The sequence below is a fragment of the Lolium perenne genome, chromosome 4 (genome assembly GCF_019359855.2).
Source record: "Lolium perenne isolate Kyuss_39 chromosome 4, Kyuss_2.0, whole genome shotgun sequence".
Lineage (NCBI taxonomy): Eukaryota > Viridiplantae > Streptophyta > Magnoliopsida > Poales > Poaceae > Lolium > Lolium perenne.
This window is the reverse complement of record NC_067247.2, coordinates 400,904,638-400,976,726: the sequence shown is the minus strand read 5'-3', so window position 1 is coordinate 400,976,726 and position 72,089 is coordinate 400,904,638. Positions and strand designations below refer to the sequence as shown.

The 72,089-nt window shown below is 46.6% G+C and overlaps 1 protein-coding gene, 4 long non-coding RNA genes and 1 pseudogene across 7 annotated transcripts; 2 read left to right on the top strand and 4 right to left on the bottom strand.

Moving 5' to 3' along the window:
• Window positions 1-28,395: 28,395 nt before the first annotated feature.
• On the bottom strand, window positions 28,396-30,478 carry LOC139830369 (uncharacterized). Of its 2 annotated transcripts, none has more exons than XR_011742279.1 (3): window positions 30,425-30,478; window positions 29,726-29,797; window positions 28,396-28,560 (listed from the first exon to the last, which is right to left on the bottom strand). It is a non-coding gene; the product is annotated as an uncharacterized lncRNA (long non-coding RNA). The 2 variants fall into 2 exon arrangements; XR_011742278.1 differs by lacking the exon at window positions 28,396-28,560 and adding an exon at window positions 28,970-29,035.
• Window positions 30,479-39,110: 8,632 nt separating this feature from the next.
• Window positions 39,111-41,428, bottom strand: LOC139830368 (uncharacterized). Its single transcript, XR_011742277.1, has 3 exons — window positions 41,367-41,428; window positions 40,101-40,205; window positions 39,111-39,201 (listed from the first exon to the last, which is right to left on the bottom strand). It is a non-coding gene; the product is annotated as an uncharacterized lncRNA (long non-coding RNA).
• A 5,720-nt stretch (window positions 41,429-47,148) lies between these two features.
• Window positions 47,149-48,571, bottom strand: LOC139830367 (uncharacterized). The gene is made up of 3 exons (XR_011742276.1): window positions 48,495-48,571; window positions 47,398-47,444; window positions 47,149-47,307 (listed from the first exon to the last, which is right to left on the bottom strand). It is a non-coding gene; the product is annotated as an uncharacterized lncRNA (long non-coding RNA).
• A 13,135-nt stretch (window positions 48,572-61,706) lies between these two features.
• LOC139830757 (uncharacterized) lies at window positions 61,707-63,960 on the bottom strand. 2 transcript variants are annotated; one of them, XR_011744232.1, is made up of 3 exons: window positions 63,736-63,960; window positions 63,042-63,113; window positions 61,707-61,872 (listed from the first exon to the last, which is right to left on the bottom strand). It is a non-coding gene; the product is annotated as an uncharacterized lncRNA (long non-coding RNA). The 2 variants fall into 2 exon arrangements; XR_011744233.1 differs by lacking the exon at window positions 61,707-61,872 and adding an exon at window positions 62,284-62,349.
• Window positions 63,961-69,403: 5,443 nt separating this feature from the next.
• On the top strand, window positions 69,404-70,060 carry LOC127321831 (acyl-[acyl-carrier-protein] desaturase 7, chloroplastic-like). The gene has a single exon (XM_051350799.1). The coding sequence runs from the start codon at window positions 69,404-69,406 to the stop codon at window positions 70,058-70,060; it is 657 nt and encodes a 218-aa protein (XP_051206759.1).
• Window positions 70,061-71,313: 1,253 nt separating this feature from the next.
• LOC139830758 (uncharacterized) overlaps window positions 71,314-72,089 on the top strand; it is a 3,359-nt pseudogene continuing 2,583 nt past the window's right edge.

Below are 72,089 nucleotides of genomic sequence, written 5' to 3'. Positions count from 1 at the left end.
CCGGCCTCGAGCCTACCGTTTCCAGTCTTTTGCCATACCCGGGGTCTTCCCCCCGACATTAGCCCCTGAAGCTGGCGAGGTCCTGCGTAGAGAAGGACCTGGGCAGGTTTTTCCTGGCCGTTAGTCATCGGTCTTACTGATCCTGCTGAAAAGCACTTGAGGGGCCGGCTGGGAATTTTCCTCCAGCCGGCTACGCCCTCTTTCGGCTTGCTTCGTCCGACTGCTCTCGAGCCGGGCACCGCTTTGGTTTTGCGGACTTGATTTTCTTAAGTGCTGGGGATATCTCCGCCTTGTTGATGGAGCGGCAGACGGTTTTGGGGAGCATGTCCGGCTTGAGCGAGGACACCCCGAAGTTAACGCCGCCTCGGGGCGTGGGCTGCGACTTGACCGGCTCTGACGGGGAATCTCTGCCCCTGGCGCATCGTGTGGTCAAATCAATGTCCCCTCCGGATCTTCCGTGGTTGTGGCCGACGTGGCCCCAGACGGTTACCGGTAACGGCAGGGGGTAGTGGGGATCGTGGGCGCAGTTAATCCTGCGCCGCCGCCCACGTCGCCCACTGGCCTGCCTCCTTAAATAGGGCGTGGGGAGGCACCGAGGAGGCCCTTCCCACTTCATCTTCTTCCTCGCTCTCGCCGCATCGCTTTGTGCCTCCTTCGCTCCTCCGCGCCGCTCGATTTCTTCGGCGAGGCTTCGCATCCGGCCGCCGCGAGGCTGTTCCGTCGATCCACCGCCGCAGCGCAGCCGTTCCGGCGCCACGGGGGGTCGTTCTTCCGTGCCGCGCATCTCTCCGCCGCGCTCCTCGCCGCCGTCCGCTTCGTCGACCATGGAGGACATGGCGCAGCCGAGCGGATCGTGGGAGGGCTCCATCGTGACCGCCGAGGACGTGGAGCGTCTCCGCCGGACCCGCCGCATCCCGGCGGAGGTGGAGACTCGCGTCCCGGAGGGGGAGACGGTGCCGGACCCGCAGCCAGGCGAGCGGGTCATCTTCATCTCGCATTTCGAGCGGGGGTTTGGGCTGCCGGCGAGCCCTTTCTTCCGCGTCTTCCTCGAGTTCTTCGGGCTCCAGCCACACCATCTCCCGGCCAACGCCTTCGTCACCCTCTCCTGCTTCGTCACCTTCTGCGAGGGCTATGCCGGCCTCTGGCCGGATGTGGACTTCTGGGGCCGGCTGTTCTATATCAAGGCGCAGACCACGGACGGCCAGCTGCGTGCCTGCGGGGCGGCTTCGCTCTACTCGCGCCCGCAGACGCCCTTCCCGAAGATCCTGACTGTGGACTCGGTGAAGAAGTGGCAGGCTACCTTCTTCTACGTCAAGAACGAGAACCCGGCGTTCGACCGCATCAACCTGCTGGAGTTCTCGCTAGAGCCGCCTTCCAAACAGAACTGGGGGCACAACTACAAGCCGGCCGATCCCGAAGCCGAAGTGAACCGGCTGTGGGAGTTCCTGAGGATCTGTGTTACGGAGGAACGGCTGACAGCTGCCGACCTCCTCTGCTGCTACGCCTCCCGGCGGGTGCTGCCGCTGCAAGCGTGGGCCCACAAGATCTGCCACATGAGTGGCCGCTTTGATCCAACCCGGACGTCCAAGCTGGAGCTCTCCTCCGCGGGGGTGGCCAGGCGGGTCAACTACATCTCCCAAGCCAAGCTGCCGGATGACTGGCAGTGGGGGATGGAGCCCTTCTGCCGAGCCGACCCGCCGCCTCTGGTAAGTTTTCTTGTGTTGGGCCGACTTGCCGGCATGCTGCTGTCTTTTTCGTTGCTTCGTTCAACTGCGGCAATCTTATTGCCTGTGCCGCCGGCAGAAATTCGCGTGGCAGCTCGACGAGGATGGAGACCTGTCGGTCAACGTGTGGGCGGCTGACCATGCCGACCCGGCTGACCGCGCAGCCGGCGATGATGAGAGCCCGGAGGCCGCCCAGCAGGCCGCTGAGGGGCACGCTGATCCGCCGCCGTCTCCCCAGCCGGAAGAGGAAGCGACGCCGCCTGATGCACCGCCACTTTGCATGGCTCCGCTGTCCGTGAGGCCGCCTGCGGGCTCCGCCTCGGCCTCCGCATCCGCGCCCAAGGTGCGGAAGAGGACAACCGCCCAGATCGAGGCCGCACTGAAGAAGCAACGCCGGATGGCGCCGAAGCGGATCCCGGAAGCAGCCGGGTGAGTTTCTTTTTATCAACTTGTTTGATTCCTTTTCTTTCCTTCTTTCTTATCTTGTTGTTTGCTTGATTAATCTAGGGCCTCCATCAAGTTTTCCAAGGGCGCCGGGGCTGGTCCAGCTTCTAGCATCGTGTCGCCGCCACCTTCGCAGCGGACGAGGAGGGAGCCAACTCCGCAGCCATCACCTCAGGCGCATACGCCGCCGGTCTTCCCGCCGCCGGCGACGGGGGCGGGGGCTTCTTCTTCTGCGCCGCTGCCGAGCTGCGCCAGCTCCAGCTTCCAAGTCGGGCTGGCCCGCCGCTCCAGCCAGCCGACTATCGGCGACCTTCTCCAGTGCCACCGGCCTGAAGGACCGGTAGTAGGAGCAAGCGGGGCCGCTTCTGAGGCTGCCGCCGATGCGAGCCCCAAGGCTACGCCGCCTCCGCCGGAACCTATTGCCTCGCCTGGCCAGGCGGACCAGGTCGTGCCGCCTCCGGCCTCAGAGCCGCCCAGGGAGGAGCCGGCCCGCGCTTCTGATGCGGATGCGAGGGCGCTGATCAAGGCCAAGGGCCCGGCGCTGGGGCCTCAGGGGGCCTCACAGCCGCTGGTGAGCCTTCACGTGTCCCCGGCTGCCTCGCTGGTGCACGTTGTTTCCGCCCCCGACTCCAGCCTGGGTTCTGCGGGCACCATGGAGAAGGAGTGGCACGACGCCGACATGCATGAGGTGACGAGCCGGTAGGGGAAGAAGGGGATGGCCTCCATGGAGATGTTCTTCTCCGACTTCCGCGCCTTCGCCGATGCCACCGCCGTTGAAGCTAACAACCGCCTGAAGCGGGTTGAGAAGGTTAACAAGGTAAGTTTGTCCTTATCCATTTTTTGCAACCTGGTATTGTCCTGGAAGCCCTCCGAGGCACAGGCCGGCTGCTTCGGAGCCGGCCTGGGCCTCGTTTATGCCGACTTCTGACCTGCTCTTTCCGCAGTCAATCACTGACAAGCGGGCCAGCTTGTACAACCGGCTTGTGGCCAGCTATCACAAGGCCAAGACTGACCGCGCCGAGATGGCCCGCGAGCTGGAGGTTGCCCAGGGTAAGCCTTTTTCTGCGGTTGATTGTGCTTTTGCTCTTTGAGTTCAGCCGGCTGACTCCTTGAATTTCTTCCGGCTCACAGCTGCTGCTGCCCGAGTCCCTCAGCTGGAGGAGGACCTGCGGGTTGTGCGCGCGCAGTGCGCCGATAGCCAAGAGGTGGCCAGGGCCCTGGCCGCCAAGGCAAAGGAGACCGAGGGGGAGCTGTTGCGCCTGCGCCAGCTCGAGGCCAACCACCTTGCCAAGCTTGACTCTGTCAAACGGGTTGAGCAGGAGAAGGTCGATGATCTCAACCAGCGGCTGGGCGAGGTGGACGGGCAGTGCCGGAAGCTCCGTGAGGAGATGACCGTTAGTCCCAGATGCTGACGGCTACGGCCAAGCGCTGGGTGGAGGAGATCAGCGCTCTCGACCGCGGCCTGGCGGGTAAGTCCCTTTGCTATTATCTTTCTTCTATCTCTTGCCGGCTTCCGGCTGTCAGCTTCCGGCAGGAAGTCTGTCGGTGGCCGGTAGCCGGAAGAATTCGATTATCTCCATCTTCGGGCTGGTGGCAGGCGGCGCTCGCTCGTCGGCTACCGCTAGGCTTATTTTAGACTTCGATATCTCCATCTTCTGGCTGGTGGCAGGCGGCGTTCGCTCGCCGGCTGCCGCCAGGCTTGTTTTACTTCGATATCTCCATCTTCTAGCTGGTGGCAGGTGGCGTTCGCTCGCCGGCTGCCGCCAGACTCGTTTGACTTCGATATCTCCATCTTCTAGCTGGTGGCAGGCGGCGTTCGCTCGCCGGCTGCCGCCTGGCTTGTTTTAGACTTCGATATCACCATCTTCTGGCTGGTGGCAGGCGGCGTTCGCTCGCCGGCTGCCGCCAGGCTTGTTTTTTTTAACAGGCTTCTAAGAAACTTTGCCTTTTTTAGCTGCCTTTCCCGAGGCGCAGCAGGCGGCGCTGGAGGCGGCTGGCAAGGCGCGGGATGCACGCCGGCTTGCGACCGGCGAGGGGAGCTCTGTGCATTTCTCCATGGACGACCACCTGGCCGCCATGGCCGCCCGGATTGAGCCAATCACCATGCTGGGATACGAGCTCCGTCAGGCGGCTGAGGAACTTTACCGGCTGCTGTGGCCGACGGAGACGGTGCCGGGCGAGCTTGTCAACTTGGTGAAGTGGCTGGAGAACGCGCCCGACCGCCTGTTCGATTGGAAGGAGTCTGCTGCGCGCGCTGGGGCCGACATGGCTCTCTCCTTCGTGTTGTCCTGGTACGAGGAGGTGGACTTGGACCGGCTGAAGTCTTGGTGAGCCGGCGTGGAGGATGGGCTCAGCGCGGAGATGAAGGCTCGCCGGCTTGCCCGGGCCAGCGCCATTGCTGACTTCGTCAACCACAACACCTTCGTCCCCGACCCGAATCCGCCTGAGGAAGAGGAGGCGGCTGAAGACGAGGACATGGCGGATGCAGAGGAGGGCGTGCCAGAGGCGGGTCCGGCTCCTGGCTCAGACGTTCCCCTGACTGGTCCACCTCCAGCCGGTGCTTAAGTTTGCATGCTTATCATTTTGCTTAAGACAATGGTTAAATCCCCGGTATGCCGGGTGTAGCTGTAAAGACAATATTATTATCCTTTTATGAAGCTGCACTTTTTAGCATGTTTATTAATCATTTTGTGCTCCGGCTCGTTTTCCCTCTGCCCTCTTGCTTTTTCTCATCCGCCCCACCCTTTGGCGTTGCTGTTTCCGGCCATCCAGCCGGGTTGCGGTCTGTAGCCAGATCAAGAGCGGGCCGCTGAGTGAGGCCGATAATATTTCAGTCAAGCGAGCTGAGTTGAACGTGCCGGTGCTTATATGAAAGTTTGGAACGAGGGTCGGGTCGCTTTTACTCTTTCTCTTGGTTGTTTTTTGCGTGCCGGCTCCTTAAGCATCTACCCCCGCCAGCCGGACAGCCGGGTTGCGGTCTGTAGCTGGTTCGGGAGCTGGCTGTCTGGAAGCCGGATCACGGTACTGAGCCAACCGTGTGAGAGGGTTCAAGCCAATCGGCGAAAATGGTAAAGTACGCGAAAAATCGTTGGTATCGGGCGCTCTCGGCCCAAGCTTTTTTCATTAGCATAAGTCACAAAAGGGGTACAGGGGATACATACATTCCTCTCCTCAAGTGTAAAATGGGCGAAGCAAGTTGACATTCCAGGGACGTTTAGTCTCCTCGTCAGCCTTGTTCGGCTTGTTTTTTCTGGCCTCTTGGGCATCTATGAGATAGTAGGAATCAATGCCTACAGCCTTGCTCACGATGAAGGGACATTCCCATGGGGAGAATAGCTTGTGCTGTCCGGCTGTCCGTTGGATCAGCCGGAGCACTAGGTCTCCTTCTCGGAATGCCAAGGGCTGGACCTTCCGGCTGTGATAGCGTCGGAGGCTTTGCTGGTATATAGTGGATCTGGACACGGCCAGCAGCCGGGCCTCTTCGACCAGGTCGACTCCATCTTCGCGAGCCTCCTTGGCTTCGGCTTCCATGTATAATTTGATCCTTGGCGCGTCGTGCTCGAAGTCAGTCGGCAGGACGGCTTCGGCCCCGTAAACGAGGAAGAATGGCGTGAAGCCGACGGAGCGGTTTGGTGTAGTGCGCATGCTCCATAGTACGGAGGGCAGCTCTTCAATCCAGCAGCCGGCGGCTCGCTCGAGCGGCTCCACCAGCCGGGGCCGGATGCCGGCTAGAATCAAGCCGTTGGACTTTTCCACCTGCCCATTGGACTCAGGGTGTGCCACGGACGCTAGGTCCAGCTGGATTCCTTTCTCCTCGCAGAAGCGAGAGAAGACGCCTTGGGTGAAGTTGGTGCCGTTGTCGGTGATGGTGCTGTGGGGGTAGCCATACCGCACGATGATGTCCTTGAGGAAGGTGACGGCTGTGGAGCCATCCAGCTTTTTTATCGGCTTGGCCTCGATCCACTTAGTGAATTTATCAATCATCACCAAGAGATGAGTCATGCCGCCTCGGGCGGTTCTGAATGGGCCGACCATGTCGAGGCCCCATACAGCAAATGGCCAAGTGATGGGGATGATTTTCAAGGCGGAAGCCGGCGCGTGCCTTTTCTTGGCGAAGCGCTGACAACCGTTGCATGTCTTCACCATCTCTTTCGCATCTTTTAGCGCAGTCGGCCAGTAGAAACCGTGCCGAAAGGTTTTGCCTACTATGGCTCTGGAGGAGGCGTGATGTCCGCACTCTCCTTGATGGATTTCCCCGAGGAGTTCTATCCCTTCAGCCGGATCGACGCACCGCTGGAACACCCCACTTACGCTGCGTTTGTACAGCTGGTGGTTGATGATTGTGTAGGCCTTGGCCCTTCTCTCAATCTGCCTGGCTTGGACCCGGTCCTCGGGCAGTTTGCCATCTGCCAGGTAGGAGAGGAATTCTTGTGCCCATGATGGTACGCATTTTATCTCAAATACGCTGACCAACAAGGCCTCCTGCGTGGGAGCTTCCGGGTTTGACTGCATGGTCGCCGGGTTCGGCTGTGGAGTCGGCGGGTTCGGCTGAGAAGCCCCCGAGTTTGGCTGAGAAGCCCCCGGGTTCGACTGCATGGTCGCCGGGTTCGGCTGTGGAGCCGGCGGGTTCGGTTGAGAAGCCCCCGACTTTGGCTGAGAAGCCTCCGGGTTCGACTGCATGGTCGCCGGGTTCGGCTGTGGAGCCGGCGGGTTCGGCTGAGAAGCGCCCGACTTTGGCTGAGAAGCCCCCGGATTCGACTGCATGGTCGCCGGTAAGGGTGGGCATTCGGTCATGACCGAAAATTCGGTTTTTATATTTCGGTCTATTTCAAATTCGGTCAGAAAAAAATGAAGACCGAAATATACTTGTTACTTTTACTACCCGACAAATTCGGGGACCCAATAATTCGGGTTCGGGTTCGGTCGTGACCGAACAGTGTGGCCGACGTTGTCAACGCAAAACTTAGACATTATTTAGTAAAAGGTTGGCAACATTTTAGATGTATTTTGTATGTTTTTTTCATTGCATATATTATTATCAATTGGCACGAATAAATGTTCAACAATCTAAACAAAAATGTAACAACGCTAGAGAAGTTTATGAACATTCAACAATATCAGATCTCACTCATATCACAAAATCTAAAGATTGGAACAGTCTTACGTAAAATTCGGTCAGTTCGGTCTATTCGGTTACTCAGAACAAAATGAACGAATTGATCAAACTTAATTCGGTCTATAAAATTTTCTACCCAATATTTTATCGGTCATTTCGGTCTCGATCTTTTCGGGTTCGGTCTCGGTCTTTTCGGTTTCGGTCTTCGGTCATTGGTTTTTTTGCCCACCGTGAGTCGCCGGGTTCGGCTGTGGAGCCGGCGGGTTCGGCTGAGAAGCCCCCGACTTTGGCTGAGAAGCCCCCGGGTCAGCCGGTACGAATATGGAATCCGAATTTGGTGACGGTGTGATGGACGGCTTCCGCAAATGCTGCAGGGCAATGCCTGGTGGGATTTCTTGCCGGGTTGAGCCTATCTTGGACAGAGCGTCAGCCGCCTCGTTGTTGGCTCGTGGCACATGATGAAATTCACAGCCATTGAAGAAGCCGGTTAGCTGCTGGACGTGGAAGTGGTATGACGCCATGTTGGCATCCCTTGCGTCCCACTCGCCAGATGCTTGCTGTATAACCAAGTCGGAGTCGCCGAAGCACAGGATGCGGCGCACACCAATTTCCTTGGCCAGCTTGAGCCCATGGATGAGCGCTTCGTACTCCGCCACATTGTTGGATGCGGCGAAGTGGATCTGCAGGACATAGTCCAGCCGGTCCCCTTTTGGAGAGGTGATGACGATGCCGGCTCCCAAGCCGGAGCGCATCTTGGAGCCGTCGAAGTGCATCTTCCAGTGCGTGGAGTCGGGCACTGGTGGCAGGTATTGCATCTCGGCCCAGTCGAGGAAGAAGTCGGCTAGGATCTGTGACTTGATGGCGGTTCTTGCCTCGTACAGGATGGAGTGAGCCGCCAGCTCCAGGGCCCACTTGGCGACCCGGCCATTGGCGTCCTTGCTGCCGATGATTTCCGCAAGGGGGGCGGTGCACACCACCTTGATGGGATGCTCTTGGAAGTAGTGCTTGAGCTTCTTGGCCGCCATGTACACGCCGTAGGTGACCTTCTGGTAGTGGGGGTAGTTTTGCTTGGATTGGGAGAGCACCTCACTGAGGTAATAGACTGGGCGCTGGACCGGCTGCTCCCTGCCCTCTTCCTTGCGTTCCACCACCAGGACAACGCTAACCACTCGGTTGGTGGCTGCGATGTACAAAAGCATCGGCTCTTTTGAAGCCGGTGATGCCAGGACGGGTGCAGTTGCCAGCACGCGCTTCAAGTCACGGAAAGCCTCGTCCGCCTGCGGTGACCAGACGAAGGTGTCCGACTTCTTTAGCAGCTGGTATAAGGGCAGTGCCTTCTCCCCCAGCCGGCTGATGAATCGGCTCAAGGAGGCCAGGCAACCGGTGAACTTCTGGACGTCCTTGAGGCACTGCGGCAGTTCCATCTTCTCTAGGGCACTAATCTTCTCCGGGTTGGCTTCAATTCCTCGCTGAGAGACGAGGTAACCAAGGAGTTGGCCGGCTGACACGCCGAAAGTGCACTTAGCCGGGTTGAGCTTCATCCGGAATCTTCGCAGATTGGTGAAGGTCTCTCTCAGGTCATCAAGGAGGGTACGCTTCTCCTTGGTCTTAACAACAACGTCATCCACGTATGCGTGGACATTTCTGCCGATTTGCTCTTGCAAGCATTTCTGCATGCACCTTTGGTAGGTGGCGCCTGCATTTTTCAAGCCGAATGGCATAGTCGTGTAGCAATAAGCCCCATACGGGGTAATGAACGAAGTCTTTATTTGATCATCCGGATTCAAAGGAATCTGGTGGTAGCCTGAATAAGCGTCTAAAAAAGACAACAGTTCACAGCCGGCAGTCGAATCTATGACTTGATCTATGCGCGGCAAGGGGAAGGGGTCCTTTGGGCACGCCTTGTTTAGGCTGGTGTAGTAGATACACATGCGCCAGGAGCCGTTCTTCTTCAAAACCAGGACTGGGTTTACCAACCAGTCCAGATGCAGCACTTCCATGATGAAGCCGGCTGCAAGGAGCCGGGCGATTTCTTCACCGATGGCCTTCCTTCTCTCTTCGGCAAAGCGGCGAAGGGGTTGCTTCACCGGCTTGGCCTCTGGCCTGACGTGGAGGTGGTGCTCAGCCAACTCCCTCGGCACACCCGACATGTCCCGTGGAGACCATGCGAAGATGTCCCGATTCTCACGGAGGAAGTTGGTGAGCTCGCTTTCCTATTTGCTGTCCAGGCCGGCACCGATGGTGACAAACCTGTCCGGCTGCGCCGGGTCCAGCAGGATCTTCTTGGTGTCATTGGCCGGCTGGAAGTGAGTCGTCCCGGCTGGGTTGCCCACAGCCGGCATGCCGGCCTGCGCGGCCTTGGCCATGGCCACCGCGTCTTGGATCTGCTGCTTCTCGGCAGCGATGACTAGCGTCTGAGCCATCTTGGAGCTCTGCGTGGCACACTCCATGGAGCGGCGATAGTCGCCGGTGATGGTGATGACCCCTTTAGGGCCGGGTAGCTTCATCTTCAGGTACCCATAGTGAGGCACCGCCATAAACTTGGTCAGAGCCGGCCGGCCCAGAAGCGCGTGGTAGGGGCTGACCAGGTCCACACCTCGAACTCGATCATGTCAGTGCGGAAGTGGTCCGGCTTGCCGAACATGACTTCCAGCGTGATCCGGCCGATCGGCTGGCATGAGTGTCCCGGCACGATGCCGTGGAAGACTGTGGGGGTGGGGCGTAGCTCGCTCTCTTGGATGCCCAGCTTGCGAGCCGTGTCGCGGTAGAGGATGTTGATGCTGCTGCCGTCGTCGATGAGGACGCGTGAAAAACGCGCGCTGCGTCGGCTCGTGCCAATGGTTGGGTCAAGGACCATGGCGTAGCTTCCCGGCTTCGGCAGGACAGCCGGCGTGTCACGGCGATCAAAGGTGATGGCCTGCTCTGACCAGTTGAGGTACTGGGGGACCGGCGGTATGACCGCGTTTACCTCGAGGGAACGGCGCTGCTGGCTCGTCCTGTCCTCCGGCTCGGTGGTGAAGATGATGTAGGTGGCGTCCTCGGCCAGGTATCGGCCGTGGTGAACTTGGTTCGCCTCGTGGTGCTCGGGGTTGGCGTTCTCTGCGCCGGCTTGGCCACCCGGCCCGCCGGCTGGCGGAGGCGGAGGTGGAGGCGGCAGCGGCTCGCCGCTGTTCAGCCGCTTGGTGAAGTGGCAGTCGCGGGTGGTGTGGTTGGATGGGTTTCTGCCGCTGTGGTACTTGCACGGCGTGTCGAGCATCTGCTCAAACGTGTACTTCGGCTTCCAGGGCCGGTCTTGTTTCTGGCGCCGGCTTCCTCCAGCCGCCGCGTGATCCGACACAGCTGCCACATGGGCGGAGCCGTACCGGCGTTCTGGCTGGTCGTTGTGCCGCTTGCCACGGTAGTTGTCGCGGCGGCTGCCATGGGAGGCTCCTTCGGCCGGCTTGTTCTCAGCCGGCTTGTGGTGATCGCGCTTGGGCGCAGCCGGCGGAGCGTCAGCCGGTACCTCGCCGGCTTCCTCGGCCAGCGCGTATTTGTCCGCGATGGACATCAAGGCGGCCATGGTCTTGGGCTCGCTGCGGCGCAGCTTGTGCCACAGCATGGTGTTGGGCCGGCAGCCGGTCATGAAGAAGCTGATGGCTTGGATCTCGTGTACGCCCTCGCAGGAGTTGCGCATCTCGCACTAGCACGTTAGGTACGCGCGATCCGTCTCATCCGGGCCCTGCTTGCACATTTCCGATTCTTTGGGGGCGACCCGGCCGGCGGTAGGTGCCGGTGAAGTTGCTGACGAAGGCTTCCTCGAAGTCCAGCCAGCCGTTGATGCTGCCGGCTGGAAGGTTGTTGAGCCAGGTGCGGGCGGAGCCGAGCAGCATGAGGGGCGAGTAACACACCGCCCAACGCTTGTTGCCCTTGGCGATGCCGACCGCGGTGGTGTAGTCGAGCAGCCAATCTTCCGGCTTGGCAGTGCCGTCGTACTTGGGCGTGTCGCGCGGGAGCTGGAATCCGTCGACCATGGGCTCGCCCAGGATGCGTGGGCCGAAGCACTTCAGGCCGGCTGGTCCTTCCTCCTCCGCGATGCGGGATTCGACGAGCCGGTCGAGACGATCCCTGGCATCAACCGGCTCGACGCGCGGGCCCAGCCGGGAGTGGGCCGGCTGGCGACCGCCGCTGGCTTCGGGAGCCGGCCGATGTGGGCGCCTTGGCGCCGGCCGCTCAGAGTTGTGCTCCTGGTTCCTGCTTGGTGGTGGTCGGCTGTCGCCGCTCTCGCCGCTTCTCAGCTGGCTCCGCTGACTTGGGCTGGCGTGGGTGGCTTGGGAGTCCCTACGCTGGCTCGGTCCAGGAGAAGACGACTCGCCCGTGTCCCTAGGGCCGCCTCGGTTGTAGCTGGCTGCACCACGGTCGTGAGAAGCACTAGGAGCATTACCGGCGTACCTGGGGTTTTTCTGCTGCTCGGAGGCGATGTGGAGCAACTCGGTCACCCGCCTCGTCTGGCGGCGCAGCTCTTCGCCCTCTAGGCGGCTCAGTTCTTCTGCGGCGGCCTCGGCTGCGGGCAGGTTCTTCTCGGGGGTGTTGTAGACCGGCAGCTCCATGGAAGGAGCCGGCGAGTCCGCGCCGTCGCGGTCGATCTCGGCGCCCAGGCCACCTCCCCTGCGGCGGATCTGGCCGGCTCGGCTTGGGTTGTTGCCAGCTGGCGTGAAGCCGTGGGCACGATCGTACTCGCGCCGGGTGATCTCCAGCTGGCGCTTGGCAGCTGCTACTTCTTCCGCCTGCCTCTGGAGGAGCTGGCGGTGTGCCTCCAAGTCCTTCTCGATGGTGGCGGGATCCGCGCCGGTCGTGAGCGGGGCGCTCAGCTTTGCCCTGACCTCTTCCAGCCGGGATGGTGGTGGCGGCACCTTTGGGCCCGAGCCGCCGCTGTCAGCGTTGCGTTCCAGAGCGGGGCCACGGGCGCGCGTGGTCTTGGTGACGTTCTCGTCACCGGTGGCCATGACCTCCTGCCCGACGCAGGGGCTGGCAAAGCTGTTGCTGGCGCCGGCTCCGGGAGGAGGGCTGGCGCAGCGCTGTATCTGCTGCGGGTAGCGCGGCGGTGCGACGGTGGCGACGTAGACGTCGTGCTCGCCGAAGGAGATAACGCTGCCGCCGGCAGGGAAGGGCCTGCGGCGAAGCAGCCAGCGTTGTCGCTGACGCAGTCGAGGGAGCCGAATCTCCAGACGAGGCCTGAAGCGACTCGCTCGCCGGTGGTGATGGTGAGGCCCGTCCGGAAGAAGACACCGGCCGCGGATGCTGATGGCCCCACGGTGGGCGCCAAATGTCGTGGTTTCGTCACGGCATATGCCATAGGGTGGCTTAAGTTAGGTGGTTCCGGCTGTGGCCCGCGGCGGTTTCCGGATGCGGGTATGAGCACGAGCGACACAGCGACGTACCCAGGTTCGGGGCCCTCGTATGGAGGTAACACCCCTACTCCTGCTCTAGAGTGTATATGGTGAGTGAGATAGTACAATGGTGCTCCTTGAGCTGTATCCGGCTTGAGAGAGAGGGCTGGAGGTAGAAGAAGGCCTCTCTCCTTAGCGGTTTAGAGTATGAAATGAGAGTTGGATTTATCGCCCCCCGCGCAGGAGGGGTAGTGCGGCTTATATAGTGTCGGTAACATTACAAAGAAGTCCCTATAGTCAACTGGCCGGGCCCACCGGCTCCGGCTTCTCCGCTCCTTGACGAGGCGCTGGCGTCACCGGCTTCCAGGACCTGTCCGTCCTTCTGCCGAGGTCAGCGGCGACAGGACGTGCCAAGCGACGTGGGGGAGGTGTCCGCTGTCAGCGCCCGTAGCCTGCGGCGCACGACGCGGCTAGGCCATGACGGCCTGTCCGACGGGGGCACTGTTGCTCCACAGTGCCCCTTACTTTACGGGAGATGAGATCAGCGTGGACTTTTGCACCGGATAACCTTTCCTGAGCCTTCTCCTGCAAGGCTCACCAGCCTCGAGCCGGCCAGGGGAGAATGAAACCAAGCCGGACATGGCACGTAGAAGCCGGCCCAGCCATAGCGCAGCCGGCCATGACCGGACCAGCGTAGACCTGGGGTCAGCCGACTCGTAAGGCAGCCGGCTGAGGGCCTTTGCCGCGGGCCAGCCGGCCTCGAGCCTACTGTTCCCAGTCTTTTGCCATACCCGGGGTCTTCCCCCCGACACCCTAGTAGCAACAGCACATCTATAATCTTAGAAGTTATTGTCACTCTTCCAGAAAACTAGAGGCATGAACCCACTATCGAGCATAAATACTCCCTCTTGGAGTCACAAGCATTTACTTGGCCAGAGTATCTACTAGCAACGGAGAGCATGCAAGATCACAAATAACATATGACAAGTATATAATCGATCTCAACATAGTATTCAATATTCATCGGATCCCAGCAAACACAATATGTAGCATTACATAAGGATGATCTTGATCATGATAGGCAGCTCACAAGATCTAAACATGAGGCACAAATTGGAGAAGACAACCATCTAGCTACTGCTATGGACCCGTAGTCCAGGGATGAAGTACTCACGCATCACTTCGGAGGCGGGCATGGTGATGTAGAGGCCTCCGGTGATGATCTCCCTCCCCGGCAAGGTGCCGGGAAGAGCTTCAGAACCCTCCCGAGCTAGGGTCGGCGATGACGGCCGCGACGGAACTTTTCGTGGATGGAGGCTCGGGTCTTTAGGTTTTTCCCGAGATCGTGAATAAATAGGTGGAAGGGCGAGGTCGGTGGACGCCTGGGGCGCCCACACCACCCCTTGGCGCGGCCAGATCCTGGGCCGCGCCAAGGCCTGGTGTGGCCGCCGTGTGGCGCCCCTTCGTCTCTCCTCTGGACTCCGTCTTCGTTACGGTAAAATATGAACTTCGGCTTTTGTTTCGTCCAATTCCGAGAATATTTCCTGTACAACTTTTCTGAAATACAAAACAGTAGAAAACAGGGAAGTGGCACTGTGGCATCTTGTCAATAGGTTAGTGCCGGAAAATGTATAAAAGTGCAACAAAGTGTAACCAAAATATATATAAATTGGTGTAAAACAAGCATGAAGCATCAAAAATTATAGATACATTTGCAACGTATCACATACCTCGAATTATTCGAAGTATGAATTCTTAATTTATTAATGAGCCAAAATTATGAAGTCAATAAAAATGTTTTGTTTGAAATTTTCACCACTATTTTGACCAAACTCCTATTTGAAGTTTTGATTTAGCAACAAGCCTACAAAGTTTGTTTTTGTGCAAATGATAAATGTTTAAATAAAGCATTTGTGAAACTATGGGAATCTATGAAACATTATCTCCCCAAAATTCTCAAAACTAATAGTTCGCAAGTATTTTAAGCCCTTGTTTTAAACTTCGTTTGGAGGACTACAAATGGGAAAACTAACAAGCTATATAATACCATGTATTTTATTGTACAAGTTTATTGGAAAACTACCAAGCTACATTACTAGAAATCCCTTACAACCATCTTGACATGGCCATCCTTTAGTATAGCATCAACCGTATGGCTTTCGATGATGAATTCGGATTTACTTGATTTTAAATTGTACTTTCCTTATTTCCTTAACCCTTGATAGAACCCAACTTTTCCAAAAGAAACTTTATGATCAATATCATCTCCCATTATTTCTTTGATCATACTACACATGGCAAAGCATTGTATTACAAATGATTTTGGCCCTAAAACCCTTTTATTATCTCTTTTCCTAAAACCCCCAAACCAATGTTTTTAGATAAATTATTGTTTTTACACAAAACAATAATTTATGAAAGTCATTTCTTAGATAAATGTTATATATTATCTCATACTAGTTCAAAATTACTATTTTAAATCAATTTAAAAATTCTTTTCCATGTTTTGAAATGAACTGAAATAGGACACCCCATTTCAGGAATATATTTGTGTCTAAAAATTATGGAAAAATCACCCAAACTATAAACTGGTATTTATAACTTATTTCAGAAAAAACCCACTTCGGTATGTTCAAGTTTTCAAAGTTTAATCACAAGAATTTTTTTTTCTCATTTTGAATAAAGGATCAAACTCTCATGTTAGATCATCCAAAAATACCCATTAAATTACTGGAGGTTCATTGCTCCATGTCCTATCTAGTTGACATTCTTTCCATGTCTAGACCCTCTGAACCTGGTGCAATTTTTTTTCAAATCTTGATTTTTCCGTAAACTTGCTTGTGAAGGTTTGACCTCCAAACCTCCTCCCACTCATCTCACTACGCACTCTTGTGCTTCAACTCAATGACAATAGCCCTAGATCTAACTCGACATCATGTCCCCTCGTATTTCCTCTCCTTTTTTGCCAAGAACTTGCTCGGACACAGCTGCGGTGACATGGCATGCTCCAGGACGCCAATACGCCATGGACTTGCCAAAACGACGTTGCGACCCTCCTTTACTTCTCTCTGTAAGACACCCTTGTCTTCACTTTCCTGGAAGCACTTATTGGTCTCCCCCGAGCACCAAAGCCTTACCCCCTTCTCTTTCAAGGACGCCATCATTTTGTCGAAAATCTGGCAAGCATCTAGAGCTCGCCCTCCATGATAATGGATGCATTGACTCTGCTCCACCTTGCCTACCACCTATCGCCCGTAGCTCCTGGCATGCCTCTATGTCTACATATCCTTTTGAAATGACCTCCTGAACCTAAGGCATTCCATCGAGCAGATGTGTTACCACCAGGGACTCACCATCCGAGCCTCACTCCCGAGCTCGCGCTGCCTCTTCTCTCTCTAAAATGATGCCAACATCCCTGCACACACCATTGTGGGGACTTACATTTTTAGCTTCCATGAAGTTAGCAATGGTTGATCAAAGTGACCTCAACATCGCGTTTTCCATCCATTGCTAACAGAGAAAGAGAAGATGCACCATCCAGTTTCTAAAAGACGTAGGCTTGCATTTTGAGAACCCAACAAGCTCTAACAACACATTATGCCTTCGAAGATCTGGTAGGTTCTAACAAGAGAGTTGAGGCCTCTCCCCAATCAACACAATATAGTTTGGGGAAAGCCTCCATTTAGGGTAGTGAGACCCTCACCCAAAGTGGCACAGAAAAAACCATCTGGTGGGCACACTTCCCAACTATTATTTTTGCACTTCCCATGTGTAATAAAAATTTGCCCAAATGACTAAATCACCACCCCACCCCCTTCACGGTGCCTCTCTCTCCATGGCCGAGCTCGAGTATGCTCCATATTACAGAAAAATAGATATTGGACCTAACGAGTTGCTGGTTACCTTCTATAAAGATGTTGGTCCTAGCAATGGAGGAGCTTCAAAGAAAATCTTGGGCTGGCCAAATTAAAATAGAGCACAAAGAACATTTAGTTGCATCATATCCTTTTCTTTTGAAAACCAAACTAATTCTTCTGCAGGGAAAATCAAATTCTTTTCTGACTGTACTTTCCCCTAGATAAATTGCAATTTGTAAACAATGGTGGATTAAATTATTCATCCTACCAAATTGGTAACACTAGGAAGTTTGGTATTGACGGAGAATAGGATGCAATGATTTTGCCATGAAGTGATTTGGGGAATGAATTTCCCGTCACTTTTGTTGTGCTGTGCGCTTTGCCCGGCGGGCTTGCGCAGCAGAAAAATTGGAGAAGACATGGGACTAGAGGAGAGCCTAGGTCACCGCCTCGCCGGATAGCCACTGCTAGCTGTAGGCCACATGTGTGTGTCTTTTGACTCCCTGCCTAGGGATTGGGGATTTGGGGCCCTAGGAACCCTGGACGGCTTACTGTCCCTACTCGCCGCTCGCTAGACCGAGTCACTCTGGATCCCCGCAGTCTGGCTGCTACCTACGCCGCTCAATCACTGTCTTACAGAGTCACAGTAGATGCCCTAACTAGCGTCGATGCGCATGCACTACTAATGAACAACTGAGCCGGAAAAGTGACGACAAAATTGTGAACAAATGACCTGACTCTCATGTACACTAGGCTGCACTACTTGTTTGGTGGGCTTTGCCTATCGCATCGTAGGAATAGATCTGAAAAAAGTGTTTATTGGCCATCAAAAAAATAATTTTGATGGCTGAAATGTGCTTTACCCAATTATGCAATGGGTTTGAGAAGCTAGTTTGATTTGAATATTTTTCTATGTGGACAATTTCTTTTGCAGGATTAGTGAAAGAAATCATGTTGCAGGTGTAAATTTTCCAACAAATACTGTACAACGAAACCAAATTTATTTTCTGTATCTTTTTCCTATTCAAAAAATACAGTTAGTTTTGATAACCGTCGAGGGAAAAAAGACCTCCTTCATCGTGCATTCCCCCTCGCTGGTGTACAACACCAGAAACCAAGCAAAGCCAGGCGAAGTTCCCCGGGGAAATCCATGGCCAAGTTCTCCTTCGCCGACGCTGCCGACGAAGACCATTCTCACGCCCCCGCGCCCGCCCCAGCCCCAGCCGCAGACACCACCGACGCCGGGGGCGTCGACAGGAGGAAGCGTGACGGCGACGGCGCGGTCGGTGGAGGACCACACTCCAAGGCCCGGAAATTGGATGGCGTGGGCGGGGAGCGGGCAGTGGCGGGGGACGGCGGGTGCGGTCGGGAGGTGCGGAGAGTCGGCGGGGACGGCGACGCGGGGATCAGCATGCGGATCGACCCGGACTTGCTCGACTGCTCCATCTGCTTCGAGGCCCTCTGCCCTCCGCTGTACCAGGTTTGCTTAATTTGCTCAGCTGTGCCAATTGAATTGGAATCAAGAATTGTACCCTCTGCTTCATCTTGAGCTAATTGATAGTGATATATAGAAAAGGAGATGCAAGACAGTATTTCTATGCCGTCAGAGGACATGTGCGTGAACAATTAGTTGTTCTACTGCTTTCTAGAACTTAGAGACGACAACCCAGTGTCTAAAAATGCATATCTGAGTGAAAATCCACACCATTGATGCAGACTGATCTGACACTCACGGTAGCTTTTCCGACCTTCATTTTATCATGTGCACATAGTCCACGGAGAAGCAGCACTAATTACCAATTGTAGATGTTTTGGTTTGTCGATCTGGTTCATTTCCTTCTGTAACTTCTTTCAGTATAGCATGGCCATTTTCAAGCAAGAAGGTGAGACAAATATCATACCCCACAGCTTATAAGTTATAAGCCCATGCATACACATTAAAACCATTGAAAGACCCCTATGATACTAAAACCATCATGGAGCAAACCATGAGCAAGGCTATTCCATGGATGGTTCTGAACACATACTTAGAAGATTCACTTGTCTGAACAAATACAGTCAGAGTCCACAAAGCTATAGCCATGTGATCCATGTCATTTTGCGTCAATGTTTAAGTCATTTCGGCTCTTGGGTGCATATGCTCCCTCCACCCAAAAAACATATTTTTAATTGTTAAAAAAAATTAAAAAAAAATTCGCACGTACATCTCGACAGTCTATGTGCGTTCGTGCAGTTTCGCAAAAAAACGATATTTTTTGTGATCGATCAATAAAAGACAAAATAAGTCTCACAAAAAGCCTCATTTTCAGCACTAAATTTTGTCTTTTTTACACAGCTCAAACTACAAGTTGATTTTTCATGGAAATATTTTGATCGCATTTAGCATGTGAAGATGTACACATAAATTTTTTTTTTGAAATTTTTTGAAATTTCAAAATGTATTAAAGTCGCAGTTCAAACTAAAGGGAGCATATGCACCCAGGAGCCAAAACATCACTCTATAAAGGTGGTAACATAGAGTATGTTACTACTCTATGTTACTTTCCACTATGACTAATCTAAAGAGTGTCTACATCTAAATTTACATAAATTTATGACATCATTTTATAGATAGAGATAGTACTACTTTTCATGAAAACACGAATTCCAAATTTCTCATGAACATACTAGTAGCAATGGAGGAGCTAACGAGTTGCTGGTTACCTTCTATAAAGATGTTGGTCCTAGCAATGGAGGAGCTTCAAAGAAAATCTTGGGCTGGCCAAATTAAAATAGAGCACAAAGAACATTTAGTTGCATCATATCCTTTTCTTTTGAAAACCAAACTAATTCTTCTGCAGGGAAAATCAAATTCTTTTCTGACTGTACTTTCCCCTAGATAAATTGCAATTTGTAAACAATGGTGGATTAAATTATTCATCCTACCAAATTGGTAACACTAGGAAGTTTGGTATTGACGGAGAATAGGATGCAATGATTTTGCCATGAAGTGATTTGGGGAATGAATTTCCCGTCACTTTTGTTGTGCTGTGCGCTTTGCCCGGCGGGCTTGCGCAGCAGAAAAATTGGAGAAGACATGGGACTAGAGGAGAGCCTAGGTCACCGCCTCGCCGGATAGCCACTGCTAGCTGTAGGCCACATGTGTGTGTCTTTTGACTCCCTGCCTAGGGATTGGGGATTTGGGGCCCTAGGAACCCTGGACGGCTTACTGTCGCTACTCGCCGCTCGCTAGACCGAGTCACTCTGGATCCCCGCAGTCTGGCTGCTACCTACGCCGCTCAATCACTGTCTTACAGAGTCACAGTAGATGCCCTAACTAGCGTCGATGCGCATGCACTACTAATGAACAACTGAGCCGGAAAAGTGACGACAAAATTGTGAACAAATGACCTGACTCTCATGTACACTAGGCTGCACTGCTTGTTTGGTGGGCTTTGCCTATCGCATCGTAGGAATAGATCTGAAAAAAGTGTTTATTGGCCATCAAAAAAATAATTTTGATGGCCATCATATGTTCATCCTCCCTCCCTGGCAGCCTGGTCTGGTGCCTCCTGTCCATGACAGCATTCCTATTGTTTAATTACGATTTTGTTTGCAGAAGCCACTTGTTATCCATCAACTAAACAGGTGCCCATGCAATGCATGTGTGCACAAGCAGAAAATTTGACTGGCATCTGTGATTTGTGATTCAGAAGTTGTTCTCGCTGATTCGCTTAATTATATGAAAACATGACAGTATCATAAACTTGCTCTTATATAAATACCTCAACGACGACGACGGACGGATCGACTCCTCGCTCGCCTGCATCCTACGGATGGATCGCTGCTCGCCTCCTCGCTCGCCTGCATCCTACGGATCCGCAGGCCATTGAGAAGACAACAACGTCCATGGTCGCCTCCATTGCTCGATCTGTGTCCAGCCAGCCGGCCGGCGACGACGACGACGGTGCCCGCCTCTCCTCTCCTCTCCTCGACAAGTAAAAGTCAAAGTCTAAGTCACACGCGATTCCCGCACGCGGTGCCTCGCGATGGGCTCCTACTTATAGAGCAGCTCTGGGCTTCTGGCTGGTTCGAATTTTGCCGAGGCAGGGCGGGAAGAAGATGAGCGCGCGGGTGTGAAAGTTTGGTGTTAGACTCTCCCTAACTCTTCGTTTCCTTGCTTGATGGTGGAAACAGCTGTCCACATAATGACGAGTCACAACGATTGAGTCTCCTCATAAAACAGAACGTAGCGAAAAACGAGGTGTCTCTATTTTATTAGGCATACTACTTTGATGCATGCCAGGCGGCTCGGTTTCTACCTCTATACCCACTCCACAATGTTGATCTGATTTGCCCCGTTCCCCAATATACCTTTGATCAACACGTTTATTATCCATTAAAAATGATGAATTAATTAATACACGTGTGTGCTTCTCAATGTTCCTTGCCCTCAACTCGGTAGTTTATTGAATATACAATGTTTACTGATCTAGGCGGCTTGACGGTAATCAACATAATTTGCTTGCTCTACCCGTCTAGTGAGATAAAAATGAATATAACCTCGCTTACGCCCAAGCTGGAACCAACCAAAATAATCTGTGTGCGGTCGCTCGCTCGAGCTAGCAAATCGACCCATCCATGGGTGCTGGCTAGCTAACAAGGAACAACAACAGCATACTTATTACTATTATATCAAGGTGGTTGTGCAGGAGGTGGACCTCGCCGTCGAATTGCAAGCACACACACATATTCATTATGTAATTTAAACCAAAGCCAATTCATTCTCGATATGACACCGAATGCACATGCACAAGACACTTCATATTCAAAATCACAAGATAGAATCAGTTTTGGGTACATCTATTTATTAGACATCCAAATCAAACACACCGCACAGCAAAAAATCACAGCCCTCTCCCAACATCCTCCGTGACATCAGTCGACAGTCGTAGCAGGAGACACACCCCTTCTATGCCCTGCAAGTCTAACCTATTTACATACAAACATCATCAGCTTCATTTCATTCAAGGATAAATCTCTATAGCTTGTCCACTCCATGGCCATGGGCACCTTGATCCCACTTCGCAGCCAACCGTCCCGTCCATGCCTGCATTGCTGCAAGCAAGCTTGTCGATGTTCTGGCTCAATGTTTACCAGCCGAGCTGCAGAAAGTATCTCTCGCCCTCCCGCAGCTCAACAACCTCCATGCCCATAAGAAATGCGTAGAAACAATATGATCAACTTCCCTGCATCCAGCAGCTAGCAACACACCGCATGTATAAAGAGACGATCTGGATATCATCAATCATATAAATGTCCAGTACCTCTAGTGATAAAAATGGTCAAACTCCCAGCCTTCAGAATTCAAGACACAGGTGTTCGGTCACGAAGCCCTAGAGTTATGTTGCAGCCAACCAGCGCAGCTCAATCCGAAAAGGCCAGCAAAAACGACGACCACAGCCTCATATAACCTACAATGGCAATAGCAGAAAATAGATCAGTGCAGCCCAGGGCCGACACCAACCAATAAGCAGGAAAGGACAAAGCAACAGTGACAACCCGCTAGCTTCGTCCAGAGGATAGCCAAAATAATAAATCCAGCCGATCGCTGATAAACAAACTAGCTAGCTTGTGATAGACAAATAATGCAAGACCAGAAAAATCAACGCCACTTATGATTTTTCTTCAAGAAACAATAGTAGTTTTTCAGCTAATTAACAAATACAAGTTTAATTAGCAGTAGTATTAGAATTTTAGCCATGACCTTTGCCCTATATTGGACATCCAGATCGTATACTTAAAAAAAGACACTAAGGTGCATACAACAAAACTAATACATAAAAAAGAACATCAAGCAAAGTCAATGCAGAACATGAATGTTTCTGAGACGTCGAATCAAAGCATTGTAGTAACCATATATATCGTGTAGCTGTCGTGCTAGAAGAAAACCTGTTGCATAGAGGCCCCAGCTCGAGCAAGGAACATGGTGTCTTCTTGTCTTTCGGCTTCCAAGGCATGGCTACCATTTAGACCTCATCGTTATCTTCAAACAAGAGCAAAACATGATGGTCAGCAGAGCAAATTTAACAAGAATAAATTTAAAAGAGGGTTTCGACTATACACAACAACGAATTTTACAAAAGCAACGCGTCATGTGAATTTAAGCTATATCATTGATTTCAATTGTCACTAGAAATATAATATAACTTGCACTATGAGGTTGACCCACAATTGGCATGGCATTCCTTTAGTCAGCCAAAAGAGACACGAGTTCAGTATTGTCGCTAAGAAGGAGAGTACTACACCTAAGTACCAGAATTCACAATGAATATTTATAATAGGCACTGTAGATACATGTATAAATTATTTGAAACACAAAATGAGGATTAAGGCATGCATCGGGCATGATGTATGGATACTAATTGAACAGCGACACAAAGGCAACAAATCTGCAACATCTTAGGAGCAGAAATCAATCTTTTGATAGCCATCAGTTGATGCATCAATAAAGTTGCAAACAGAATCCATCTATCTTTGGCAAATACTGTGTTTGTTGTATCAAACAAGAGCAACCACTCTGATCTAGTACTCAAGCTCAGCTCCAACAAGTGCAACCATCCCACGAGTAACAATGCAAAATTAGCATGACGTCAACTAGTGTCAAACCTACTAAATGGGAAACTAGCAGCTAGAGCATCACAAATTAACAAAACTGGGTACAAACAGCATTAGGTCACAACAAAATAGCTACAGTGAAGTTATGAGAAGAATCATGATAACCTACGAACTACGCATAGATGTTAACAAGATTAGGACAGTTATATATCTGTTTAGCGAGCAATTCGAATAGCAAACCAGAACCGTAAAGATTAGTTTCTTGGCAAGGCCCCCGATGAGCCCCACCTTGATGGTGCACTGCTCGACAAGTCCTCAATTACCTCATCTTGCGCCATCTTCTCCGCTGGCAAGGGTGACAGCCCAAGCCGGTCCGTCGTACCAAATTGCAGCACGATCCATCCCATACACAAGTATGTCTCTTGTAGCTGATAGTGAACATATAAATAAAACTTCATGTTAGTCTATCTTCACTAAGAAATATACAAAATGTAGCCCAAGTGCATGTTAACCAAAATGGCTATATAGTGCAAATATTCAGTTCGAATGATTCTTATCAAGCGAGAAAATCAACCATGAACCAACTAACATAGACATCATAGATAGCTACTGATTCGTTTATGAAAGGTTCAAATCTATGCTGCAATCTCATCTTATGTATGCAACATTAGTTGTTTTGTATCAGTCACACGCGAGCTAAAACATGACACTTTGGAGAAACACTATATTAATGAAAGACACCACGGTAACTATGCACAACACATACAATAATCACCAGATCAGTTGCAGCTCAGAACCGTACAACTATGCAAACATCTAATTTGACATCTGCTACCATAATAATACTAAGAATGAGGGATGTCACTATAATCTCCAAGCAAATCTTCATAGACATGGCAACGACACATATAGTAATAACGAGATAACCTGTAGCTCACAACAATACTAATATGCAAACATCTAATAGATAGCGAGGATTTCACAGCAACTTACATGATAATATTCAGAATGAGACATGTCACTATATAGAATCTCCCAGCGACACCTACTTCTTCGCGTGGGGCGGCGGAGGCGGTGGCATCGACGCCCGTCTCGCCGACGCGCCGACCACGTGGTGCACCGCCTTTGTGGACCACCGCAACGGGCTCCTCCTCTGCGAGGCCACCGAGGGCACGTGCTTCGTCTACAACCCGGCCACGCGCTGGTCGGCGACGCTTCCGCCGCCGCCGTCCCCGCGCGCGGAGCCCTGGGGGGTCTCCTCCGCCGCGTATCTCGTGTTCGATCCAGCCGTCTCTCTCCATCACGAGGTGTTCCTGCTCCCCGAGCTGCCCGGCGAGCCCGAGCCCCCCAAACCGGACAACATTGCAACATTGCACGTAATAACTCTCGACACATAAACAAGAGACACTATGCCAGGCCAGGCATCACAGAGGGGCATAAAAGAATGTTCATCAAGTTGAGAGGAATATTTTTTGCATGCCATTGAACAAGAACATCCATTAGGTACATGCAGTATGAGATGATGAGCTACGACACACCAGAACAAGAAAAAGGGGCCATCTTGAAGTGGCGGCGGAGGCGAGCTACCTTGTGTATGGGCTGGACATCATGGTCAGACTGAGTTTGGGGTCGGACCCAACAACATCATCAGGCTGCGAGAAGCATCCAGCTGCAGCTGCCATCATCTAGTCCTCCTCCTCGACATCCTTACACAAAAAAAACACAAATGATATCAGTTCTAAATGAGTTTTGGCAAGAATAAATTTGGAGTAAACTTGACCCACATGACACAAGGGAGCACTGGTCCAGCAATTATCTTTTAGTTAAAATAGACGAGATTCACTAGGACTACAACAATGGCAATAAGAACATGAATCAAATAACAATGCACTTTGAAGGTCAGCCCAAAAAAAGAATCATCACGATGCACAATACACAACTTGATGATGATGTATATATATGTAACATGCATGTAATCCAATGACCAAGACCATGCCGAGCGGCTTGGCATCCCGTCCTCTATAAGTGACAACACCTACATACACACATCAAGGGAATGAATGCCGAGAGAATATATAAGAAACTGGAAATTTCCTAATTTAAAAGGCAATACTCGGATTCTTTTTAATCATCACAATTAACCTAGTTGTTTGGTGGTAGAAGAAATACTCCTTTTTCTACATCGAATCAAGTGATTAGTGACAAAAAATAATACACTAAAGATCAATAACCAATACACTCACGCATCCCAAAATACCAAAAACTAATCTAACAAGTGTAAAAAGGAAAGTATTTCTACAATTCCTATGACCAAGCAAAACCAAATGGTGTCCCTTTCTTGAAAATTTGTAATTACATTCATACTAGAAACTAGACAAGGCGACTAAATTTTACAGCAAGAAGTAATATTTATACAATAGAAACTGTTTTCATCAGATCGATAGGTAAATGAGTTAAAGACTTAGAGAAAACCTCCAACTTGAATAAAAACCATATTAATCAAACTAAGGTCGAAGTAAATGTTGACAATGTCAAACTACGTGTAGAACTAAAAAAAGTAAGATATGTACATGCAACATGTAGCTTGCTTGATTTGTATATAGATAAAGAGGTCCCGTGTAAAGACAATGTAAAATGGAGCAACGCTCCACACTCACCAAATGTTGCACTTCCCAAACCAAAAGCACAAGCAGGATGCAATAGCTAGCTTTCCAGACCTCAATATACACATCAGCAAACAGACATTGAACAATAGTACATTGAGAACAAAACTAGTTCCAAAGACCTCAATACATGTTTAGATCAAGCCATTAAGTTATCGGAAAACAGTAGTAGACGACCTACAGCTCATACAGTAGAGGCAGATCTAGCATATGCAATCAATCATGAAGCAACATGTTTGATCCAATAAGTGCACTCAGCCCACAAGTAAAAATCTAGTATGACCTATGCCAAATAGCTGCTCCACCGTGCCAAATAGCAGCACGAGGACTGATTTGGTCATCCTTGCTATACACAAGCAAGTTTCTTATAGCTTATAGCAAACATATAAATAAAACTTCATATTAATCTGTTCTCGCTGAGAAATATAAAAAATGCAGCCCAAGTGCATGTTAGCCAAAATGGCTATATAGTCCAAATTTTCAGATCTCGATGATTCCTATCAAGTGCAAGAAGAAGAACCATGAAAAAACTAACATAGATGTCACATATAGCTACTGATTCGTTCATGAAAGGTTCAAAGATGGATATCTACTACAGATCAGCTACAACAAGCTACATTGCCAACACTTGAAAAGGAGAATAGTCTATTCTTATTCCGGGCAACTGAAGCTCTAAAATCAAGCAAACGGCGACTGCCAGTCACATCAGGAGCAAGGGTATGCTGTGAAAACTGCATTGATTAAACTTGGAATAATTTTGCGGTTGCAATTCTACTTGTGCCCAAATAATTACGTTTGAGATTGTGACTAATGGTATTGCCATTATATTAACAGGCGGATGCAGTTAGTCTTAAGAATGTTGTAATCTCTCATTTGTTGATGTCATGCAAGGTTTGGGATCGATAGCCCATTGTATGCTTTCTAACTTAAGATATCTTAGGTATTTATTGTCCACATTTACTTATTCGCCAATAAAATCAGGTCTTTAACAGTAGGCTTATCTTTTACTCCTCCCTCCATCCCGAAAAGGATGTCTCAACTTTGTCTAGATCCGAGTCTACCTAAAACTCGTCTATATACATGAGTACCTAAATAAAGTTGAAACATCCTTCACGGGACAGAGGGAGTACCTTATTTCATGGTTTGATACACATTCTTCAAAAGAGTTGCAGGATAAGTATGATTCATACTATAAGAAAAGTTTTTCCCTGTTAACAAATGGTAATAGTCTGAGTGTTGGTAATTTTCGTGGGAATCCCCACCTTATGAAATACTACGTTCAAATCACTAACATATTAAATCATGAATAAATCCGCACAAAACAATTCAGTCCACGACAATAGTTGAAAGGTATCTGGATGCACCCTCGATTTCCATGATTTAAATTTGAACTTCATAAGCTCATGAAATCAATTGGACTGAAGTGCAGAAGTTGAAGAACTAGGAGAGGGCGTCCCTCGCCGTTAAGACAAATTCTTGTCAAATCTGTTTCAAGTGACATTAGAGCATCTTTCTTGCCAGGTTGTAGACAGGACATATTTGGTCTCACAAGTTTTCAGTCGTTGCATGACAAGAAATGGTCATGCTTGATGAATGCAGAAAACTCTTAGCTATGGCAGCAAACCTGGAGGTATTAACATTCTATTCCCAGGAATTTCCTTGCAAGAAGTGACAATAAAGCTCTGAAATTTGAAAAAGACAAATTCTCTCTCTACTTGGTGGTGAACTGGTGATTAATTGTTCCCGTGATGGCAGCAGTTATACACAAGGTCTTACTACTACTATTGCATCTTTAATCAGGTACATGTGTCTAGTCTGCGCACAAATCATATGCAAGGGATTTGTTAATATGAATTAACAACCCAGGGAAAGATATATGATATACACCAATCTTTCTTTTTAGGTGCAACTGTGCAAGTTGAGCCTGTGATCGTAAGAACATATTGTGCAAAGAGACAAGGAATGAGTAGATAAAAAAATAACAAAACAAAAGAATGTTAAACATCCCCTGGCGATCATGGTGCACACTGTGCAGATAACAACTCAAAGTAATTGCATAGTGTACATAGATATTTTAGTACAATTTTTTAACAGCAAATCAATTTGGAGGTACAAAAGGGGGACTGGCAATAGAGAGTATTGCATAGACAAACCCCACTGCAAGTCATTACATAGCTATTTTCTGCCCTTACATCAAGCGAAGATCACCAAAAAAGAAAAGAAAATAAGATCATTGGATTCTCTATATGGTTTTTCATCCAAGTCAACAACAAGTAGACTTGCTGATGCCCGTTCCCTATCAATCGATATCAATCCATCTATCAATTAAATTATTTATTGCTTTCGTTCATGCATGCCTCACTCCTGAATCCTATACCGTGGGCACGCTTCTCAGCTGCGCACGTGCTACTACTAAGCTAGCAGCTTGATGTATCCTAGCTTGGAGCATACGTAACCCTACAACGACAAAGCTTCGGTACAGGGAAATTTCTAACTCGAAAATTTACGATGAAAACAAAAACAAAGCTTCGATTGAACAGTTTTGATGCTGAACGTACTTGGTTGCTGTTCAAACATATTTGCTAGATCTCTGAGCCTTTTTTAAAATAAAACCACGAGCAAGACAAAGATCCAAATGCACTTGATTCATATACATGTTTAATGAACAAAGTATCAATCCATGTTGAATATTTACCGAAAAGCATGATATACAATTCCTGAAGCTAACTAAGAATAGCTTGAGTGTTCTCGTTTGTCCAACACTTATCCCGGTAACATTTGGAGAGTGAAAAGCTGCAGAAAGCGCAAATTTTGGTCGTGCTTTAGTCCGCAAATAAGCATATTTGTATTCCTATAGGATGATGAACAAAAAATAAACTCCTGCATTGAATTGCAATACTTGTGCTTATCTATTGCAGAGTATGAAAAATATAAATATTTTTTTCTTGAATGGGATGCTCGCTAAGATGCAAGACTAACGATGAATATGCTACCATCGTTTCTTACTACATGACCTCACCTAAGCTGGTACCTTCATGTCATGTAGTGTGAAAGGACCAGGGATTGTATAATTATCGTGTGGAAAAGAACCAAGAAGTAAAAGCCGGTTACTATACCAGCTTCTTATGTACTCCCTCGGTCATTTTAATTGACTCAAATTTAGTACAAAGTTGTTCTAAATCCGAGTCAATTAAAAGAGACTGAGGGAGTATTTCTGATTGTGTCCAGGCAATAACTCAAAGCTACTCCTCCAAGGTTCCTTATCCACCTGTCAATTTGATCAAGTTATCAAACACTAGAGCTGGTCTGATTCAGATTTCATTCGCACATGTAGAAAAATTGTTGTCTATTATAACTGGAACTACAACAAATGTAGAACTATCTAGCTGCGAAGCTTTACGCACACCCATAAAGCTGGAAATGCATAAAGGTAATTTTTTCCTAACAAGGAATGCTTTCAGGTCTTGACGGAAAGTAGCTTGACACGAAACTACGAGGACATATGTAAATCATGCCTAGTCTAAATTGTGAAAATCATCTCTAGTACTAGTTAGCAAAGGATATCATCAATCATATAAATGTCCAGTAGCTCTATTGATAAAAATGGTCAAACTCCCAGCCTTCCGAATTCAACACACACATCACTAGTATAAAGTGAATATACCATTTCCAGGTCAAAAGAAAATAAAAAAGACCATCTCCTGTACATAATTCAGTTGCCAACTACATAGGAGGAATGCAAAATATCTAGAAAATACTCCCTTCCAAAGCATGAACAGATTCCTTTTACCCAGTATTTTGGGAGAAAACGAATCACTTAAGGTGATGGAAGTTAATAGCAGAGGGCTTTTTTTGAGCTGGAGGGCATTGTTGTGAGCATGTAAGTTGAGTTTTAAGAAAAAGCTAGGCCACTAGAACTTTCAAGCCAGAGGTTTTAGCTAGAGGTTTTAGCTGGTACCTCCAAGCCACGTCTAACTCCACTTGCCTCTTGTTGATGCTGCTGCCTCGCATCCCCAAGAGCCAAAGCAACCTGCAAGGAACATGGTGTGATTAGAAAAACATTGCACCAAATAGTGTACAAGAAGCGAGAGATGAGCTGAACTAAAAACAAGAAACTGTCAAGTTGTCGTACATATGACCATTTGACAAAATAAATTATTTTACTTGAGTACCATCTATTCAGGTTCCATGAAAAGAGCTAGAAGCTACATAACTTATTTAGTACAAATTAATAGATTTGATAGGAGTTAATGGATATTGGATAATCCATCATTTAATAATATAGAATGAACCTGAATAGATTACACTGCTGATACACTCATGGTGGAAAAGAGGAATCCAAAATCAGTTATTTAATAATCATCATGTAATATACTAGCAGTGGTATAATCTGGAGGAACATTAACAGATAAAATGAACCTGAATGTGCAGAATATATGTATGTATGTCCAAAAGGTTTAGAATGGTAGAAGTGATTTAGATATTAGGAGGAGTCAATTTGCGACCAAGCAAGACAAGCCTACTCCCCACAAAAAGAAAAAGAAACGGAGACAAGTAAGACTGCGTGCTAGCTTATCATCACATAGCACAAGCTACCTACACTTGATAGTCTAGAGCGAAGAAGAGCAAAACAACGAGAAATCAAGTAAAGCCATACCAAGAAAACATCTCAACTTTGCAAATTCTTAACCAAAGCCATCCGAAGATGGTATCGACCCACGGCGCGCAACGGAGTACATCCACCGCAAAACCACACACGACAGCGTAAGGTTATGCTCTCTCGAGTTTGCGACAACGCCTCGACCTCCTCGTGGCACTCTGAGTTGGTATTGCTCGCAACGTAGTATGCTCTTGGAGTGAAGTCTTTGGCTTCAAAGCATGAGCAGTCCTGCATGAGAAATACAGTAGGGTCAAAATCGCCGGTTACACCTACTACTACTCGCTCACTCTACACTGGAAAATTGGCACCAAGACTTACCCATGGGTCTTGCTGTACTGGCCATCATGGGCATGCCCAGGGTCTTCCTGTGCACAAAAATAGTGCACTATGATTTGAAAATGCTAGCTCAAAAAGGCTGCAAGAAAAAGGAACATGATGTTAAACTGTCTAGATCGCACCGTGCTCATTCAGCATAGGCAAGCCTCCTGTTACAGAGAATAGAAGGTTGTGATGGCAAGCAAACTACACTTGCACCACGACTTCCCTCAAAACAAATTCAGTCCCTAAATGAACCGAACCAGGAAGTCATCAAACACAATAATATATTGGAAAAAAATATATGTTCCTTTGTTAGGCATGAATTCTCTATACATGCTTGATACAGAGACAACAAATACCTAGCGGCTTAAATTATCATTGGTCTACGTCACATTGATCAACCAGGTACGAGATCACTCAAGTTCAGCACATCTTACATTATGCACAAGGCAATTTAGAGTTACTATACACATTTTTGGAAAATACTTGCTGATTTGAAATGCCACTTATACCGTACATATCCAATTATATTCTGACAAATGCAATACATTAGTTAATATGTTTTCGAGCTTTAGAGAAGATCAAAAATGAACTCTTTGCAAACAATAACTTGCAGCACTTGTTCAACGAACTCGCGTCCACCGTTATGGTACCGACGGCTAGCTTCATCACCTTCAATGAGTGTGGGTATGTAATTAACGGCTCTTGGCGTACTCGAAGACGTCGGACTGATCTTGGGACCATTTTCCACTCGATCATGCTTCCTGTGTTAGAGTTCGGGGTGTTGGGAACTGAGGACAGCTCTTCCATCTCCCGCCCCAGAGGAAGGTCCGGCACGAACTTTTCACCATGCTTGTCACGGATAGCATTGGCAACCTCTGTTTTCAGCATCAAAAGGGGAAAAGGACAAGAAAGGAAATCGTGATGGCCAGACTTGCATGCTAGCAGGTTCCGCCTACCCAGTACTAGTACTGCTCTTGCATTCTCACCGTGGAGCACGACAGATGGGCAGCTAGCCGGATGATTCAATCGTGGGAATCTAACTAGGCTGTAACACGTACAGAAGAGGAGGCAGGGGGTGGGGGAGGGAAGAAAATACCTTTTGCGGTTGCAGGGGCTGGTCGACGTCTCCCTTGAGCTAGCTCAAGACCGGAGTGGACTGGGCAGCCTGCGCGCGCGTCCCCTCCAATTGGGTCGGTGTTCCGAATTAAGTCCGGACCAAATTAAGGGAAGGGGATGAGCCCCGGCGTGAGCAAATCGGCAGTTGAAGACGAAGGGCATAGGATGAGGGAGGAGGGGGAGGGGCTGACCGAGGTGCGTCGACGCTGGAAGGCCTCCATGCCGGCGACCTTTTACCCGGGTGATCGATCGATCAGCTGGAGCGGCGCTTGATGCCGCGGACGAGCATAATATGACCGTGGCCGGGGATACGGCCGTGCGCGGGGAGGGACTCGAGTGGGTGGGTGCGCCGTGCCGGCGAGCGGGGATGCGGGCCGGCGACGCGGGCGATGGAGGAAGAAAGTAAGTAAATAGTGCTCATCAAAGATTGATTGCCGCGCGTTTAGCGAGGCGACGGAGAAAATTGGAGACTTTATTATTAACTGCCCCCGCTGCATGTGTTAATCGGACGATGTTTTAGCTAGCAAGTTTAGATTACCGGCCATCATCGAATTAAAAAACAAAGACTCACAATTAGATCGTGTTTTAAGTCTAGTCAAAGTTAATAAAATTTGATTGGATATTTAGAAAGAAAAAAAAGTTGACATCTACAATATATAATTTATATAGTACTAGTAGAATCGACCTAAACTATATTTTCATATCAACAAGCCCAAGGTTTGCTCCCTTTCTCTGTTTTACACCCCTTCACTCTTTCCGTCCTTCTCTCGCCGCCCGGCCGAGGTGGTGAGGGGTGGGGAAGGATGATTTCGGGCGGTTGTGATTCAGAGAGGAGCAGGGGCCTCTTCCTCCCGGTGACTAGGTGCGGCACCGGCGATGTCAATTATGCCCCTCAGGTGGGGGTGGAAATCGCATGCTCCTCCTGCCGAGGCCCTCGGTAATAAGCACCTCTGGGCGCAGAGCTGCATCCTCGGTGTCCTCGACATCGACCTGGCAGCGAGGAGGAAGATGAAGACGGTGGCGACGTCGTTGGCTTCTGCGGCCAATTTGTGCCGAATCCTGGCTTCTCCGAACTTCTTCGCCCGCCTTCTCCCACCCGTGGCAGGAGTGTTGTGCTAGAAGGCGGGCTACTCGACATCAACGGAGCTATTGAGAATTCCTGTGTCTGGGATTTCCGAAGCTTGGAAGCAACTTCGGCGAGCTTCATCTCGACGGCTGCATGTCGTCTGTTAAATCCGGTGAGCTCCGGCGTCCTTTCAACCTCCATCAGAGGCCTTCTTTTAGGTCGGCGGCCGCGCCCAACGCCGGCATTGAAGCAAGTGGTTCCGTCCCCGCGGCGGTGCTCGGCGACGGTGCAGCTGACCTCTGGGTCGGCAGAGGAGATAGGGAGGGACTTGATTGCTTCTCAGATCTTCCAGAGAGGTCTCCTCCACATAAATCGGGGACCTATGTATTATTTTCTCAATCTTTTGGGGTCTTGTGTAATATTGTACACCTCCACTCTTTGTGTTTTAATATAAGCTTTCAGGCCCTTCGGGGCTCTCCTTGTTAAAAAAAACCCTAACTTTACTTTACAACATTTACGTCACTAACCTCATGTCACTAGATCTATTTTCAAATTTAGTTTCGTAATCTACCAATCTGACATCGTATATGTCGGTACTTATTTCTATAAAGTTGATCAAATACAAATAAGATTAATTTAGAAGAAAGATAGAAGTACACTTATTCCTGGAAAGGGGGAGTAGCTACTACTAGTAGCTAGAGGACAACATGCATCAAGATGAGATTCACTCCACACGAATCATGCATGGCATTCGACCACTAGCTAGAACAAGGATGGCATTCGACCACACGAATCATGCGAATGGCGGCCAACGCGGGCGATGGAGGAAGAAAGGAGATCCGGGGAGACGGCTCTCCGTAGTGTGTCATTAGATGGAGAGTGAATCGAGGATGCCGCGCATTTAGCGAGGCGACGGGAAAAATTGGAGACCCCCGCTGCATGTACTGTACGTGTTTATCAAGGGACGACTCTCTAACTTTCTCCTTGTGTTTTGCGCATGCACACGCACGCACGCGTAAGATTAATAAAAGTCGGAGAAGTCCAAAAGCTAGCACTGATCACATCCGTGCTCTCACAAGGAGATCGCGTTTGATCTCAAAAAAAAAAAAAAACTAGATCGCGTTTTAAGTTTAGTTATTAAAGTCAACAAAATTTGAGTCAAACTCCCTCCATCCATGGGTAATTATACCTTTAGCTTCGAGTCAAACTCTTTTAAATTCAACTTTACTTTATACGTAAAGCGGCGTAGCAACATTTACGTCACTTAAGATTTGTTTAGACGCAACAAGGTGAGGAATGAACAGGGCGCGTAATGTTGGCTTAGGGCATCTCTAATGGCCAGACGCATTTCGAACGTCTAAAATGGCCACGGGCGCGTCCGTTTGCGTCGGTCAAAATGGTCAAAATCGACCGCGCGTCTGTTTGCGCTGGGTGCCCCCAGCTGCACGGCGCAATTTTTTTGGGTTATGCATTCTTTCAAACATAAACATAATTTACATATTGGATAAAGGAAAATAAAAATATATAAATACTAAAAGGCACATGTACCGCCTGCTACCCTAGCCTACTCCTCGTCGTCGTCGTCGAGCACGACGAATTCCGGTATTCTACCACGGCCAGTTGGCAATCGGCGGAACATACGACGGTGCCGCCGGTGGTGAAAGTCGAGGAGCCCACGGGTTGAACGGCGGAGGTGGAGGCGTCGGCGGGTGTTGTAGGGCATCGTCCTCCGTCTCATTCGGTACAATCTACTAGTTTGGATTTGGTTTGCCGCGCTGCAAGACAGATATTTTCGAGTCCGAAATAGTATCTGCTAAATTAGGCCGCCCACTTCCTCGTTTCTTTCACCTCCCACCCACACCGTCGATCCCCTTTCCACCCCCACCGTCTCCGGCAGATCCTGGCCAGCTCGATCCGGCCAACCCTCCGGCCGCAGACCACCGCCCAGCATCCCTTCCTTCACCCCTCCCGACGTCATGGCCTGGAGTCACCCATTCACTGCCAGAGCCATAACCCTGCCCGCCCAACATCCCGGCTACCCAACCGCCTCCGCCGCCGGCCGCTCTCCCCAACCACCGGCTCCTCCTTCCCTGCTCCCGAGATCTCTTCCTCGCCGTCTTCCCTCTCTCGCGCGACCCCCTCCACCGGCCGTCATCGCCCTCGCCGGCAAGTCACCTGCGCCGGCGCCACCTCGCCACCCGCACCCCTAGCATGCCGCCGACCACATCGGCTGGCTGCTGCTCTATGATACTACTTGGACGGGAGCCGAATTGAATTTCTGTTGGATGTATGCATTATATAGTAACATAGCTAGTTAGTGGGAAGTATACCACTTGGATGTTACTACACTATAAAGGTTCGGAAATTCAATTCGGCTCTTGGGTGCATATGCTCCCTCCACCCAAAAAACATATTTTTAATTGTTAAAAAAAATTAAAAAAAATTCGCACGTACATCTCGACAGTCTATGTGCGTTCGTGCAGTTTCGCAAAAAAACGATATTTTTTGTGATCGATCAATAAAAGACAAAATAAGTCTCACAAAAAGCCTCATTTTCAGCACTAAATTTTGTCTTTTTTACACAGCTCAAACTACAAGTTGATTTTTCATGGAAATATTTTGATCGCACTTAGCATGTGAAGATGTACACATAAAATTTTTTTTGAAATTTTTTGACATTTCAAAATGTATTAAAGTCGCAGTTCAAACTAAAGGGAGCATATGCACCCAGGAGCCAAAACATCACTCTATAAAGGTGGTAACATAGAGTATGTTACTACTCTATGTTACTTTCCACTATGACTAATCTAAAGAGTGTCTACATCTAAATTTACATAAATTTATGACATCATTTTATAGATAGAGATAGTACTACTTTTCATGAAAACACGAATTCCAAATTTCTCATGAACATACTAGTAGCAATGGAGGAGCTAACGAGTTGCTGGTTACCTTCTATAAAGATGTTGGTCCTAGCAATGGAGGAGCTTCAAAGAAAATCTTGGGCTGGCCAAATTAAAATAGAGCACAAAGAACATTTAGTTGCATCATATCCTTTTCTTTTGAAAACCAAACTAATTCTTCTGCAGGGAAAATCAAATTCTTTTCTGACTGTACTTTCCCCTAGATAAATTGCAATTTGTAAACAATGGTGGATTAAATTATTCATCCTACCAAATTGGTAACACTAGGAAGTTTGGTATTGACGGAGAATAGGATGCAATGATTTTGCCATGAAGTGATTTGGGGAATGAATTTCCCGTCACTTTTGTTGTGCTGTGCGCTTTGCCCGGCGGGCTTGCGCAGCAGAAAAATTGGAGAAGACATGGGACTAGAGGAGAGCCTAGGTCACCGCCTCGCCGGATAGCCACTGCTAGCTGTAGGCCACATGTGTGTGTCTTTTGACTCCCTGCCTAGGGATTGGGGATTTGGGGCCCTAGGAACCCTGGACGGCTTACTGTCGCTACTCGCCGCTCGCTAGACCGAGTCACTCTGGATCCCCGCAGTCTGGCTGCTACCTACGCCGCTCAATCACTGTCTTACAGAGTCACAGTAGATGCCCTAACTAGCGTCGATGCGCATGCACTACTAATGAACAACTGAGCCGGAAAAGTGACGACAAAATTGTGAACAAATGACCTGACTCTCATGTACACTAGGCTGCACTGCTTGTTTGGTGGGCTTTGCCTATCGCATCGTAGGAATAGATCTGAAAAAAGTGTTTATTGGCCATCAAAAAAATAATTTTGATGGCCATCATATGTTCATCCTCCCTCCCTGGCAGCCTGGTCTGGTGCCTCCTGTCCATGACAGCATTCCTATTGTTTAATTACGATTTTGTTTGCAGAAGCCACTTGTTATCCATCAACTAAACAGGTGCCCATGCAATGCATGTGTGCACAAGCAGAAAATTTGACTGGGCATCTGTGATTTGTGATTCAGAAGTTGTTCTGCTGATTCTGCTTAATTATATGAAAACATGACAGTATCATAAACTTGCTCTTATATAAATACCTCAACGACGACGACGGACGGATCGACTCCTCGCTCGCTCGCATCCGACGGATGGATCGCTGCTCGCCTCCTCGCTCGCCTGCATCCTACGGATCCGCAGGCCATTGAGAAGACAACAACGTCCATGGTCGCCTCCATTGCTCGATCTGTGTCCAGCCAGCCGGCCGGCGACGACGACGACGGTGCCCGCCTCTCCTCTCCTCTCCTCGACAAGTAAAAGTCAAAGTCTAAGTCACACGCGATTCCCGCACGCGGTGCCTCGCGATGGGCTCCTACTTATAGAGCAGCTCTGGGCTTCTGGCTGGTTCGAATTTTGCCGAGGCAGGGCGGGAAGAAGATGAGCGCGCGGGTGTGAAAGTTTGGTGTTAGACTCTCCCTAACTCTTCGTTTCCTTGCTTGATGGTGGAAACAGCTGTCCACATAATGACGAGTCACAACGATTGAGTCTCCTCATAAAACAGAACGTAGCGAAAAACGAGGTGTCTCTATTTTATTAGGCATACTACTTTGATGCATGCCGGTGACTCGGTTTCTACCTCTATACCCACTCCACAATGTTGATCTGATTTGCCCCGTTCCCCAATATACCTTTGATCAACACGTTTATTATCCATTAAAAATGATGAATTAATTAATACACGTGTGTGCTTCTCAATGTTCCTTGCCCTCAACTCGGTAGTTTATTGAATATACAATGTTTACTGATCTAGGCGGCTTGACGGTAATCAACATAATTTGCTTGCTCTACCCGTCTAGTGAGATAAAAATGAATATAACCTCAGTTACGCCCAAGCTGGAACCAACCAAAATAATCTGTGTGCAAATCGCTCGCTCGAGCTAGCAAATCGACCCATCCATGGGTGCTGGCTAGCTAACAAGGAACAACAACAGCATACTTATTACTATTATATCAAGGTGGTTGTGCAGGAGGTGGACCTCGCTGTCGAATTGCAAGCACACACACATATTCATTATGTAATTTAAACCAAAGCCAATTCATTCGATATGACACCGAATGCACATGCACAGTACACTTCATATTCAAAATCACAGTATAGAATCAGTTTTGGGTAAATCTATTTATTAGACATCCAAATCAAACACAACTCACATCAAAAAATCAAATCCCTCTACAAAAATCATCCTTGACTTCAGTCGACAATCGTAGCAGAGACACACCAATTCTCTGCCCACCAACTCTCACCTATTTACATACCAACAACATCATCTACACATCCTTCCAGGATAAATCACTCTAGCTTGTCCACTCCATGGCCATGGGCACCTTGATCCCACTTCGCAGCCAACCGTCCCGTCCATGCTCGCATTGCTGCAAGCAAGCTTGTCGATGTTACGGCTCCAATGTTTACCAGCCGAGCTGCGAAAGTATCTCTCGCCCTCCCGCAGCTCAACAACCTCCATGCCCATAAGAAATGCGAAACAATATGATCAACTTCCACTGCATCCAGCAGCTAGCAACACACCGCATGTATAAAGAGACGATCTGGATATCATCAATCATATAAATGTCCAGTACCTCTAGTGATAAAAATGGTCAAACTCCCAGCCTTCAGAATTCAAGACACAGGTGTTCGGTCACGAAGCCCTAGAGTTATGCTGCAGCCAACCAGCGCAGCTCAATCCGAAAAGGCCAGCAAAAACGACGACCACAGCCTCATATAACCTACAATGGCAATAGCAGAAAATAGATCAGTGCAGCCCAGGGCCGACACCAACCAATAAGCAGGAAAGGACAAAGCAACAGTGACAACCCGCTAGCTTCGTCCAGAGGATAGCCAAAATAATAAATCCAGCCTGATCAGTGATAAACAAACTAGCTAGCTTGTGATAGACAAATAATGCAAGACCAGAAAAATCAACGCCACTTATGATTTTTCTTCAAGAAACAATAGTAGTTTTTCAGCTAATTAACAAATACAAGTTTAATTAGCGATAGTATTAGAATTTTAGCCATGACCTTTGCCCTATATTGGACATCCGGATCGTATACTTAAAAAAAGACACTAAGGTGCATACAACAAAACTAATACATAAAAAAGAACATCAAGCAAAGTCAATGCAGAACATGAATGTTTACGAGACGTCGAATCAAAGCATTGTAGTAACCATATATATCGTGTATTTGTCGTGCTAGAAGAAAACCTGTTGCATAGAGGCCCCAGCTCGAGCAAGGAACATGGTGTCTTCTTGTCTTTCGGCTTCCAAGGCATGGCTACCATTTAGACCTCATCGTTATCTTCAAACAAGAGCAAAACATGATGGTCAGCAGAGCAAATTTAACAAGAATAAATTTAAAAGAGGGTTTCGACTATACACAACAACGAATTTTACAAAAGCAACGCGTCATGTGAATTTAAGCTATATCATTGATTTCAATTGTCACTAGAAATATAATATAACTTGCACTATGAGGTTGACCCACAATTGGCATGGCATTCCTTTAGTCAGCCAAAAGAGACACGAGTTCGATATTGTCGCTAAGAAGGAGAGTACTACACCTAAGTACCAGAATTCACAATGAATATTTATAATAGGCACTGTAGATACATGTATAAATTATTTGAAACACAAAATGAGGATTAAGGCATGCATCGGGCATGATGTATGGATACTAATTGAACAATGACACAAAGGCAACAAATCTGCAACATCTTAGGAGCGAGAAATCAATCTTTTGATAGCCATCAGTTGATGCATCAATAAAGTTGCAAACAGAATCCATCTATCTTTGGCAAATACTGTGTTTGTTGTATCAAACAAGAGCAACCACTCTGATCTAGTACTCAAGCTCAGCTCCAACAAGTGCAACCATCCCACGAGTAACAATGCAAAATTAGCATGACGTCAACTAGTGTCAAACCTACTAAATGGGAAACTAGCAGCTAGAGCATCACAAATTAACAAAACTGGGTACAAACAGCATTAGGTCACAACAAAATAGCTACAGTGAAGTTATGAGAAGAATCATGATAACCTACGAACTACGCATAGATGTTAACAAGATTAGGACAGGTTATATATACGATTTTAGCGAGCAATTCGAATAGCAAACCAGAACCGTAAAGATTAGTTTCTTGGCAAGGCCCCCGATGAGCCCCACCTTGATGGTGCACTGCTCGACAAGTCCTCAATTACCTCATCTTGCGCCATCTTCTCCGCTGGCAAGGGTGACAGCCCAAGCCGGTCCGCTGTACCAAATTGCAGCACGATCCATCCCATACACAAGTATGTCTCTTGTAGCTGATAGTGAACATATAAATAAAACTTCATGTTAGTCTATCTTCACTAAGAAATATACAAAATGTAGCCCAAGTGCATGTTAACCAAAATGGCTATATAGTGCAAATATTCAGTTCGAATGATTCTTATCAAGCGCGAGAAAATCAACCATGAACCAACTAACATAGACATCATAGATAGCTACCGATTCGTTTATGAAAGGTTCAAATCTATGCTTTGCAATCTCATCTTATGTATGCAACATTAGTTGTTTTGTATCAGTCACACGCGAGCTAAAACATGACACTTTGGAGAAACACTATATTAATGAAAGACACCACGGTAACTATGCACAACACATACAATAATCACCAGATCAGTTGCAGCTCAGAACCGTACAACTATGCAAACATCTAATTTGACATCTGCTACCATAATAATACTAAGAATGAGGGATGTCACTATAATCTCCAAGCAAATCTTCATAGACATGGCAACGACACATATAGTAATAACGAGATAACCTGTAGCTCACAACAATACTAATATGCAAACATCTAATAGATAGCGAGGATTTCACAGCAACTTACATGATAATATTCAGAATGAGACATGTCACTATATAGAATCTCCCAGCGACACCTACTTCTTCGCGTGGGGCGGCGGAGGCGGTGGCATCGACGCCCGTCTCGCCGACGCGCCGACCACGTGGTGCACCGCCTTTGTGGACCACCGCAACGGGCTCCTCCTCTGCGAGGCCACCGAGGGCACGTGCTTCGTCTACAACCCGGCCACGCGCTGGTCGGCGACGCTTCCGCCGCCGCCGTCCCCGCGCGCGAGCCACAGGGGGTCTCCTCCGCCGCGTATCTCGTGTTCGATCCAGCCGTCTCTCTCCATCACGAGGTGTTCCTGCTCCCCGAGCTGCCCGGCGAGCCCGAGCCCCCCAAACCGGACAACATTGCAACATTGCACGTAATAACTCTCGACACATACACAAGAGACACTATGCCAGGCCAGGCATCACGGAGGGGCATAAAAGAATGTTCATCAAGTTGAGAGGAATATTTTTGCATGCCATTGAACAAGAACATCCATTAGGTACATGCAGTATGAGATGATGAGCTACGACACACCAGAACAAGAAAAAGGGGCCATCTTGAAGTGGCGGCGGAGGCGAGCTACCTTGTGTATGGGCTGGACATCATGGTCAGACTGAGTTTGGGGTCGGACCCAACAACATCATCGAGGCTGCGAGAAGCATCCAGCTGCAGCTGCCATCATCTAGTCCTCCTCCTCGACATCCTTACACAAAAAAAACACAAATGATATCAGTTCTAAATGAGTTTTGGCAAGAATAAATTTGGAGTAAACTTGACCCACATGACACAAGGGAGCACTGGTCCAGCAATTATCTTTTAGTTAAAATAGACGAGATTCACTAGGACTACAACAATGGCAATAAGAACATGAATCAAATAACAATGCACTTTGAAGGTCAGCCCAAAAAAAGAATCATCCACGATGCACAATACACAACTTGATGATGATGTATATATATGTAACATGCATGTAATCCAATGACCAAGACCATGCCGAGCGGCTTGGCATCCCGTCCTCTATAAGTGACAACACCTACATACACACATCAAGGGAATGAATGCCGAGAGAATATATAAGAAACTGGAAATTTCCTAATTTAAAAGGCAATACTCGGATTCTTTTTAATCATCACAATTAACCTAGTTGTTTGGTGGTAGAAGAAATACTCCTTTTTCTACATCGAATCAAGTGATTAGTGACAAAAAATAATACACTAAAGATCAATAACCAATACACTCACGCATCCCAAAATACCAAAAACTAATCTAACAAGTGTAAAAGGAAAGTATTTCTACAATTCCTATGACCAAGCAAAACCAAATGGTGTCCCTTTCTTGAAAATTTGTAATTACATTCATACTAGAAACTAGACAAGGCGACTAAATTTTACAGCAAGAAGTAATATTTATACAATAGAAACTGTTTTCATCAGGTGATAGGTAAATGAGTTAAAGACTTAGAGAAAACCTCCAACTTGAATAAAAACCATATTAATCAAACTAAGGTCGAAGTAAATGTTGACAATGTCAAACTACGTGTAGAACTAAAAAAGTAAGATATGTACATGCAACATGTAGCTTGCTTGATTTGTATATAGATAAAGAGGTCCCAGGTAAAGACAATGTAAAATGGAGCAACGCTCCACACTCACCAAATGTTGCACTTCCCAAACCAAAAGCACAGCAGGATGCAATAGCTAGCTTTCCAGGACCTCAATATACACATCAGCAAACAGACATTGAACAATAGTACATTGAGAACAAAACTAGTTCCAAAGACCTCAATACATGTTTAGATCAAGCCATTAAGTTATCGGAAAACAGTAGTAGACGACCTACAGCTCATACAGTAGAGGCAGATCTAGCATATGCAATCAATCATGAAGCAACATGTTTGATCCAATAAGTGCACTCAGCCCACAAGTAAAAATCTAGTATGACCTATGCCAAATAGCTGCTCCACCGTGCCAAATAGCAGCACGAGGACTGATTTGGTCATCCTTGCTATACACAAGCAAGTTTCTTATAGCTTATAGCAAACATATAAATAAAACTTCATATTAATCTGTTCTCATTGAGAAATATAAAAAATGCAGCCCAAGTGCATGTTAGCCAAAATGGCTATATAGTCCAAATATTCAGATCTGATGATTCCTATCAAGTGCAAGAAGAAGAACCATGAAAAAACTAACATAGATGTCACATATAGCTACTGATTCGTTCATGAAAGGTTCAAAGATGGATATCTACTACAGATCAGCTACAACAAGCTACATTGCCAACACTTGAAAAGGAGAATAGTCTATTCTTATTCCGGGCAACTGAAGCTCTAAAATCAAGCAAACGGCGACTGCCAGTCACATCAGGAGCAAGGGTATGCTGTGAAAACTGCATTGATTAAACTTGGAATAATTTTGCGGTTGCAATTCTACTTGTGCCCAAATAATTACGTTTGAGATTGTGACTAATGGTATTGCCATTATATTAACAGGCGGATGCAGTTAGTCTTAAGAATGTTGTAATCTCAGCTGTTGATGTCATGCAAGGTTTGGGATCGATAGCCCATTGTATGCTTTCTAACTTAAGATATCTTAGGTATTTATTGTCCACATTTACTTATTCGCCAATAAAATCAGGTCTTTAACAGTAGGCTTATCTTTTACTCCTCCCTCCATCCCGAAAAGGATGTCTCAACTTTGTCTAGATCCGAGTCTACCTAAAACTCGTCTATATACATGAGTACCTAAATAAAGTTGAAACATCCTTCACGGACAGAGGGAGTACCTTATTTCATGGTTTGATACACATTCTTCAAAAGAGTTGCAGGATAAGTATGATTCATACTATAAGAAAAGTTTTTCCCTGTTAACAAATGGTAATAGTCCAGTGTTGGTAATTTTCGTGGGAATCCCCACCTTATGAAATACTACGTTCAAATCACTAACATATTAAATCATGAATAAATCCGCACAAAACAATTCAGTCCACGACAATAGTTGAAAGGTATCTGGATGCACCCTTGATTTCCATGATTTAAATTTGAACTTCATAAGCTCATGAAATCAATTGGACTGAAGTGCAGAAGTTGAAGAACTAGGAGAGGGCGTCCCTCGCCGTTAAGACAAATTCTTGTCAAATCTGTTTCAAGTGACATTAGAGCATCTTTCTTGCCGGGTTGTAGACAGGACATATTTGGTCTCACAGCTTTTCAGTCGTTGCATGACAAGAAATGGTCATGCTTGATGAATGCAGAAAACTCTTAGCTATGGCAGCAAACTGGAGGTATTAACATTCTATTCCCAGGAATTTCCTTGCAAGAAGTGACAATAAAGCTCTGAAATTTGAAAAAGACAAATTCTCTCTCTACTTGGTGGTGAACTGGTGATTAATTGTTCCCGTGATGGCAGCAGTTATACACAAGGTCTTACTACTACTATTGCATCTTTAATCAGGTACATGTGTCTAGTCTGCGCACAAATCATATGCAAGGGATTTGTTAATATGAATTAACAACCCAGGGAAAGATATATGATATACACCAATCTTTCTTTTTAGGTGCAACTGTGCAAGTTGAGCCTGTGACTGTAAGAACATATTGTGCAAAGAGACAAGGAATGAGTAGATAAAAAAATAACAAAACAAAAGAATGTTAAACATCCCTGGCGATCATGGTGCACACTTTGCAGATAACAACTCAAAGTAATTGCATAGTGTACATAGATATTTTAGTACAATTTTTTAACAGCAAATCAATTTGGAGGTACAAAAGGGGGACCTGCAATAGAGAGTATTGCATAGACAAACCCCACTGCAAGTCATTACATAGCTATTTTCTGCCCTTACATCAAGCGAAGATCACCAAAAAAGAAAAGAAAATAAGATCATTGGATTCTCTATATGGTTTTTCATCCAAGTCAACAACAAGTAGACTTGCGATGCCCGTTCCCTATCAATCGATATCAATCCATCTATCAATTAAATTATTTATTGCTTTCGTTCATGCATGCCTCACTCCTGAATCCTATACCGTGGGCACGCTTCTCAGCTGCGCACGTGCTACTACTAAGCTAGCAGCTTGATGTATCCTAGCTTGGAGCATACGTAACCCTACAACGACAAAGCTTGGAGGAAATTTCTAACTCGAAAATTTACGATGAAAACAAAAACAAAGCTTCAGAATTGAACAGTTTTGATGCTGAACGTACTTGGTTGCTGTTCAAACATATTTGCTAGATCTCTGAGCCTTTTTAAAATAAAACCACGAGCAAGACAAAGATCCAAATGCACTTGATTCATATACATGTTTAATGAACAAAGTATCAATCCATGTTGAATATTTACCGAAAAGCATGATATACAATTCCTGAAGCTAACTAAGAATAGCTTGAGTGTTCTCGTTTGTCCAACACTTATCCCGGTAACATTTGGAGAGTGAAAAGCTGCAGAAAGCGCAAATTTTGGTCGTGCTTTAGTCCGCAAATAAGCATATTTGTATTCCTATAGGATGATGAACAAAAAATAAACTCCTGCATTGAATTGCAATACTTGTGCTTATCTATTGCAGTATGAAAAATATAAATATTTTTTCTTCGAATGGGATGCTCGCTAAGATGCAAGACTAACGATGAATATGCTACCATCGTTTCTTACTACATGACCTCACCTAAGCTGGTACCTTCATGTCATGTAGTGTGAAAGGACCAGGGATTGTATAATTATCGTGTGGAAAAGAACCAAGAAGTAAAAGCCGGTTACTATACCAGCTTCTTATGTACTCCCTCCGGTCATTTTTAATTGACTCAAATTTAGTACAAAGTTGTTCTAAATCCGAGTCAATTAAAAGAGACTGGAGGGAGTATTTCTGATTGTGTCCAGGCAATAACTCAAAGCTACTCCTCCAAGGTTCCTTATCCACCACAATTTGATCAAGTTATCAAACACTAGAGCTGGTCTGATTCAGATTTCATTCGCACATGTAGAAAAATTGTTGTCTATTATAACTGGAACTACAACAAATGTAGAACTATCTAGCCTGCGAAGCTTTACGCACACCCATAAAGCTGGAAATGCATAAAGGTAATTTTTCCTAACAAGGAATGCTTTCAGGTCTTGACGGAAAGTAGCTTGACACGAAACTACGAGGACATATGTAAATCATGCCTAGTCTAAATTGTGAAAATCATCTCTAGTACTAGTTAGCAAAGGATATCATCAATCATATAAATGTCCAGTAGCTCTATTGATAAAAATGGTCAAACTCCCAGCCTTCCGAATTCAACACACACATCACTAGTATAAAGTGAATATACCATTTCCAGGTCAAAAGAAAATAAAAAAGACCATCTCCTGTACATAATTCAGTTGCCAACTACATAGGAGGAATGCAAAATATCTAGAAAATACTCCCTTCCAAAGCATGAACAGATTCCTTTTACCCAGTATTTTGGGAGAAAACGAATCACTTAAGGTGATGGAAGTTAATAGCGAAGGGCTTTTTTTGAGCTGGAGGGCATTGTTGTGAGCATGTAAGTTGAGTTTTAAGAAAAAGCTAGGCCACTAGAACTTTCAAGCCGTAGGTTTTAGCTAGAGGTTTTAGCTGGTACCTCCAAGCCACGTCTAACTCCACTTGCCTCTTGTTGATGCTTGCCTCGCATCCCCAAGAGCCAAAGCAACCTGCAAGGAACATGGTGTGATTAGAAAAACATTGCACCAAATAGTGTACAAGAAGCGAGAGATGAGCTGAACTAAAAACAAGAAACTGTCAAGTTGTCGTACATATGACCATTTGACAAAATAAATTATTTTACTTGAGTACCATCTATTCAGGTTCCATGAAAAGAGCTAGAAGCTACATAACTTATTTAGTACAAATTAATAGATTTGATAGGAGTTAATGGATATTGGATAATCCATCATTTAATAATATAGAATGAACCTGAATAGATTACACTGCTGATACACTCATGGTGGAAAAGAGGAATCCAAAATCAGTTATTTAATAATCATCATGTAAGATACTAGCGGGGTATAATCTGGAGGAACATTAACGAGATAAAATGAACCTGAATGTGCAGAATATATGTATGTATGTCCAAAAGGTTTAGAATGGTAGAAGTGATTTAGATATTAGGAGGAGTCAATTTGCGACCAAGCAAGACAAGCCTACTCCCACAAAAAGAAAAAGAACAGACAAGTAAGACTGCGTGCTAGCTTATCATCACATAGCACAAGCTACCTACACTTGATAGTCTAGAGCGAAGAAGAGCAAAACAACAGAAATCAAGTAAAGCCATACCAAGAAAACATCTCAACTTTGCAAATTCTTAACCAAAGCCATCCGAAGATGGTACGACCCACGACGCGCAACGGAGTCCATCCACCGCAACACCACACACGACAGCGTAAGGTTATGCTCTCTGAGTTTGCGACAACGCCTCGACCTCCTCAGGGCACTCTGAGTTGGTATTGCTCGCAACGTAGTATGCTCTTGGAGTGAAGTCTTTGGCTTCAAAGCATGAGCAGTCCTGCATGAGAAATACAGTAGGGTCAAAATCGCCGGTTACACCTACTACTACTCGCTCACTCTACACTGGAAAATTGGCACCAAGACTTACCCATGGGTCTTGCTGTACTGGCCATCATGGGCATGCCCAGGGTCTTCCTGTGCACAAAAATAGTGCACTATGATTTGAAAATGCTAGCTCAAAAGGCTGCAAGAAAAAGGAACATGATGTTAAACTGTCTAGATCGCACCGTGCTCATTCAGCATAGGCAAGCCTCCTGTTACAGAGAATAGAAGGTTGTGATGGCAAGCAAACTACACTGCACCCTGACTTCCCTCAAAACAAATTCAGTCCCTAAATGAACCGAACCAGGAAGTCATCAAACACAATAATATATTGGAAAAAAATATATGTTCCTTTGTTAGGCATGAATTCTCTATACATGCTTGATACAGAGACAACAAATACCTAGCGGCTTAAATTATCATTGGTCTACGTCACATTGATCAACCAGGTACGAGATCACTCAAGTTCAGCACATCTTACATTATGCACAAGGCAATTTAGAGTTACTATACACATTTTTGGAAAATACTTGCTGATTTGAAATGCCACTTATACCGTACATATCCAATTATATTCTGACAAATGCAATACATTAGTTAATATGTTTTCGAGCTTTAGAGAAGATCAAAAATGAACTCTTTGCAAACAATAACTTGCAGCACTTGTTCAACGAACTCGCGTCCACCGTTATGGTACCGACGGCTAGCTTCATCACCTTCAATGAGTGTGGGTATGTAATTAACGGCTCTTGGCGTACTCGAAGACGTCGGACTGATCTTGGGACCATTTTCCACTCGATCATGCTTCCTGTGTTAGAGTTCGGGGTGTTGGGAACTGAGGACAGCTCTTCCATCTCCCGCCCCAGAGGAAGGTCCGGCACGAACTTTTCACCATGCTTGTCACGGATAGCATTGGCAACCTCTGTTTTCAGCATCAAAAGGGGAAAAGGACAAGAAAGGAAATCGTGATGGCCAGACTTGCATGCTAGCAGGTTCCGCCTACCCAGTACTAGTACTGCTCTTGCATTCTCACCGTGGAGCACGACAGATGGGCAGCTAGCCGGATGATTCAATCGTGGGAATCTAACTAGGCTGTAACACGTACAGAAGAGGAGGCAGGGGGTGGGGGAGGGAAGAAAATACCTTTTGCAGTTGCAGGGCTGGTCGACGTCTCCCTTGAGCTAGCTCAAGACCGGAGTGGACTGGGCAGCCTGCGCGCGTCCCCCTCCAATTGGGTCGGTGTTCCGAATTAAGTCCGGACCAAATTAAGGGAAGGGGATGAGCCCCGGCGTGAGCAAATCGGCAGTTGAAGACGAAGGGCATAGGATGAGGGAGGAGGGGGAGGGGCTGACCGAGGTGCGTCGACGCTGGAAGGCCTCCATGCCGGCGACCTTTTACCCGGGTGATCGATCGATCAGCTGGAGCGGCGCTTGATGCCGCGGACGAGCATAATATGACCGTGGCCGGGGATACGGCCGTGCGCGGGAGGGACTCGAGTGGGTGGGTGCCGCCGTGCCGGCGAGCGGGGATGCAGGGGCCGGCGACGCGGGCGATGGAGGAAGAAAGTAAGTAAATAGTGCTCATCAAAGATTGATTGCCGCGCGTTTAGCGAGGCGACGGAGAAAATTGGAGACTTTATTATTAACTGCCCCCGCTGCATGTGTTAATCGGACGATGTTTTAGCTAGCAAGTTTAGATTACCGGCCATCATCGAATTAAAAAACAAAGACTCACAATTAGATCGTGTTTTAAGTCTAGTCAAAGTTAATAAAATTTGATTGGATATTTAGAAAGAAAAAAAAGTTGACATCTACAATATATAATTTATATAGTACTAGTAGAATCGACCTAAACTATATTTTCATATCAACAAGCCCAAGGTTTGCTCCCTTTCTCTGTTTTACACCCCTTCACTCTTTCCGTCCTTCTCTCGCCGCCCGGCCGAGGTGGTGAGGGTGGGGAAGGATGATTTCGGGCGGTTGTGATTCGAGAGAGGAGCAGGGGCCTCTTCCTCCCGGTGACTAGGTGCGGCACCGGCGATGTCAATTATGCCCCTCGGGTGGGGGTGGAAATCGCATGCTCCTCCTGCCGAGGCCCTCGGTAATAAGCACCTCTGGGCGCAGAGCTGCATCCTCGGTGTCCTCGACATCGACCTGGCAGCGAGGAGGAAGATGAAGACGGTGGCGACGTCGTTGGCTTCTGCGGCCAATTTGTGCCGAATCCTGGCTTCTCCGAACTTCTTCGCCCGCCTTCTCCCACCCGTGGCAGGAGTGTTGTGCTAGAAGGCGGGCTACTCGACATCAACGGAGCTATTGAGAATTCCGTGTCTGGGATTTCCGAAGCTTGGAAGCAACTTGGCGAGCTTCATCTCGACGGCTGCATGTCGTCTGTTAAATCCGGTGAGCTCCGGCGTCCTTTCAACCTCCATCGTAGGCCTTCTTTTAGGTCGGCGGCCGCGCCCAACGCCGGCATTGAAGCAAGTGGTTCCGTCCCCGCGGCGGTGCTCGGCGACGGTGCAGCTGACCTCTGGGTCGGCGAGAGGAGATAGGGAGGGACTTGATTGCTTCTCAGATCTTCCAGAGAGGTCTCCTCCACATAAATCGGGGACCTATGTATTATTTTCTCAATCTTTTGGGGTCTTGTGTAATATTGTACACCTCCACTCTTTGTGTTTTAATATAAGCTTTCAGGCCCTTCGGGGCTCTCCTTGTTAAAAAAAACCCTAACTTTACTTTACAACATTTACGTCACTAACCTCATGTCACTAGATCTATTTTCAAATTTAGTTTCGTAATCTACCAATCTGACATCGTATATGTCGGTACTTATTTCTATAAAGTTGATCAAATACAAATAAGATTAATTTAGAAGAAAGATAGAAGTACACTTATTCCTGGAAAGGGGGAGTAGCTACTACTAGTAGCTAGAGGACAACATGCATCAAGATGAGATTCACTCCACACGAATCATGCATGGCATTCGACCACTAGCTAGAACAAGGATGGCATTCGACCACACGAATCATGCGAATGGCGGCCAACGCGGGCGATGGAGGAAGAAAGGAGATCCGGGGAGACGGCTCTCCGTAGTGTGTCATTAGATGGAGAGTGAATCGAGGATGCCGCGCATTTAAGCGAGGCGACGGGAAAAATTGGAGACCCCCGCTGCATGTACTTGTACGTGTTTATCAAGGGACGACTCTCTAACTTTCTCCTTGTGTTTTGCGCATGCACACGCACGCATATAGCGTAAGATTAATAAAAGTCGGAGAAGTCCAAAAGCTAGCACTGATCACATCCGTGCTCTCACAAGGAGATCGCGTTTGATCTCAAAAAAAAAAAAAAACTAGATCGCGTTTTAAGTTTAGTTATTAAAGTCAACAAAATTTGAGTCAAACTCCCTCCATCCATGGGTAATTATACCTTTAGCTTCGAGTCAAACTCTTTTAAATTCAACTTTACTTTATACGTAAGCGGCGTAGCAACATTTACGTCACTTAAGATTTGTTTAGACGCAACAAGGTGAGGAATGAACAGGCGCGTAATGTTGGCTTAGGGCATCTCTAATGGCCAGACGCATTTCGAACGTCTAAAATGGCCGCGGGCGCGTCCGTTTGCGTCGGTCAAAATGGTCAAAATCGACCGCGCGTCTGTTTGCGCTGGGTGCCCCCAGCTGCACGGCGCAATTTTTTTGGGTTATGCATTCTTTCAAACATAAACATAATTTACATATTGGATAAAGGAAAATAAAAATATATAAATACTAAAAGGCACATGTACCGCCTGCTACCTAGCCTACTCCTCGTCGTCGTCGTCGAGCACGACGAATTCCGGTATTCTACCACGGCCAGTTGGCAATCGGCGGAACATACGACGGTGCCGCCGGTGGTGAAAGTCGAGGAGCCCACGGGTTGAACGGCGGAGGTGGAGGCGTCGGCGGGTGTTGTAGGGCATCGTCCTCCGTCTCATTCGGTACAATCTACTAGTTTGGATTTGGTTTGCCGCGCTGCAAGACAGATATTTTCGAGTCCGAAATAGTATCTGCTAAATTAGGCCGCCCACTTCCTCGTTTCTTTCACCTCCCACCCACACCGTCGATCCCCTTTCCACCCCCACCGTCTCCGGCAGATCCTGGCCAGCTCGATCCGGCCAACCCTCCGGCCGCAGACCACCGCCCAGCATCCCTTCCTTCACCCCTCCCGACGTCATGGCACTGGAGTCACCCATTCACTGCCAGAGCCATAACCCTGCCCGCCCAACATCCCGGCTACCCAACCGCCTCCGCCGCCGGCCGCTCTCCCCAACCACCGGCTCCTCCTTCCCTGCTCCCGAGATCTCTTCCTCGCCGTCTTCCCTCTCTCGCGCGACCCCCTCCACCGGCCGTCATCGCCCTCGCCGGCAAGTCACTGCGCCGGCGCCACCTCGCCACCCGCACCCCTAGCATGCCGCCGACCACATCGGCTGGCTGCTGCTCTATGATACTACTTGGACGGGAGCCGAATTGAATTTCTGTTGGATGTATGCATTATATAGTAACATAGCTAGTTAGTGGGAAGTATACCACTTGGATGTTACTACACTATAAAGGTTCGGAAATTCAATTCGGCTCTTGGGTGCATATGCTCCCTCCACCCAAAAACATATTTTTAATAGTTAAAAAAAATTAAAAAAAAAATTCGCACGTACATCTCGACAGTCTATGTGCGTTCGTGCAGTTTCGCAAAAACGATATTTTTTGTGATCGATCAATAAAAGACAAAATAAGTCTCACAAAAAGCCTCATTTTCAGCACTAAATTTTGTCTTTTTTACACAGCTCAAACTACAAGTTGATTTTTCATGGAAATATTTTGATCGCACTTAGCATGTGAAGATGTACACATAAATTTTTATTGAAAGTTTTTGACATTTCAAAATGTATTAAAGTCGCAGTTCAAACTAAAGGGAGCATATGCACCCAGGAGCCAAAACATCACTCTATAAAGGTGGTAACATAGAGTATGTTACTACTCTATGTTACTTTCCACTATGACTAATCTAAAGAGTGTCTACATCTAAATTTACATAAATTTATGACATCATTTTATAGATAGAGATAGTACTACTTTTCATGAAAACACGAATTCCAAATTTCTCATGAACATACTAGTAGCAATGGAGGAGCTAACGAGTTGCTGGTTACCTTCTATAAAGATGTTGGTCCTAGCAATGGAGGAGCTTCAAAGAAAATCTTGGGCTGGCCAAATTAAAATAGAGCACAAAGAACATTTAGTTGCATCATATCCTTTTCTTTTGAAAACCAAACTAATTCTTCTGCAGGGAAAATCAAATTCTTTTCTCGATTGTACTTTCCCCTAGATAAATTGCAATTTGTAAACAATGGTGGATTAAATTATTCATCCTACCAAATTGGTAACACTAGGAAGTTTGGTATTGACGGAGAATAGGATGCAATGATTTTGCCATGAAGTGATTTGGGGAATGAATTTCCCGTCACTTTTGTTGTGCCGTGCGCTTTGCCCGGCGGGCTTGCGCAGCGAAAAATTGGAGAAGACATGGGACTAGAGGAGAGCCTAGGTCACCGCCTCGCCGGATAGCCACTGCTAGCTGTAGGCCACATGTGTGTGTCTTTTGACTCCCTGCCTAGGGATTGGGGATTTGGGGCCCTAGGAACCCTGGACGGCTTACTGTCGCTACTCGCCGCTCACTAGACCGAGTCACTCTGGATCCCCGCAGTCCGCTGCTACCTACGCCGCTCAATCACTGTCTTACAGAGTCACAGTAGATGCCCTAACTAGCGTCGATGCGCATGCACTACTAATGAACAACTGAGCCGGAAAAGTGACGACAAAATTGTGAACAAATGACCTGACTCTCATGTACACTAGGCTGCACTGCTTGTTTGGTGGGCTTTGCCTATCGCATCGTAGGAATAGATCTGAAAAAAGTGTTTATTGGCCATCAAAAATAATTTTGATGGCCATCATATGTTCATCCTCCCTCCCTGGCAGCCTGGTCTGGTGCCTCCTGTCCATGACAGCATTCCTATTGTTTAATTACGATTTTGTTTGCAGAAGCCACTTGTTATCCATCAACTAAACAGGTGCCCATGCAATGCATGTGTGCACAAGCAGAAAATTTGACTGGGCATCTGTGATTTGTGATTCGAAGTTGTTACGCTGATTCTGCTTAATTATATGAAAACATGACAGTATCATAAACTTGCTCTTATATAAATACCTCAACGACGACGACGGACGGATCGACTCCTCGCTCGCCTGCATCCTACGGATGGATCGCTGCTCGCCTCCTCGCTCGCCTGCATCCTACGGATCCGCAGGCCATTGAGAAGACAACAACGTCCATGGTCGCCTCCATTGCTCGATCTGTGTCCAGCCAGCCGGCCGGCGACGACGACGACGGTGCCCGCCTCTCCTCTCCTCTCCTCGACAAGTAAAAGTCAAAGTCTAAGTCACACGCGATTCCCGCACGTGGTGCCTCGCGATGGGCTCCTACTTATAGAGCAGCTGCGGGCTTCGGCTGGTTCGAATTTTGCCGAGGCGGGCGGGAAGAAGATGAGCGCGCGGGTGTGAAAGTTTGGTGTTAGACTCTCCCTAACTCTTCGTTTCCTTGCTTGATGGTGGAAACATTGTCCACATAATGACGAGTCACAACGATTGAGTCTCCTCATAAAACAGAACGTAGCGAAAAACTAGGTGTCTCTATTTTATTAGGCATACTACTTTGATGCATGCCAGGAGGCTCGGTTTCTACCTCTATACCCACTCCACAATGTTGATCTGATTTGCCCCGTTCCCCAATATACCTTTGATCAACACGTTTATTATCCATTAAAAATGATGAATTAATTAATACACGTGTGTGCTTCTCAATGTTCCTTGCCCTCAACTCGGTAGTTTATTGAATATACAATGTTTACTGATCTAGGCGGCTTGACGGTAATCAACATAATTTGCTTGCTCTACCCGTCTAGTGAGATAAAAATGAATATAACCTCAGTTACGCCCAAGCTGGAACCAACCAAAATAATCTGTGTGCGATCGCTCGCTCGAGCTAGCAAATCGACCCATCCATGGTGCTTTGGCTAGCTAACAAGGAACAACAACAGCATACTTATTACTATTATATCAAGGTGGTTGTGCAGGAGGTGGACCTCGCTGTCGAATTGCAAGCACACACACATATTCATTATGTAATTTAAACCAAAGCCAATTCATTCTGATATGACACTGAATGCACATGCACAGTACACTTCATATTCAAAATCACAGTATAGAATCAGTTTTGGGTAAATCTATTTATTAGACATCCAAATCAAACACAACTCACATCAAAAAATCAAATCCCTCTACAAAAATCATCCTTGACTTCAGTCGACAATCGTAGCAGTAGACACACCAATTCTATGCCCAGCAAGTCTAACCTATTTACATACAAACATCATCAGCTTCATTTCATTCAAGGATAAATCTCTATAGCTTGTCCACTCCATGGCCATGGGCACCTTGATCCCACTTCGCAGCCAACCGTCCCGTCCATGCCTGCATTGCTGCAAGCAAGCTTGTCGATGTTCTGGCTCAATGTTTACCAGCCGAGCTGCAGAAAGTATCTCTCGCCCTCCCGCAGCTCAACAACCTCCATGCCCATAAGAAATGCAGAAACAATATGATCAACTTCCCTGCATCCAGCAGCTAGCAACACACCGCATGTATAAAGAGACGATCTGGATATCATCAATCATATAAATGTCCAGTACCTCTAGTGATAAAAATGGTCAAACTCCCAGCCTTCAGAATTCAAGACACAGGTGTTCGGTCACGAAGCCCTAGAGTTATGCTGCAGCCAACCAGCGCAGCTCAATCCGAAAAGGCCAGCAAAAACGACGACCACAGCCTCATATAACCTACAATGGCAATAGCAGAAAATAGATCAGTGCAGCCCAGGGCCGACACCAACCAATAAGCAGGAAAGGACAAAGCAACAGTGACAACCCGCTAGCTTCGTCCAGAGGATAGCCAAAATAATAAATCCAGCCTGATCAGTGATAAACAAACTAGCTAGCTTGTGATAGACAAATAATGCAAGACCAGAAAAATCAACGCCACTTATGATTTTTCTTCAAGAAACAATAGTAGTTTTTCAGCTAATTAACAAATACAAGTTTAATTAGCAGTAGTATTAGAATTTTAGCCATGACCTTTGCCCTATATTGGACATCCAGATCGTATACTTAAAAAAAGACACTAAGGTGCATACAACAAAACTAATACATAAAAAAGAACATCAAGCAAAGTCAATGCAGAACATGAATGTTTCTGAGACGTCGAATCAAAGCATTGTAGTAACCATATATATCGTGTAGCTGTCGTGCTAGAAGAAAACCTGTTGCATAGAGGCCCCAGCTCGAGCAAGGAACATGGTGTCTTCTTGTCTTTCGGCTTCCAAGGCATGGCTACCATTTAGACCTCATCGTTATCTTCAAACAAGAGCAAAACATGATGGTCAGCAGAGCAAATTTAACAAGAATAAATTTAAAAGAGGGTTTCGACTATACACAACAACGAATTTTACAAAAGCAACGCGTCATGTGAATTTAAGCTATATCATTGATTTCAATTGTCACTAGAAATATAATATAACTTGCACTATGAGGTTGACCCACAATTGGCATGGCATTCCTTTAGTCAGCCAAAAGAGACACGAGTTCGATATTGTCGCTAAGAAGGAGAGTACTACACCTAAGTACCGAAATTCACAATGAATATTTATAATAGGCCTTTGTAGATACATGTATAAATTATTTGAAACACAAAATGAGGATTAAGGCATGCATCGGGCATGATGTATGGATACTAATTGAACAGCGACACAAAGGCAACAAATCTGCAACATCTTAGGAGCGAAATCAATCTTTTGATAGCCATCAGTTGATGCATCAATAAAGTTGCAAACAGAATCCATCTATCTTTGGCAAATACTGTGTTTGTTGTATCAAACAAGAGCAACCACTCTGATCTAGTACTCAAGCTCAGCTCCAACAAGTGCAACCATCCCACGAGTAACAATGCAAAATTAGCATGACGTCAACTAGTGTCAAACCTACTAAATGGGAAACTAGCAGCTAGAGCATCACAAATTAACAAAACTGGGTACAAACAGCATTAGGTCACAACAAAATAGCTACAGTGAAGTTATGAGAAGAATCATGATAACCTACGAACTACGCATAGATGTTAACAAGATTAGGACAGTTATATATCTGTTTAGCGAGCAATTCGAATAGCAAACCAGAACCGTAAAGATTAGTTTCTTGGCAAGGCCCCCGATGAGCCCCACCTTGATGGTGCACTGCTCGACAAGTCCTCAATTACCTCATCTTGCGCCATCTTCTCCGGCCAGCAAGGGTGACAGCCCAAGCCGGTCCATTGTACCAAATTGCAGCACGATCCATCCCATACACAAGTATGTCTCTTGTAGCTGATAGTGAACATATAAATAAAACTTCATGTTAGTCTATCTTCACTAAGAAATATACAAAATGTAGCCCAAGTGCATGTTAACCAAAATGGCTATATAGTGCAAATATTCAGTTCGAATGATTCTTATCAAGCGCGAGAAAATCAACCATGAACCAACTAACATAGACATCATAGATAGCTACTGATTCGTTTATGAAAGGTTCAAATCTATGCTGCAATCTCATCTTATGTATGCAACATTAGTTGTTTTGTATCAGTCACACGCGAGCTAAAACATGACACTTTGGAGAAACACTATATTAATGAAAGACACCACGGTAACTATGCACAACACATACAATAATCACCAGATCAGTTGCAGCTCAGAACCGTACAACTATGCAAACATCTAATTTGACATCTGCTACCATAATAATACTAAGAATGAGGGATGTCACTATAATCTCCAAGCAAATCTTCATAGACATGGCAACGACACATATAGTAATAACGAGATAACCTGTAGCTCACAACAATACTAATATGCAAACATCTAATAGATAGCGAGGATTTCACAGCAACTTACATGATAATATTCAGAATGAGACATGTCACTATATAGAATCTCCCAGCGACACCTACTTCTTCGCGTGGGGCGGCGGAGGCGGTGGCATCGACGCCCGTCTCGCCGACGCGCCGACCACGTGGTGCACCGCCTTTGTGGACCACCGCAACGGGCTCCTCCTCTGCGAGGCCACCGAGGGCACGTGCTTCGTCTACAACCCGGCCACGCGCTGGTCGGCGACGCTTCCGCCGCCGCCGTCCCAGCGCGGAGCCACTGGGGGTCTCCTCCGCCGCGTATCTCGTGTTCGATCCAGCCGTCTCTCTCCATCACGAGGTGTTCCTGCTCCCGAGCTGCCCGGCGAGCCCGAGCCCCCAAACCGGACAACATTGCAACATTGCACGTAATAACTCTCGACACATAAACAAGAGACACTATGCCAGGCCAGGCATCACAGAGGGGCATAAAAGAATGTTCATCAAGTTGAGAGGAATATTTTTTGCATGCCATTGAACAAGAACATCCATTAGGTACATGCAGTATGAGATGATGAGCTACGACACACCAGAACAAGAAAAAGGGGCCATCTTGAAGTGGCGGCGGAGGCGAGCTACCTTGTGTATGGGCTGGACATCATGGTCAGACTGAGTTTGGGGTCGGACCCAACAACATCATCAGGCTGCGAGAAGCATCCAGCTGCAGCTGCCATCATCTAGTCCTCCTCCTCGACATCCTTACACAAAAAAAACACAAATGATATCAGTTCTAAATGAGTTTTGGCAAGAATAAATTTGGAGTAAACTTGACCCACATGACACAAGGGAGCACTGGTCCAGCAATTATCTTTTAGTTAAAATAGACGAGATTCACTAGGACTACAACAATGGCAATAAGAACATGAATCAAATAACAATGCACTTTGAAGGTCAGCCCAAAAAAAGAATCATCACGATGCACAATACACAACTTGATGATGATGTATATATATGTAACATGCATGTAATCCAATGACCAAGACCATGCCGAGCGGCTTGGCATCCCGTCCTCTATAAGTGACAACACCTACATACACACATCAAGGGAATGAATGCCGAGAGAATATATAAGAAACTGGAAATTTCCTAATTTAAAAGGCAATACTCGGATTCTTTTTAATCATCACAATTAACCTAGTTGTTTGGTGGTAGAAGAAATACTCCTTTTTCTACATCGAATCAAGTGATTAGTGACAAAAAATAATACACTAAAGATCAATAACCAATACACTCACGCATCCCAAAATACCAAAAACTAATCTAACAAGTGTAAAAAGGAAAGTATTTCTACAATTCCTATGACCAAGCAAAACCAAATGGTGTCCCTTTCTTGAAAATTTGTAATTACATTCATACTAGAAACTAGACAAGGCGACTAAATTTTACAGCAAGAAGTAATATTTATACAATAGAAACTGTTTTCATCAGACTGATAGGTAAATGAGTTAAAGACTTAGAGAAAACCTCCAACTTGAATAAAAACCATATTAATCAAACTAAGGTCGAAGTAAATGTTGACAATGTCAAACTACGTGTAGAACTAAAAAAAGTAAGATATGTACATGCAACATGTAGCTTGCTTGATTTGTATATAGATAAAGAGGTCCCAGGTAAAGACAATGTAAAATGGAGCAACGCTCCACACTCACCAAATGTTGCACTTCCCAAACCAAAAGCACGAGGATGCAATAGCTAGCTTTCCAGGACCTCAATATACACATCAGCAAACAGACATTGAACAATAGTACATTGAGAACAAAACTAGTTCCAAAGACCTCAATACATGTTTAGATCAAGCCATTAAGTTATCGGAAAACAGTAGTAGACGACCTACAGCTCATACGGTAGAGGCGGATCTAGCATATGCAATCAATCATGAAGCAACATGTTTGATCCAATAAGTGCACTCAGCCCACAAGTAAAAATCTAGTATGACCTATGCCAAATAGCTGCTCCACCGTGCCAAATAGCGGCCACGAGGACTGATTTGGTCATCCTTGCTATACACAAGCAAGTTTCTTATAGCTTATAGCAAACATATAAATAAAACTTCATATTAATCTGTTCTCATGAGAAATATAAAAAATGCAGCCCAAGTGCATGTTAGCCAAAATGGCTATATAGTCCAAATATTCAGATCTGATGATTCCTATCAAGTGCAAGAAGAAGAACCATGAAAAAACTAACATAGATGTCACATATAGCTACTGATTCGTTCATGAAAGGTTCAAAGATGGATATCTACTACAGATCAGCTACAACAAGCTACATTGCCAACACTTGAAAAGGAGAATAGTCTATTCTTATTCCGGGCAACTGAAGCTCTAAAATCAAGCAAACGGCGACTGCCAGTCACATCAGGAGCAAGGGTATCTTTGTGAAAACTGCATTGATTAAACTTGGAATAATTTTGCGGTTGCAATTCTACTTGTGCCCAAATAATTACGTTTGAGATTGTGACTAATGGTATTGCCATTATATTAACAGGCGGATGCAGTTAGTCTTAAGAATGTTGTAATCTCAGCTGTTGATGTCATGCAAGGTTTGGGATCGATAGCCCATTGTATGCTTTCTAACTTAAGATATCTTAGGTATTTATTGTCCACATTTACTTATTCGCCAATAAAATCAGGTCTTTAACAGTAGGCTTATCTTTTACTCCTCCCTCCATCCCGAAAAGGATGTCTCAACTTTGTCTAGATCCGAGTCTACCTAAAACTCGTCTATATACATGAGTACCTAAATAAAGTTGAAACATCCTTCACGGAATGAGGAGTACCTTATTTCATGGTTTGATACACATTCTTCAAAAGAGTTGCAGGATAAGTATGATTCATACTATAAGAAAAGTTTTTCCCTGTTAACAAATGGTAATAGTCTGAGTGTTGGTAATTTTCGTGGGAATCCCCACCTTATGAAATACTACGTTCAAATCACTAACATATTAAATCATGAATAAATCCGCACAAAACAATTCAGTCCACGACAATAGTTGAAAGGTATCTGGATGCACCCTCGATTTCCATGATTTAAATTTGAACTTCATAAGCTCATGAAATCAATTGGACTGAAGTGCAGAAGTTGAAGAACTAGGAGAGGGCGTCCCTCGCCGTTAAGACAAATTCTTGTCAAATCTGTTTCAAGTGACATTAGAGCATCTTTCTTGCCAGGTTGTAGACAGGACATATTTGGTTTCACAGTTTTCAGTCGTTGCATGACAAGAAATGGTCATGCTTGATGAATGCAGAAAACTCTTAGCTATGGCAGCAAACTGGAGGTATTAACATTCTATTCCCAGGAATTTCCTTGCAAGAAGTGACAATAAAGCTCTGAAATTTGAAAAAGACAAATTCTCTCTCTACTTGGTGGTGAACTGGTGATTAATTGTTCCCGTGATGGCAGCAGTTATACACAAGGTCTTACTACTACTATTGCATCTTTAATCAGGTACATGTGTCTAGTCTGCACAAATCATATGCAAGGGATTTGTTAATATGAATTAACAACCCAGGGAAAGATATATGATATACACCAATCTTTCTTTTTAGGTGCAAGCGTGCAAGTTGAGCACTGTGGATCGTAAGAACATATTGTGCAAAGAGACAAGGAATGAGTAGATAAAAAAATAACAAAACAAAAGAATGTTAAACATCCCCTGGCGATCATGGTGCACACTGTGCAGATAACAACTCAAAGTAATTGCATAGTGTACATAGATATTTTAGTACAATTTTTTAACAGCAAATCAATTTGGAGGTACAAAAGGGGGACTGGCAATAGAGAGTATTGCATAGACAAACCCCACTGCAAGTCATTACATAGCTATTTTCTGCCCTTACATCAAGCGAAGATCACCAAAAAAGAAAAGAAAATAAGATCATTGGATTCTCTATATGGTTTTTCATCCAAGTCAACAACAAGTAGACTTGCTGATGCCCGTTCCCTATCAATCGATATCAATCCATCTATCAATTAAATTATTTATTGCTTTCGTTCATGCATGCCTCACTCCTGAATCCTATACCGTGGGCACGCTTCTCAGCTGCGCACGTGCTACTACTAAGCTAGCAGCTTGATGTATCCTAGCTTGGAGCATACGTAACCCTACAACGACAAAGCTTCGGTACAGGGAAATTTCTAACTCGAAAATTTACGATGAAAACAAAAACAAAGCTTCAGAATTGAACAGTTTTGATGCTTTGAACGTACTTGGTTGCTTTGTTCAAACATATTTGCTAGATCTACGAGCCTTTTTTAAAATAAAACCACGAGCAAGACAAAGATCCAAATGCACTTGATTCATATACATGTTTAATGAACAAAGTATCAATCCATGTTGAATATTTACCGAAAAGCATGATATACAATTCACTGAAGCTAACTAAGAATAGCTTGAGTGTTCTCGTTTGTCCAACACTTATCCCGGTAACATTTGGAGAGTGAAAAGCTGCAGAAAGCGCAAATTTTGGTCGTGCTTTAGTCCGCAAATAAGCATATTTGTATTCCTATAGGATGATGAACAAAAAATAAACTCCTGCATTGAATTGCAATACTTGTGCTTATCTATTGCAGAGTATGAAAAATATAAATATTTTTTCTTCGAATGGGATGCTCGCTAAGATGCAAGACTAACGATGAATATGCTACCATCGTTTCTTACTACATGACCTCACCTAAGCTGGTACCTTCATGTCATGTAGTGTGAAAGGACCAGGGATTGTATAATTATCGTGTGGAAAAGAACCAAGAAGTAAAAGCCGGTTACTATACCAGCTTCTTATGTACTCCCTCCGGTCATTTTTAATTGACTCAAATTTAGTACAAAGTTGTTCTAAATCCGAGTCAATTAAAAGAGACTGAGGGAGTATTTCTGATTGTGTCCAGGCAATAACTCAAAGCTACTCCTCCAAGGTTCCTTATCCACCTGTCAATTTGATCAAGTTATCAAACACTAGAGCTGGTCTGATTCAGATTTCATTCGCACATGTAGAAAAATTGTTGTCTATTATAAGCTGGAACTACAACAAATGTAGAACTATCTAGCCTGCGAAGCTTTACGCACACCCATAAAGCTGGAAATGCATAAAGGTAATTTTTTCCTAACAAGGAATGCTTTCAGGTCTTGACGGAAAGTAGCTTGACACGAAACTACGAGGACATATGTAAATCATGCCTAGTCTAAATTGTGAAAATCATCTCTAGTACTAGTTAGCAAAGGATATCATCAATCATATAAATGTCCAGTAGCTCTATTGATAAAAATGGTCAAACTCCCAGCCTTCCGAATTCAACACACACATCACTAGTATAAAGTGAATATACCATTTCCAGGTCAAAAGAAAATAAAAAAGACCATCTCCTGTACATAATTCAGTTGCCAACTACATAGGAGGAATGCAAAATATCTAGAAAATACTCCCTTCCAAAGCATGAACAGATTCCTTTTACCCAGTATTTTGGGAGAAAACGAATCACTTAAGGTGATGGAAGTTAATAGCAGAGGGCTTTTTTTGAGCTGGAGGGCATTGTTGTGAGCATGTAAGTTGAGTTTTAAGAAAAAGCTAGGCCACTAGAACTTTCAAGCCAGAGGTTTTAGCTAGAGGTTTTAGCTGGTACCTCCAAGCCACGTCTAACTCCACTTGCCTCTTGTTGATGCTGCTGCCTCGCATCCCCAAGAGCCAAAGCAACCTGCAAGGAACATGGTGTGATTAGAAAAACATTGCACCAAATAGTGTACAAGAAGCGAGAGATGAGCTGAACTAAAAACAAGAAAGCATCAAGTTGTCGTACATATGACCATTTGACAAAATAAATTATTTTACTTGAGTACCATCTATTCAGGTTCCATGAAAAGAGCTAGAAGCTACATAACTTATTTAGTACAAATTAATAGATTTGATAGGAGTTAATGGATATTGGATAATCCATCATTTAATAATATAGAATGAACCTGAATAGATTACACTGCTGATACACTCATGGTGGAAAAGAGGAATCCAAAATCAGTTATTTAATAATCATCATGTAATATACTAGCAGGGTATAATCTGGAGGAACATTAACAGATAAAATGAACCTGAATGTGCAGAATATATGTATGTATGTCCAAAAGGTTTAGAATGGTAGAAGTGATTTAGATATTAGGAGGAGTCAATTTGCGACCAAGCAAGACAAGCCTACTCCCCACAAAAAGAAAAAGAACAGACAAGTAAGACTGCGTGCTAGCTTATCATCACATAGCACAAGCTACCTACACTTGATAGTCTAGAGCGAAGAAGAGCAAAACAACAGAAATCAAGTAAAGCCATACCAAGAAAACATCTCAACTTTGCAAATTCTTAACCAAAGCCATCCGAAGATGGTACTGACCCACGGCGCGCAACGGAGTCCATCCACCGCAACACCACACACGACAGCGTAAGGTTATGCTCTCTGAGTTTGCGACAACGCCTCGACCTCCTCAGGGCACTCTGAGTTGGTATTGCTCGCAACGTAGTATGCTCTTGGAGTGAAGTCTTTGGCTTCAAAGCATGAGCAGTCCTGCATGAGAAATACAGTAGGGTCAAAATCGCCGGTTACACCTACTACTACTCGCTCACTCTACACTGGAAAATTGGCACCAAGACTTACCCATGGGTCTTGCTGTCTTGACCATCATGGGCATGCCCGGGGTCTTCCTGTGCACAAAAATAGTGCACTATGATTTGAAAATGCTAGCTCAAAAAGGCTGCAAGAAAAAGGAACATGATGTTAAACTGTCTAGATCGCACCGTGCTCATTCAGCATAGGCAAGCCTCCTGTTACAGAGAATAGAAGGTTGTGATGGCAAGCAAACTACACTGCACCCTGACTTCCCTCAAAACAAATTCAGTCCCTAAATGAACCGAACCAGGAAGTCATCAAACACAATAATATATTGGAAAAAAATATATGTTCCTTTGTTAGGCATGAATTCTCTATACATGCTTGATACAGAGACAACAAATACCTAGCGGCTTAAATTATCATTGGTCTACGTCACATTGATCAACCAGGTACGAGATCACTCAAGTTCAGCACATCTTACATTATGCACAAGGCAATTTAGAGTTACTATACACATTTTTGGAAAATACTTGCTGATTTGAAATGCCACTTATACCGTACATATCCAATTATATTCGACAAATGCAATACATTAGTTAATATGTTTTCGAGCTTTAGAGAAGATCAAAAATGAACTCTTTGCAAACAATAACTTGCAGCACTTGTTCAACGAACTCGCGTCCACCGTTATGGTACCGACGGCTAGCTTCATCACCTTCAATGAGTGTGGGTATGTAATTAACGGCTCTTGGCGTACTCGAAGACGTCGGACTGATCTTGGGACCATTTTCCACTCGATCATGCTTCCTGTGTTAGAGTTCGGGGTGTTGGGAAGCGAGGACAGCTCTTCCATCTCCCGCCCCAGAGGAAGGTCCGGCACGAACTTTTCACCATGCTTGTCACGGATAGCATTGGCAACCTCTGTTTTCAGCATCAAAAGGGGAAAAGGACAAGAAAGGAAATCGTGATGGCCAGACTTGCATGCTAGCAGGTTCCGCCTACCCGGTACTAGTACTGCTCTTGCATTCTCACCGTGGAGCACGACGGATGGGCAGCTAGCCGGATGATTCAATCGTGGGAATCTAACTAGGCTGTAACACGTACGAGAAGAGGAGGCAGGGGGTGGGGAGGGAAGAAAATACCTTTTGCGGTTGCGGGGCTGGTCGACGTCTCCCTTGAGCTAGCTCAAGACCGGAGTGGACTGGGCAGCCTGCGCGCGCGTCCCCCTCCAAGTGGGTCGGTGTTCGAATTAAGTCCGGACCAAATTAAGGGAAGGGGATGAGCCCGGCGTGAGCAAATCGGCGATTGAAGACGAAGGGCATAGGATGAGGGAGGAGGGGAGGGGCTGACCGAGGTGCGTCGACGCTGGAAGGCCTCCATGCCGGCGACCTTTTACCCGGGTGATCGATCGATCAGCTGGAGCGGCGCTGATGCCGCGGACGAGCATAATATGACCGTGGCCGGGGATACGGCCGTGCGCGAGGAGGGACTCGAGTGGGTGGGTGCCGCCGTGCCGGCGCGGGGATGCGGGGGCCGGCGACGCGGGCGATGGAGGAAGAAAGTAAGTAAATAGTGCTCATCAAAGATTGATTGCCGCGCGTTTAGCGAGGCGACGGAGAAAATTGGAGACTTTATTATTAACTGCCCCCGCTGCATGTGTTAATCGGACGATGTTTTAGCTAGCAAGTTTAGATTACCGGCCATCATCGAATTAAAAAACAAAACTACCGGCCCCTCCGCTCACAATTAGATCGTGTTTTAAGTCTAGTCAAAGTTAATAAAATTTGATTGGATATTTAGAAAGAAAAAAAAGTTGACATCTACAATATATAATTTATATAGTACTAGTAGAATCGACCTAAACTATATTTTCATATCAACAAGCCCAAGGTTTGCTCCCTTTCTCTGTTTTACACCCCTTCACTCTTTCCGTCCTTCTCTCGCCGCCCGGCCGAGGTGGTGAGGGGTGGGGAAGGATGATTTCGGGCGGTTGTGATTCGAGAGAGGAGCAGGGCCTCTTCCTCCCGGTGACTAGGTGCGGCACCGGCGATGTCAATTATGCCCCTCGGGTGGGGGTGGAAATCGCATGCTCCTCCTGCCGAGGCCCTCGGTAATAAGCACCTCTGGGCGCGAGCTGCATCCTCGGTGTCCTCGACATCGACCTGGCAGCGAGGAGGAAGATGAAGACGGTGGCGACGTCGTTGGCTTCTGCGGCCAATTTGTGCCGAATCCTGGCTTCTCCGAACTTCTTCGCCCGCCTTCTCCCACCCGTGGCAGGAGTGTTGTGCTAGAAGGCGGGCTACTCGACATCAACGGAGCTATTGAGAATTCCTGTGCAGGATTTCCGAAGCTTGGAAGCAACTTCGGCGAGCTTCATCTCGACTGCTGCATGTAGTCTGTTAAATCCTGTGAGCTCCGGCGTCATTTCAACCTCCATCGGAGGCCTTCTTTTAGGTCGGCGGCCGCGCCTAACGCCGGCATTGAAGCAAGTGGTTCCGTCCCCGCGGCGGTGCTCGGCGACGGTGCAGCTGACCTCTGGGTCGGCAGAGGAGATAGGGAGGGACTTGATTGCTTCTCAGATCTTCCAGAGAGGTCTCCTCCACATAAATCGGGGACCTATGTATTATTTTCTCAATCTTTTGGGGTCTTGTGTAATATTGTACACCTCCACTCTTTGTGTTTTAATATAAGCTTTCAGGCCCTTCGGGGCTCTCCTTGTTAAAAAAAACCCTAACTTTACTTTACAACATTTACGTCACTAACCTCATGTCACTAGATCTATTTTCAAATTTAGTTTCGTAATCTACCAATCTGACATCGTATATGTCGGTACTTATTTCTATAAAGTTGATCAAATACAAATAAGATTAATTTAGAAGAAAGATAGAAGTACACTTATTCCTGGAAAGGGGGAGTAGCTACTACTAGTAGCTAGAGGACAACATGCATCAAGATGAGATTCACTCCACACGAATCATGCATGGCATTCGACCACTAGCTAGAACAAGGATGGCATTCGACCACACGAATCATGCGAATGGCGGCCAACGCGGGCGATGGAGGAAGAAAGGAGATCCGGGGAGACGGCTCTCCGTAGTGTGTCATTAGATGGAGAGTGAATCGAGGATGCCGCGCATTTAGCGAGGCGACGGGAAAAATTGGAGACCCCCGCTGCATGTACTGTACGTGTTTATCAAGGGACGACTCTCTAACTTTCTCCTTGTGTTTTGCGCATGCACACGCACGCACGCGTAAGATTAATAAAAGTCGGAGAAGTCCAAAAGCTAGCACTGATCACATCCGTGCTCTCACAAGGAGATCGCGTTTGATCTCAAAAAAAAAAAAAAACTAGATCGCGTTTTAAGTTTAGTTATTAAAGTCAACAAAATTTGAGTCAAACTCCCTCCATCCATGGGTAATTATACCTTTAGCTTCGAGTCAAACTCTTTTAAATTCAACTTTACTTTATACGTAAAGCGGCGTAGCAACATTTACGTCACTTAAGATTTGTTTAGACGCAACAAGGTGAGGAATGAACAGGGCGCGTAATGTTGGCTTAGGGCATCTCTAATGGCCAGACGCATTTCGAACGTCTAAAATGGCCGCGGGCGCGTCCGTTTGCGTCGGTCAAAATGGTCAAAATCGACCGCGCGTCTGTTTGCGCTGGGTGCCCCCAGCTGCACGGCGCAATTTTTTTGGGTTATGCATTCTTTCAAACATAAACATAATTTACATATTGGATAAAGGAAAATAAAAATATATAAATACTAAAAGGCACATGTACCGCCTGCTACCCTAGCCTACTCCTCGTCGTCGTCGTCGAGCACGACGAATTCTGGTATTCTACCACGGCCAGTTGGCAATCGGCGGAACATACGACGGTGCCGCCGGTGGTGAAAGTCGAGGAGCCCACGGGTTGAACGGCGGAGGTGGAGGCGTCGGCGGGTGTTGTAGGGCATCGTCCTCCGTCTCATTCGGTACAATCTACTAGTTTGGATTTGGTTTGCCGCGCTGCAAGACAGATATTTTCGAGTCCGAAATAGTATCTGCTAAATTAGGCCGCCCACTTCCTCGTTTCTTTCACCTCCCACCCACACCGTCGATCCCCTTTCCACCCCCACCGTCTCCGGCAGATCCTGGCCAGCTCGATCCGGCCAACCCTCCGGCCGCAGACCACCGCCCAGCATCCCTTCCTTCACCCCTCCCGACGTCATGGCCTGGAGTCACCCATTCACTGCCAGAGCCATAACCCTGCCCGCCCAACATCCCGGCTACCCAACCGCGTCCGCCGCCGGCCGCTCTCCCCAACCACCGGCTCCTCCTTCCCTGCTCCCGAGATCTCTTCCTCGCCGTCTTCCCTCTCTCGCGCGACCCCCTCCACCGGCCGTCATCGCCCTCGCCGGCAAGTCACCTGCGCCGGCGCCACCTCGCCACCCGCACCCCTAGCATGCCGCCGACCACATCGGCTGGCTGCTGCTCTATGATACTACTTGGACGGGAGCCGAATTGAATTTCTGTTGGATGTATGCATTATATAGTAACATAGCTAGTTAGTGGGAAGTATACCACTTGGATGTTACTACACTATAAAGGTTCGGAAATTCAATTCGGCTCTTGGGTGCATATGCTCCCTCCACCCAAAAAACATATTTTTAATTGTTAAAAAAAATTAAAAAAAATTCGCACGTACATCTCGACAGTCTATGTGCGTTCGTGCAGTTTCGCAAAAAAACGATATTTTTTGTGATCGATCAATAAAAGACAAAATAAGTCTCACAAAAAGCCTGATTTTCAGCACTAAATTTTGTCTTTTTTACACAGCTCAAACTACAAGTTGATTTTTCATGGAAATATTTTGATCGCACTTAGCATGTGAAGATGTACACATAAATTTTTTTTTTGAAATTTTTTGACATTTCAAAATGTATTAAAGTCGCAGTTCAAACTAAAGGGAGCATATGCACCCAGGAGCCAAAACATCACTCTATAAAGGTGGTAACATAGAGTATGTTACTACTCTATGTTACTTTCCACTATGACTAATCTAAAGAGTGTCTACATCTAAATTTAGATAAATTTATGACATCATTTTATAGATAGAGATAGTACTACTTTTTCATGAAAACACGAGTTCCAAATTTCTCATGAAAATGTGTCCATACATAGTAGTTGGCAGTTCTACACAATCCACTGACATATGTGTTTGAAAAGTCAGGTTTGTGCGTTGGAAATATGGACATATTAAGTAGCACATGTGACATGTAGTGCAATGAATACTGTAGTTGCCAACCACGCTCGGCTATGTACGTTTAATCGTCTATACATATGTGACGCTGCGTAGATCGATTTGCTTCATCTGATCTGGTACAAACACGGCAGCAGAAGCAGCAACGATGTTAGCTAGGTTCGGATGCCCGTCGTCATGCAAACCAGCAAGCAGCCGCAACTACTGCAGCAAGGCACCAGCAGCTGCGATGAGCACCAGGAGGTGTCGGAGCGCGGTGAATAGTAGATCAATGGTGGCCGGGCGGCGGGAGGAGGAGGAGGAGGAGGAATGGATGAGGTTCGAGGTGCTCGCGCATCTGGAGCCGTGGGCCGAGGCGCACATGCTGCCGCTGCTGAAGCCGGCGGACGAGGCGTGGCAGCCGTCGGACCTGCTCCCGGACGCGGCGGCGTTGGGCGCGGATGGCTTCCACCAGGCGTGCCTCGATCTCCGCGCAAGAGCGGAGGGCGTGCCTGACGCGCAGCTGGTGTGCCTGGTGGGCAACATGGTCACCGAGGAGGCGCTCCCCACGTACCAGAGCATGTCGAACCGCTTCGAGGCCACCCGCGACGCCACGGGCGCCGACGGTACCGCCTGGGCGCGGTGGATCCGCGGCTGGTCCGCCGAGGAGAACCGCCACGGCGACGTGCTGAGCCGATACATGTCGCTCTCCGGCCGCCTCGACATGCGGCAGGTGGAGCGCACCGTGCACCGCCTCATCGCCTCCGGCATGGCCATGCACGCTCCGGCGTCCTCCTACCACGGGTTCGTCGACGTCGCCTTCTAGGCGTACGGGCTGAAATTTCCTTGGCGCCAACACGGGAGTTGGGATGGGGTTCGCTCTCGGAAGGGCTCGCGAAACTGGTTATTTGAGGTTTGCGCGACTCGAATCGGGGCGGCCTGGAATTTTTGTTGGAAATGGGGGTCCGATGTGGGATCTGAACGGTCCATTTTTTCGCCTCCGAACTGGAAATCGGCGGTTATTATGCGGATGGGGGTCGGATGGGGATCTGCTAGAGATGCTCTTATAAGAGAGCACACTTGTTGATGGAAACTCCAAATGGAGGGAGAGCTACAAGTAGGCCTTTATTTTTTAAAATTATATTTCGAAGTTCCAATTTTTTCTGGCTGTAGCCAATGATGTATAGTACAAACGTGTAAAATTTCAATAGAAACCACTATGTATTATAGGCTACACAAAAATGACAAGTGTGGGTATGAGTATAGTGAATAGTGCATGTTTTAAAACTTCATTTTTTTCAGATTTTCTCATTTTATGTAGCCTAGCTTATACAAAAATTCACATTAACATTTTGCACGCTTGTAGGATATATTACTGACTACATCTAAAAAAAATATTATTTTCTAAATCTTATAAATATATTTTCAAAGTTTAAATATAAAGATATACATGTAGCTCTGTTCAGCCTACATTTATCCATGCTCCAGTTGTTGATACAACACGAGATAAACCACCATATAGCTAGCTGGGGTTTTATCAGGCCCGACCCTGGCCGTTTTGATGCATGAGATACGATTGCACAGTGCTTTAAAATCATGCACTATGTGTGTCAAAAGCGAACCGAAACGTCCATTGAATCGGTTCTGCACATAATAGAGCACCGATGCATAAACAAACCAACAATTTGGTTTGACTCATCTGGGATGGAAATTGATAGTTTACTGTCCATGGCTTGGTGAAGTGGCCCAGCACATATTTTGTTGTTTAGCTTTGAAAACGAAGAGTCTATCATGTTCGTGTGATTGCGGATACACGTGAGGCGTGCCCGCAAACACGGTCTACAGTTGAGCGTGGACTCTCTGGCCAGCCAACAATCAGATCATATCAGATCAGATCGTGTGCACTGTGGAGGATATTACGTGGAAGCAGTGCATGCAAGTTGTGTGGCTTCCCTGGCGCGGATACCATTTTTTTAGGGGTTCTCACGGAAAACATCATCACTGTGAACATGCTAGACGATAATAGAGGGAAAAAATCGATCAGTATATAATATGTTGTAGCAGCACATGCATCAAATCGACTGCTCCAAGTTACGAGAATCGTAGTGCTGGCCAAGAACACAAATCAAGCAGATGGTTCCATCATGGACCGAGGCTGTGGCGCGCTGCCTGGTAGCAAGATTTCTCAACCGATTCGTATCCATCGGCAGCTTGACGTAAGTTCTTTCTTTGCATCGTGCGCGCTATGCCAACATCTAACCATGCATGATGATTTCCCATTTCTCACCTTCGCATATTTGTCTCGCAGATTGCTCGAAGATGGAGGCAGCACGTTGAGCTTCGGCGATTCCAGTGACGAATGCCAAGTAAAATCGGCTCTGCGAGTTCATGACCCCGTGTTCTACTGGAAGGTATGTGCCTAGCTAGATAGCTACATATTTAGGATTCATGTTGCGTGCATGCCTCATTCCTTGCTCCAAATGCTCGATACAATCATCTCTCATTTGGATGAAATGTGTCTAGTCATTTCGCTTAATTGCTTTGGCATATTTCAGATCGCAACGGAATCTGACCTTGGTTTGGCAGACGCCTACATCAACGGCTGGTGCTCTTTTCTCGATGAGAAAGAAGGCCTTCTAAATCTTTTCCTGGTAAAATTATTTCATTGTCCAGCTTTGTCTATTTCTTCTTCTCTCAGATTATACCCATGTTTCACTTCTCTGCAGATTTTCATTGCCAACAGAGACAAGAGCAGTAGCAGCATTGTCAGCAAAAGAGGCTGGTGGACACCCATGATTCTAACAGCTGGGGTGTCATCTGCAAAATATTTCTTGCGCCACCTCTCGAGGAACAAC

What these genes read in the sequence shown, in the direction of transcription:
- LOC127321831 (XM_051350799.1), top strand. Translation starts at nt 69,404, where the DNA reads ATGTTAGCTAGGTTCGGATGCCCGTCGTCATGCAAACCAGCAAGCAGC.